The sequence below is a fragment of the Mustela lutreola genome, chromosome 8, assembly GCF_030435805.1.
Source record: "Mustela lutreola isolate mMusLut2 chromosome 8, mMusLut2.pri, whole genome shotgun sequence".
NCBI classification, from domain to species: Eukaryota; Metazoa; Chordata; class Mammalia; order Carnivora; family Mustelidae; genus Mustela; species Mustela lutreola.
This window is the reverse complement of record NC_081297.1, coordinates 4,318,010-4,390,098: the sequence shown is the minus strand read 5'-3', so window position 1 is coordinate 4,390,098 and position 72,089 is coordinate 4,318,010. Positions and strand designations below refer to the sequence as shown.

The following is a 72,089-nucleotide window of genomic DNA, read 5'->3' as shown; positions in this document are numbered from 1 at the left end:
GATTGCTAGAAGAAGGGAGATGAATGCTCAGATGGGCCGAAGCATCACATGTCCACCAAACACAGCACTGCCAGTCTTGATTTCATTTCTGGGAACTCAAGCCAACAAATGTGCCATAGAGAAGAATTAATGACACTCAGGGTGGTGGCAACTCTTCCAGAATTTGAATTCCACTAATCCCAGTTACCTTGTAGTCTATCAAAATCACTACCTTAGAAAAGAACTGAATTCTCTTATCCCTGTGGAAAGAATTGTACACAGCTGATGAGTAATAAACATGGTAGAAATGGAAGGGAAGTGGGACATCTGGGTGGGCCAGTCGAAGCATCTGCCTTCAACTCATGTCATGATCTTGGGGTCCTGGGATCCACCTCCATATTGGATTCCCTGCTGAGCAGTGAGTCTGCTTCTCCCTCTGCTTCTGCCTCCTCCCCCTCTGCTTGTGCTCTGTCTCTCACTTTCTCTTTCTCAAATAAGTAAATAAAATCTTAAAAAAAAAAAAAAAAAGAAATGGAAGGGAGGTAAAAAAAAAAAAAAAAAAAAAACAGCTGTCCTGTGTGATGTTTTTAATCCTAACATAAAGGTTTTGAAAGGAGGAGCTTTATTTTCTATTGGTCCTGGCATTCAACATTCCCTTACTAGCTCTACCCACATTCTATTTAAAAAAAAATTAATACTTGAAATCAGAATTCCATCATTAACTTCCAGGCTTAAGTAAAACTGATTACCACATTTAATTATATTTTATCTGTTTGTTTAATGTTTTAATGTTTCCCTTCTTTCCTGGACCCTGTGAGGGTTCCTCAAGCCTTTGCCCATTTACCTTGGATAACTTGGTTATTTCCAATGGCTCTTCCCCATGTAAGAATATTATGGAAAATTTTCAGCCTATGGACATCATTTTAAATTTTATTTCCAGGTAGAGTGGCCATGAACATAAAAAGGAAAACAAAAGCTACCCAAATAGCAACCAAGAGAAAAGTCCAAGGGTAGAGGATGGGTTCTGTGTGTACAGATACGGAGAGCAACCTCACAGATGGTGAGCCAGAGGAGACTACTGACCACACTTTAAAAGTTGGAAGATTCTTGGTACATTAATTGAGAATTTACAGCAACAGAACTGTGGCTAAATTGAGTTTATCTGTCTATTACCTGCAACCAAAGGATTTCCTAAATGAGTTAAAAATAAATCAAAGCTGGGAACATGTTTCAACTGTTTAGAGAGCAAACTCTTCTCCAGTACACAATACTATCAATGACCCCGTTCAGAAGTAATTGAAAGGCTCCATAGGACTAAGCTCTGCCTTTTCTTAAAACATGAAGAACGGATCTCTCTGTCCCCAGATAACTGACCTCGTCCTCTGTTCCTTCTTACCTGGCGTACGATGTGACAGCTCTTTCAAGTAACTTCTGAGAATATAATTCTCCTACTGATGGGCTTTTCCAGGCATACTGCTTGGAGTAGAACCTCCCACAGTTTCTACGAGAAGTCAGGGAGCCTTGTTAGATGATGATGAATGGGCCTGGTAAAGGTCCAGGTCACAGGTGACCAGTTACTCTGGCGCTGATGCTCAGGGAAACAGAAGGCTATTGAAAATCACATCCATCTCCAGACTTCCAGAGCCTTGACTTTCCTTCACTTCTCTTTGTATCAATCCTCTCCTTCTTACCCATTTCTGTCCTCAATTTCTTTCTTCTACCATTTCCTCCTAAATGGCTTTTAAGCACAATACTATGGAACAAAAGTGAATATAAAAATCCATTATATGGGTGAATACATTTTACATGATCTGCTTTGATTTTAAACTTCAGTTAAATTTAATATTGAAGTACAGTTCAGATAAACTATGTGTGTTTGCATCTTAGTTAATTTTTCTCCTGTGGGTTGGTGATTTTCAGGCTGAGCAAGTTCCTTAAAATCACCAACATTCATCGCTAAGACTGTAGATGCACTGTATGCATCTGAAAATAGCATGGATTTCTTTAAATAACTTACCATTCAGGCCCCAAATAAACTTGGCCTGGCCTTCTTCCATATTCACTGCAGTAGTATGATCGGTTTAATGGAAGAGGCAGAATAAACTTGATCAGATGATTAAAGTCTTCCCCAAAGTAAACCAATATGGAACCGAATCCTATCCTGGTGATGGATGGAGACCAGGCATGAGACAAAACAGTTGTTAAAGGTTAGAACAGTTTTCAAATGCTTTTTCAAGGCTACAGAGCTCTTTCAAAGAAATCTTACCTAGTAGCACAGTGTATCAAGTACACAGGAGAGGAGTCGTCCTGTGAATTAAGGCAGGGTTGGTGAGGGAGGGTGCTGTGGGCAGGGCCCAACTAGCTCCTCCTCCCCTCCCCACTCACCCGTTCCCTCCATGCAAGCCCCCATGTCATCCTGGAGGCATCGTCTTGGGAAGCCAGGAAGCCCTACAGAAGAGTCGGTGAAGAGTTAGGTGGTTTGAGGGGAAGTGCAGTGAAGCAGGAAAATGTCACCCAAGTCCAAGCTTTGCCTTTGATTCATTCATGGGATGGACCACAGCAGAAGTCCTTCACTGGGAGAATGCATGAAAAGCTCACCGTGGCTTCTAGTCAACAATGCGCTTCTGGGGCCCAATTCCCAAGGCTGTGGTTTGCTTCATTCTAGAACCTTGGAAGCTGCACTACCAGAAGTCCTTGAAGGGCTACTGGGCAGGAGCGCCCCATACTGCATCTTAAGAGAAACGCTGGTCCACAGTTTCTTCTCAGTGGTCCTCTGAAGGACTTCTTTCATTAAGGACAGTATCTTTAGGTCCTTATGCTCTTTTTCTCTTTTCAGACTTTCGAGTGATAATGGTCCTCCTTGCACCACTCCCCGTGACGTGCACACGCACACGAAGACACAAACACAGACACAGTCATCTCTCCGCCGAGCACCAGTCCCACCAGGCCATCGTCTCAGCCTGTCGCGAACTCCACACGCATAAGAACTCGGACAGGAGGGTGTTCAATGTCACCATCTAACCCTGCTCCATAGGACCCCTATTTAACCTCCTCCGAGGGAGGGTACCGTGTCCTTTCCCATAAACTTGCAAGTTGGATTGAATTTATAGAGACGTACCTTAAGGAATTTGCTTTTATTTTCAATTACAAAGATGAAATGCCAGTCCAACAGTTGTCCAAAGAAAAACTGGTTAAAATCCTGCCAGTTTGCTGTTGCTGAATCATCCCATGTAATAATACCCCGGGTTCCTGCAGGAAGAGTCATAGTTCCTGACGTCTGTGTAGCTGCCCCACACAGGCTGGAGAAAGACCAGTTAATGTCCAGGGCAGGGTGATTCGGTCAGTAAGGTCAACATTTGATATATGCCTAGTGAATTATTTCGAGTCATTGAAGTTCTGTGGAAACACATCATCGGAGTTTTAACCATGCCCAATTACATCTAAAGCTAGAAAGAACTGCATACAGATCCTGTTTTCCAGGAAGACAGAACTATGTGAGCTATGAGTGAAAATCTCTATAAATTAGAAGGATCTGCTTAATTAAAATCTTATCTTCTATTTGGGTATTTAAAATATCTGAAGGTGGGGTGCTTGGGTGGCTCAGTGGGTTAAGCCTCTGCCTTTGACTAGGGTCATGGTCTCAGGGTCCTGGGATTGAGCCCCATATTGGGCTCTCTGCTCAGCAGGGAGCCTGCTTCCCTTTCTCTCTCTGCCTGCCTCTCTGCTTACTTGTGATCTGTCTCTGTCAAATAAATAAATAAAATATTAAAAAATAAAATAAAATAAAATATGTGAAGGTAAAATCATGAGGTGATCTCTCACAAAGAAATGCAAGTAAAGATTTTCCTTAATTTTGCCAATGTATTGGAACATTCTCGTGAACCAGTAAAAACTGGTCTATTTACAAATTTTGATTTCACTTCTAACGTACTTCAGTCCCTTATGCATAGGTGGAATTAATGTCAGAACTTGGCCCCTGGGATCTTCGCTGGTACATTTGGGTCTGACGTAGTTTTTTTTTTTTTTTTTTCTTAAATAGGTTCACGCAAAACTTAAGGGGGAGATACAGAGATTCCCCATTCACCCACCCACCCCTAGGTAGGCATGGCCTCTCTCACCGTCTACATGCCCACCAGAGTGGTACATGTGACACTGTTGGTGAATGTCCATTGGCTCGTCATTCTCATCCCCCAAAGACCGTACAGGACATTAGGGTTCACTCTTGGCATTGGGCATTCTTTGGATTTGGACGAAATATATGAAGACGTGTATATGGTATCATAGCATCTGAGTAGTTTCACTGCCCTAAAAGTCCTCTGTGCTCCCCCACCCATTCTTCCCTCCTCCAGCCCTGATAACTGCCCATGTTTTTACTGTCTTTACAGCGCTGCCTTTTCCAGAATGCCATAGACTTGGGATCTCACAGTACACAGTCTTTTTAGATGGGCTTCTCCCCCTCAGGAAGAGATTTGAGATTCTTCCATGTCATTTTTGGCTCAATAGCTCATTTCTTTTCAGTGCTGAGTAATACTCTGTTATAAGGATATATCGCAGTTCATTTTCTAGCCACCTGCTGAAGGACATCCTGCTGCTCCCACCATTTGGAAATGAACAAATATACCAGCTATAATTATCCATATGCTTAAAAAAATTATTTATTTATTTGACAGAAAGAGGGATCACAAGTAGGCAGTGAGGCAGGCAGAGAGAGAGGAGGAGGCAGGCTCCCCGCTGAGCAGAGAGCCTGATGTGGGGCTCGATCCCAGGACCCTGAGATCATGACCTGAGCCGAAGGCAGAGGCTTTAACCCACTGAGCCACCCAGGCACCCCATCCACATGCTTTTTGTATGGACATAGGTGTTCAGCTTCTTTGGGTAAATACCATGGAGAACGATTGTCGGATCTCACGGCAAAAATGTTTAGTTTAGTGATAAACCACCAAAACGTCTTCCAGAGGAGCCGTACCATTTTGCATTCTCCATCGACCCTGGAAACTAACACTTGCTCTCGGGGCTGGGACCCAAATGCTGCTGTCCATTCTGTCGGCGGCCGTGTCTTGCACTGTGTGTTAATATGCAGACCGTCACCACTTTGCCAGTGAGACAGGCCACGGAGGATCGATATGTCTTTGTGCCTGTCGGCCCTGCACACCCCACAGGAAATCTGCAGTCCCCTCCTGCTGCGTGGCCGTGTGAGCTTCTGCGTTCCTTATTTCGTGTGACAGAACCTCAAGCTTTGAGATACGATTTTCCTTTTTGTGTTTCCCTGCCTTTCATTTACTTATTTATTTAATTTTTTTTTTTTTTTCAAAAAAGAGAAGTGAAAATATAAAAATGCCTGCAGAGTGGCTGATGCAGGCAGAATGCAGAACACAGCTGCTCAGGGTCACTGTCCCTGGGCAGCTAAGTGTAGATGCTGCTGAGCAAATGTGGGACCTGGTCCCGAGTTAGAGTGCGGAGCCAAGAAGGAGGAGAGGGAGAGAGAGACGGTGGACAGAGAGGAAGGGGAGGAAGGCGGTATTTATCTCGGTTTGTTTCTCCGCGGCTCTCTTGTTAGCTTCATCACTATTATTACCCCTAATAGGGTTTAGCCGCTTTGCCCTTCAGATTCAACAAAGTGCCATTCGGGGTAACAGTGAGGGGGACTCGGGCTTGCTAGCTCGGTGGCCCCAGATGGCACGCCAATCTTTTAATTATACACCGAGCCTTTCGGAGACAAAAGCTGGTTTTCCTGCAGAACCAATCCGCTTGACATTTTACCGGTGACAAGGTGCTCTTTCTTTGTCTTCATGAGGCCAACACATCCCTAATTACAGTTTTCTGAAAATTTCTTTCACACATGAAGATCCTTCTTATGTAAAGGTTACGAATGCAATCCACCTTGTGATTTTCCTCCTGTGAGTTACCACCCTGACCTAACGTTTACAGCAAATAAAACCAAGAGGCAGCAATTAGTAGAAGCCTGTGGTGTCCAGCACTCCCTGTTCAGTCACCTTAATAGTGATTTCCACGGGGAGTGTCAGTGGCCTGCAGACTCATCTGTGGTCTGGGCAGAAATGCCTCGCCTGCTTCTCCAAGACCTGCCCACATCCATTGTGTTTTTATCACAGGAAAGTTTACGGGTAGTGGTTTCTTTCCATATCTTTCTTTCTTCCTTTATTTTTAAGTAAATCAAGACAGGGAATGTCAACATGGCTTTTAAGGACAATTGTTTTCCTGCCTCTGATGTGATTTTCATGGCGTGGAGCAAGGAGAGTCAGAGGGGAACTGCTGCTTTCAGAGCATGGACTCCTGGCCCAGAAGGAGTATTCAGATGGGCGTATGTGGACAGATTAGGGTTCCGGTTCAGGATGTTGTGTCCAAAATCCCCCAGGTTACCAGACGGTTTAGGATCTGGCATTCTTATGGCTTTAAGATGTTAGCACAGGCTGGATCAGGCTACACCCCAGATAACCACACAGGCTTCTGAGCTACCTGGGAATTCCTGGGAGACAAATCGAGAGCCGTGTCCATGGCCCGAGAAGTGTCATATACTCAGAGACACCACTAAGTGGTTTACGAATTCTGTTGGTAAGTCTACAGCGCCTTCCAGAGTTTAGTCTTTAAAGTACTCGCCTGTCCGGTTCACCGCGAGCAGTAATTCCGGGGGCTGCATTGTGGCAGGAAGCGGGACGTTACTTTGTAACGAAATTTAGACTTTGCTTTGGGTGTGAAAGTAGGGCATCCAGCATCACTGTAGTGTCTCCCTAAGCATGCGCACATGGTCGGTGACTGAGGGTCTTTTAGGACGTTTTCCCATTTGTGACCGCTCGCATAGCGCTGACTCTGTAAGGTGTGCCATTGCAAGGGCCATCGCAAGTCTCTGTTCGTTCTGAGCTGCTTACTGTGCTGCTCCGCTCAGGATGCCATGACAAAGTACCAGAGACTGGGGGCTTCTAGACAGTGGACAGCGATGTGTCACATTCTGTAGGCCGGTGGTCCACAGTCTAGGCACTTGCAGATTCCGTGTCTGCTGAGAGCTCAAATACTGCTGTCTCCCTGCTGTGTCCTCATGCGGGGGGAGGAGCAAGGGGGCTCCCTGGAGTCTGCTTTAGAAGGACACTCATCCCATCATGGGGGCTCCACCCTCAAGACCTTGTCATCCCTGCAAAGTCCCATCTTTGAAGACCATCATACTAGGTTTCCATGTGGATTCCACGCAGGGACACAAACAAGAGTCCACGACACCGACACATTCACTGAAGAGCAGAAGGGAGTAGAAGGTTGGATTGTATTGAACCTTATTCACAGAAATTCATCATTCAGAATCTAGTTGGAAGGACTCGTGATGGCAAGCCTGGAACACTTGCCTGCTGCTTACATCTGCATGGCTCAGGACGGTCCCAGGTTGGGTTCTCTGGAAGCCAATGCTGAGACAGCATTTGGAGTGCGGAGTGTATATGAGATGTCAACATCTGTGAAGGAAAGGAGTGGGGGTCAGGTGTGGGACCACCAGGCACCCCGGACTGGGATGAGATGGTGAGTTGGCAGCTGCTGCTGGTACCAGCCTTTCCTGGAAAGAGCATCCAGGTGTGACAACTCTGCATTCACCACAGTGAATAAGGGCCAGACAAGGCAGGGGGAGTTTGGGCCGTCCAGCTGCCGGGGCAGACGAGGTGTTTACTCTGGCCGGTCGGGAGACCAGGAGGAGATGCTGCATGAAGCGGCAGAGTCTCCCTGACCTGGGAAGGAAGAGTAGGGCTGAACAAGCGGAGGAGTGGACTCAGACGGCATCTCGGGCAGAGAAAGGGGCCTCTGCAGAAGCGCAGGGAGATGCGGAGTCTCATTCAGGAAAGGCGACTGCTCCATGCACACCTGATAACTGGATATCTGAGAGGAGAGGGGATGGGCTTGTGGGCTTCACCATCCGAGTGAGATGTAGGGAACTGTTGTTGGCCATCACCGTGAGTATCAAGAGTGAGCGTTATGTCAGCAACAGTGGGTACAGAGGAAGCACCTATGAAGTCATAGGCCTCTGGATTTACATTCTGTGTTGTGATACTCTATGGCTGGGACTTCTTAGCATTTCTCGAGTCTTTGTTCCTTCATCTCTAAATGAGACTTCTGAAACCTACCAGGGCTCACTCTAGATTACTCTGTGGACTTTTATTGTTCCTTTGCCCCAATATTTCTATATTCTGCTTCCCTGTCCTTCAGATCACACACAGGAATGTACCTGGTGGTCCATCCTAACCAGAAACAGGCAGGGAAGTGGACTGTGTGGAGTGTAGCTCAGCCTGGACTAGTGGACCTTAGAAAGATACCAGAGCTTTCTTCCTCAGTGCTGGCTGCAGACATGGTGGCCACGGGGCTGCCACAGCTCCTGCTTGTCTTCATGGCCACCCTCAGACCTTTGGTGAAGCCCAAGATCATCAGAGAAAGGACCAAGAAGTTCGTCCTTCACCAGTCAGATACATATGTCAAGATGAATCTCAACTGGCAGAAATCCAGAGGCATTTACAGTAGGGCAGGCAGAAGACTCAGGGACCAGATCTTGATGCCCAGTGTTGATTATGGGGGCAACAAGAAACCAAGTACGTGCTGGCTGCTGGCTTCTGGAAGCTCCTAGTCCAGAGGATACTCCCAATGTCTCCTCCAAGAACAGCAAAGCCAATGTGGAAAGGGCAGCCCAGCTGGCCAACAGAGTCACCAATCTCAATGCCAGGCTGTGCAGCGAAGAGAATGAACAGATAGCTTAGGTGCAGGTCATATTTTTATTAATAAACCCATAAAACTACAAAAAAATAAAAAGAAGAAGAAAGTCATCCAGAGTTGACCTTGGTATACTCATTAATGAAGAAGGGGAGCATTGACTGGTAGCAGAACGAGGTAAAGGGGAAGCTGTTCAGGAATAATTATCCTAGAGCTGAATGGGACCCAGCTCCGGGATTTCTGCTCTATCCTTAAGGCCACCCCATGATCTGAAACGCTATTGGAGCACAAACCTTCCTTTCTATGTCCCTGCAGGATGTAGAAGGAGGAGGGTTGGGAGTACACAATGGTGGACATCCAATGTGACATGGACACCTGTGACAAGTTTTCCAGAAGCTGCTCCCAAGACTTCCTCTTGCATCTCTTTGTCACTATGACATAGGGTGTCCATGTATTTCCATTTGTCCAAACTGAGACACCTTCGAAAGTGCCATGTGCAACATTACTGATAATTGTGTCAGCTTATCTGTCTGAAAAAGATGCTACTGCAGGCAAACCAGAAACTGTGGTTAACATCACCCGTTGGAAGGAAGAGTATATAGTCTTTGGGTTGAGTGCTTTGCTGCCCAAATACACCATGTCCTTTATGAGTAAAGGGGGAGGGAAAATAGTCATTGGTTTGGTGACAGGAAGTTCTACAACAAAGCTCACCTCCAGCTTCCAACAGATGACTGAAAATCAGCTGCTTAGTATCATCCATTTATGTTTTCTCTCTTCCCCTATTAAGGAAACAGCACAGTCAGTCTCTAACACTTTAGTCTAAATGATTAGGACCGAGCATGGTCTACTAACAGTAGCATGGAAGAGACTATCCTGAAAACATGACCATCATAGGGATCAGAGAAATGGGGGGATTTCTTCTGCTGCAAACTGAGGGTGCAGGTACATGGAGGCCTTGGTCAGGGATCCCTAGTTGGAAGAGATGATGGGTAGTGTTTTCTGTACATTAGCTTATAATTCCGGCCCTCCCACCCCAGCTGATTTTGTGGGGAGGAGGTTAATGCTGCTAATTGGGGACTAAGGCAATGTGACAGCTACAGCAGTACAGACATTTAGGATATTAGTTTAATAGGATCACCATGCAGAACACTGATAGCCATACTTGGAAATAATGAATCAATCTGCTGGAGCTGTCTCCAATTAGAAATGATTATTACCCAGCTTGTCTTTTCTCCTGCTCATTAGGAGAAGTGGGTGCCCTTTGGAATGGACAGCTCAGTGTCAAAAGCGTGAAAGGCAGCATGCAAAGTGCATCTTGGTAAAGGACAGGACATTGTGTTGCTGTGTGGTAGGGAATTCTCGGCTCTGGTGTTGGCAGCCCCACGTGCCAGAGAGCTGAGCAGACACTTAAGAACTAAACTCTCAGTAGTCTGACCCCTCACTCTGAGTAGGAGCAATTGGTGAAGAGGGTTTCTAACTAATCCAGTAATTAAAGGACAGACCCTGTACCTCCTGATGAAGTCAGGTCCCAGTAAGTGGCACCAGGTAGGACAGCTTCTGACCAAGACAATAAAACTGAATTGGATATAAGCTTAGAGTGACCTGAATTTATGGGAATACTGGGGTCAAGGGACAATTAATACCACCTCAAGGAAACAAACAGACCCATGTGAAGTCGGGTTTTTTCCAGGACAGCTCAGCTGGTTTCCTCTACATGTCAGTGCCATGGGAAAAAGAAGAGGGGATGGCATGAGGTGGAAGGAACCGGAGAACCACAGCCACTGTGAACGTGTGAGGTGTGCGGGGTAACTCTCAATAAGACATTGTCCAGACCACTCTTGAACCTGGAATGTGGATTCTCACCAAGGAATTAGCTCTCACCAAGGAATTATTGCTATTTTTGTTAGGTATAAAAATAGGATTGTATTCACATTAGAAAGCTCTCCTTTTGAGATATGTGTACTGAGGTCTGTGGGTGATTAAATGCTAATATCTGTGATTTTTCTCTAAAACGCATCAGAAAAGAAACTAAGAGGGAGTTTAAACCAGTGTGGAACTGTTCTGGGAAGTAACCAGTCTGGGTCACAGGTCCGTGTATGCTCCTTATACCGTGTGTTCATCATATTATGATTTTTTAAAAATACTATATCTCTAAAGAGTATTTCAGCTCTGAGGTTCTGTATGATTGACAAACTGTCTGTCCTGCTCACCTAGGAGATAATGCCTTGAATTAAAGGGATTCCAAAAGTCCACCTTGGAAATGGCGTGGTTGGAGGCATAAATTGCTTCACAGAATTCTCTGCTTCGTTCGATTACTGGTGGCTTGCTGACAATGGGATAACAGCATATCTACTTATACAATATATAGGTATCAGTGCATGTACACATACACCCATTTTCACGTCCTTACAGAAAACGGGGACTGATCTCTGATGTTCAGGTTACTTCCTCCCTGAACATCTACCTTTGTGCTTTTACATACACGAGCCGAAAATCACCCCTCTCAGCTCTGGGGAGCTTTGGAGTCAGAACTAAGAAAATTAAAAATTTCCGTGCAACTATATCCTGGCCCATTGGCCCTGGACAAGCTCTGCACTCACTGGGACTCAGTTTTCTTCTCTGTAGTTATAATACCTACTGATTTGTCTTGCCACCATTGGTGGATTTACATACATAAAACACCCAAGAGAGTATCTGCCCTAAGAATGAGAACTCTGTTCCTAAGAGCTCTCCGACTTAGCCCCCAATTTTAAAAGTCATTTTTATTGATGCGTCGTTTATACACCATAAATGCATCCATTTCAGGTTGCCAGTTGGGTCAAGATCTAGAATATTCCCATGATGTGTCAAGGTGCCCTGTGCTTCTTTGCAGTTTGTCCGTCCTATTCCCTTCATGAATCCTGGCAACCGCCCTCCTCTTGTCTGTCATTTCAGATGAATCTGGCCTCAGCTAGAATTTCCCAAAAACAAATCCTACCTTGGGTGTGGTCTTTTGCATATGGCTTCTTCCACTGGGTTCCGTGTTTTGGGATCTACCCAGGATGTTGCATATTACCAAGTGTGTGTTACTTCTTTCAATTAACAAGTGGGATCCCACTATAGAGATAAATCACAGTTTGTTCATGCATTCACAATTTGATGGATATTTCGGTAGTTTCCAGTTCGGGGCTGTTATGCATGAGAGTCTATGTTTAACTTAAATGATATGTGTATGTTTAGTTTCATAAGAAACTTCCAAACTATTTTCCAAAGTGGGAGTGCTGTTTGCCTTCAAACGTGGGAGTGTTCCCGCTGCCCCACATTCCCCACTGCACTTGTACCATTAGGTTGTTGCTCATTTGTTGGCTTGATAAATGCTCTAGTAGGTGAGTGGAATCCTGGTTTCAATCTTTGTTTGCCTGACGGTGCACAGAGCATCTTTTTTTTTATATTAATTTTTTAAGATTTTATTTGTTTATTTATTTATTATTTGTGCATTTATTTATTTATTTTTAAGATTTTGTTTATTAGAGAGACACAGCGAGAGAGACACAGCGAGAGAGGGAACACAAGCAGTGGGAGTGCGAGAGGGGGAAGCAGGCTTCCCGCAGAGCAGGGAGCCTGATTCAGGGCTTGATCCCAGGACCCTGGGATTGTGACCTGAGCTGAAGGCAGACGCCTAATGACTGGGACACCCAGGCACCCCGGTGTTGAGTATCTTCACGTGCTTCTGGACCTCCCTTCTTGGGCTGAAGGGTGTGATCAACTCTCTTTTCTAAACTTCAGATATCTGTATTTTAAGTATTTTTTCCCCAGTCTGCATATGCTTTCATTGTCTTACTAATGCAGAGTTCAAAAATTTTGGTTAAGTTCAACTCCCCCACTTTCAAATTTTATGGTTTCTTCTCTGTACTGGATCCATGAGATCCTTGCCTAGGATTTTGTGAGAACAAAGGTCTTCTCCTACGATTACTTTCTTGAGTTGTATAACCTCGGGTTTTAAGTTTGGTCCAACAGCTCATCTGCGTATAATGGGAAGTGAGTTGAGTTTTCTTTTCCATTGGATTCCATAGCTATTCCAGCATAGCTCGTTGAAAATACCATCTTTCTCCATTGAATCGATCTAACACTTTTGTCAAACATCAAATGGTATACACATCTACTTCTAACTTCTCATTCTGTTCATTATCCACATTCCTGTCTTCCCATCCACATCCCATTGTCTTGATTCCTGCAGCTTTATAGGAAGCCTTGAACTCAGTGAGGGCAATTCCTCTGGCTTAGAACTGATGTAAAGAAAGCAGGACTGTTGGGGTAAGAGATCACGCTCTACTCATTGGCCGTGTGACCCCAACAGGATCGCAGAGCATCTGTGCAATTGAGGTCAAGTTTGAAGAATTGTAATGGACTTGGGAGCCACCCTCAGTGTCTCTACCTGTTGATAAAGAATGACGGCATTGTCAAGCAGAACATATGCAGGACGACCAGCATGCCCAAGACGGGCCCCAGCACGAGGCGCACGTTATAACAGCGTATTCCTCATGTTCCTGTTTCGAGGTATGTCCTACTTCTTTCCCACTTCAGAGATCAAGGCCCCAGAGCCCAGAGGTGAAGTGATTTGCCCAAGGTCACGTAATTAGGACATGATCAAGGCAGGACTTGGACTCTACCTTGTACAGATGTTGGGAACAGTTAATAAAGAACACGACCGTCTGTGCTGATACACAGTGGGTTACTTACACAACACGGTAGTTTCTCAAGCTGCGATTTAGCAACACGAGATGTGTTTCTCTGATAGAGGTAAGAATAGGAAGGAGTGCCTGCAAAGGAGACCACACGCACATCTGATATACCTACACCCAAGTGTGTATTATTTCCATCTTTGGAGATGTAACAAGTATGTGACTATATTCTATGTTAACATAACTTTTTTTTTTTGACCCCCAAATCAACTCACTGTGACTCTTGACTGTGACTGTGGACTCAAAATCAACAATCTGTGACTTGAGATGAAATCACCCAAAACCAGTCCCGGGATCCTTGCTTGTTCATGCTTTGTTTCTGCATGTGCTCTATGGCCATGGAGGACACCTCAGTTCCTTGACCCCTGTGGTTTCAGAAGGCCTGTCCTGGCACTGCATTTCTAGACCATAAGACACACTCGGGGGTGCAGGTTGGCAAAGCCCCCAGGTACCTGCACATCATCTAAATGCCAAACAGTGAATTCTCCACGTGCTGTGCAGCTTACCCCCAGACCTCCAACAAGCTCCGAGGACACATGGCAGATTTTTACCATGTAGAGATATCCCTTCTCCTGCAATATCCTTGACCTCTTCGAGTGGATGCATGGGGCGCTGTCATCTGATTCTACCGTATTTGTCTTCCTGAACCAAAGCCCATTCAAGAGCCGGGAGTCGGATGGCAGACCCCCCAGCTACCTTCCAGCCCTCTCCTCTGGAAGCTGGTGTTTACTTTCATGGGATTCTGCAGCTCCCGGAATCCTGGAGAAACAACTCAGGGTCTTATTTGTCTACTCATTTAATGGAAACCAGATAAGACAGGTGGCTGAGGTAATGAATCATTGGGGAAACCAGATAAGAAAAATAAAGAGAAAAATAGTTTAAAATATCTAATTTGTCCTATGCCTCAGTCCTGGCCTCCGATGCGCTTCTTTGGGAACAGGAGAAAGACGGTCATGATCTTCTATTATGGGTTTTTGTCTAAATACTCAGTGTGAACTCTTCCCAGTTAGCGCTCAAACCTAGGACAGTAAAATCTTGGAATCTCCAGTGTAACAAAGACAACAACGAAAGCTCTTATCAGATAAATTATTAATCATTGCCATACATCCCTCTTGACATCAACAAAGCCAGAGAAATCAATTTGTCTCGGTCCCGTGTGTTCTGGTGGCTGCTTCACTCTGTCATGTCGGCCAAATTCAGATTGGATGCTTTAAACCAGAAACATGGAGCAGAATACAGGATTATGTGGTCGAAGGTGGTCTTCTCCCGTGCCTGTACGGTAAGCGTTCCAAATACGGGGCCCAGGAAAGCAGCAGCAGTGGGAGGGGCCGCCAAGGAAGGAGCTGAGGCTCCCCCACCCCCACTCCAGCTAAGAGGATGGGCAACTGCGGTGAGTGGTCAGCCTGCAGAGGACCTGCCCCACTGCTGCCGCTCCTGCCGGGAAGGGTCCCGCCAGGGAGGGACCCGGACACGGGGCACCACATGTCTTACTTGGGTTTGCCACTGCAGTAGCTGAAAAGGAAGATTTTTTTTTTCCTCAAGAGGGAGCACCCGAATAGAAGTCATGTATCCTTCAGATGTTTTTGAGAGGGAGAGAGGAAAGGGGAAAGATGCTTGATCCATTTCTTTTAAAAACAAAACCAAAACCAAAAAAACAGGCCGACTGCGGTGTTTAGAACAGGTTAGGAGACAGGCATGCACAGAGAAGCCCGCGGGAGGATCCAGGGAGAGGCTGAGCCTCCGGTCCTGTCCAGAGCTGATGAAGGCCGCCTGCAGACCGCCGGCCCAGCCCCCTCTCCGGAGCCCAGGTCCTCACGCACTTTACTTCCGCTCACTTCCACTTGAATCTCATGTATCTCAAACCGGATATGTTCAAGACAAGAACAGTCTTTCTCCTGAAGCGTCTGTGGTCTTTTTGCTACATCACAATATTGCCACCAATTTATTATTGGGGGGAAGTTTTTCTATTTATCCCACCAACGTAGTGGTTTAAAACAACACGCATTCCTGATCTCAGCATGCATGAAGTCTGGGGCGGGTTGGCTGGTTCTCATCCGCCTGCGGGCTCACCTGAGGCTCCCATCTCACTGGTTGTTGGCAGAATTCGGCTCTTCCCAGACTCCTGGACTGAGGGTCTGCATTGCTCGCCGGCTCTCCGCTGGGAGCTGCCCCCAGGCACTTGCCATATGACAGCACTTGCTTCTTCAGGGCCACGGGAGAGGAGGTCTTCTAACCTGGCGGGTGACTGTCCTTTGTGGCATCATCATGTGCTCACCTTTGCCTACGTCCCAACCATGTGGCCATCTTCTGTCAGTTAGAAGGAACTTACCGGTCCCCTTCTACACTGCAGGGGAGAGAATGGCACAGGGCGTGGACATCGGGAAGCGGTGATCATGGGGACACCCTAGAGTCTGCCATGACACCTGAAAAACACAATGTTTCCTACCTCAGCCACTGGAAGCCTGACTCTGTACATTGAGTTGAAATCCCAAGCCTTCTCCTGCACATCGATCCCCCATTAATCTCCAGTCGGCTGATTCTACTTTGGGACTGTGTCCGCAACCTGACCGTGCTCCCACCAGCTCTGGTCCAAGTCTGCCGTCCCCACCTGGATGGCCATGGTTGCTTCCTGACGGTGTGTCACTCTGCTCTTGCCCCTTGAGCCAACGCTCCCACTAGCAGGGAGATGCTGTACAATCCAAACCAAAGTAGATCAAGCTACTCCTTGTCGAGACCTTCCAAAGACTTCCATTCAGGCTTAAAATCCTTATAGAAGTAACAGAGACTCCTGCATCCCTACCACAGGCCCTACCTTTCCATTCGGGGCTGGCTTCCCTCTTCCTTGGTCTCCCACTTCTCTGCAGCTCCCCCTACCTCCTGCCACTCGGGAGCCACCTCCTCCGCAGGTCCTTCCTGAGCATCCTGTGTAAGGGACAGCATGCAGCCCGACATCCCCGGCCAGCTCCATCACCTCCCAGCCCTTGCTATGTCTACTGTGGCCTAGGTCAGTCCGCCTGCTGCTAGAAGGTCAAGTCACGGCGGCAGACATGTCTTTTCCTTTGTGTTTCCTGCGAAAGCGCCTGTGCCTGGGCTGGGCCTGAATCAAAGTAGGTGCTGAATCACTAGTTACTGAATAAATCCTATAAACAACCTAGCTTTATAAGTTACCCGTTGCTCTTATATAAAACCCAAAACCCTTCAGTAGGATCCTATCATTTCTCAGGTCGTCTTTGGAAATGACAGATGTTGTCACCCTGCAAAGAGTTAGCCTCGGAGCCTGGAGCAAGCTTCTCTCCACAGGTCACTGGAGCAAGTGAAGTCTCAGCTTCCCGTCTCGGGTCGCCTGGGCTTCCGTGAGGGACGGCGGACTGAACGGTCGCCGACTCTGCCCTTCAGCTCAGCCTCCTCCCAGCCCAGAAAAGGAGAGCTTGACATCCAGCGAGATCTCCCTGCTGTCCTTCGTGCCCGCAAGATGGGTTTAGGATACACCACTGCCCCTGCCTGGGTCTCTGGCCTCACCGCCCGCCCTGGCACCCTTTGCTTTGCAAACGGCCTCAGTTCTTCCTCTGATCCTGTAGGGCACTTGCAGGTGTGACCCCAGACTCCCCAAGCTGCTATGAGCCGCCCCTCAGAGGGGCGCCTCCAGTGTCCTTCACGATCAACTTTTTCTGCACCAAACTGTGAGCTCCCCGAGGAATGTAAATTCAGATGAGTCACTACTTGTAATGTGCTTAAAACCGTGCCTGTTAGCGCTGAACATGATTCAATTGTTGACAAATCACATGAAAAGAACTGTGTAGAGCTTGTCTTCTCTACCCCATCCTCGGCGCCTCGTCCGGAGCGGGCAGAGAATATTGGCTGAGGCAGTGAAGAAGCCCCACAAAACGTGGGTTGAAATAATAAGACATGGGAGTCATCGCGCGAGTCATGAAAGGCCTGACTGGGGAAGACGTGTTTTGGGAAATGTGCAGTCATGACCTCCAGCGGCTCCCAGCCCGGGCTCCCCAGCCCTGCGCCAGATCCCGGAGCTGTGTTCTCCCGAGCTGCTCAGAAGGCCTCTCCTTTCTGTTAAGGGCCCGAAGCCCGTTCAGGTGTCTATGCAGGCCTGTTCTGTGGAACTTGGCTCTTAGCTTCCGGCAGGTTTATAATGAAGCTCCCCAAGTACTCCGACCTAGCTTCCCTCCGCGGTTTCAGTAATGCACCCGGACTCCCCGGCCCCGCATTGGCTCATCTAATGGTTTCTGCCGTCCAGGCCCTGTTGGATTGATCAGTTTGTGACTTCCTGGGGTCTGACGTGATCGGGTCTCTCAGAATCTTTAATGACACATAACGGTGGAAGAGTCCGGATAATTACCTCATTTAAGGCAAGACCAAGGGAATGAACTGAACACAAGAAAGTGAGACTCAGAGGTTCGTTCTGAGGAAGGGTGAACTCTCGAGGAATGTGGATTCGCATTCAGAACCGCACAGAAGGGTGGGTCGTGGTCTGTGGAAATGTTTGCAAATGAGCCCGATTTGCATGTGTCTGGCCCTTGTCGATTTTTGTGTTGCAGAGGCACGGTTTTGGAAAACCTCATGCGGACCCTGTGCAGGCTAAGATGCCCGGGATTTGTGATTTTATTACAATCATTTTCTGAAAATGAAGAAGAGGGAAGTCGTATGGAAATGATCGGCTGTGGAGCAGGGCTACTGCAGAAGTTCATATCTGAATGAATGACTGAGATTAATATTCCAGGAATTATCAACTGCTTTTATGCTAAATTTGCTTAATCTCTCTCTCTCTCTCTCACACACACACAGGGCTTTCTTTTCACATGCAAAAAATGTTTTCCAGTCAGTCTGAGCTCACATTTTTATTCCTCATTCTTTTGATGGACTTCCGTATGCACACCCGTCATTATAAAAACCCTGTTTTGGGGAGGCCTCGGTGGCTCAGTGGGTGAAGCTCTGCCTTCGGCTCCAGTCATGATCCCAGGGTCCTGGGATTGGGTCCCACATCGGGCTTCCTGCTCAGTGGGGAGTCTGGTTCTCCCTCTATAGACCTGCCACTTGCCTGCTTATGTGCTCTCGCAAATAAATAAATAAGATCCTAAAAAACCACACCATTGTTAAAACAAAATAAGGCACCGTGTGAATGACCCTGTGCAGAAAGATATTCTTGACTTTGTTGGCATGTGAGAACAGGTCTGGTCTCTTTGGTGACCTCTCCTGTCCTCCTAGCCTCTGGGCTCCACCAGTGGCTGGACTGGCCCCCCATGGACTCTGGAGGACCCTCTACAGACAAGATGAGCAAACCTGTGTTCAGGTGGGTAGTGTCGACTTGGGAGCCTGAAACTGGCCATGGTGAGAGCCCTACGTTATAGAAACTGGCACACAGCACAAGAAAAAGTGTCAGTTCACAGTACAAGAAAAAGTGTCAGTTCACTATGGGGGGAGGAGATAATTTCAACAATCCTTTGTAAAAATATTACCCAGCTACGTAAGTTAGGTGAATGTTTCTGCCTATATTCCCTTCCTGAAAAATCAAACAAATACACATGTGATCTCTACCCAGACCCCCCACCCAAAAAAGGGGGGAGAGTAATTTCAAATTGATTTCAATCTCTTCCGAAAGGTTTGAGAAAAATAGTATGTTGACTACTACAATAGCCTTCGAGAATCGGCTGCAACAGTCTCTGCTTTCTGTTTGAAATACACATTAAAAGCAGTATTTATCACTACCGATGTATTTTAAGCTATGGGGATTTGAAAAAAGAAACCCAGACATCATATGAGAAAGATTGACGGGTGAGGCATATAAATAAACATGCCTTAATATCACATCACCTACAAAGCGAAACAAGCCCTATCTTCAGATCCCTTGGGGACCTCCAGTTACTCCTCTGCCTTGTGCAGCCTTCCTGGGAGGTTTCCGAACACCTCCTTACCCATGTCATTCCTGCTCCTTCCCTCCCTTCCACTGCTTCCTGGGCAGGTCCAACGAGCACTGTGTCCACCAATGTGGACATTGCTGCTATGAACATTGGGGTGCATGTCGCCCATCTTTTCACTACATCTGTATCTGTGGGGTAAATACCGGGTAGTGCAATTGCTGGGCCGTAGGGTTGCTCTATTTTTGACTCTTTGAGGAATCTCCACACAGTTCTCTCAAGTGGCTGCCCCAACTTGCATTCCCACCAACAGTGTGTAAGAGGGATTCCTTTTCTCCACATCCTTGCCAGCACACGTTGTTTTCTGTCTTGTTGATTTTGGCCATTCTAACTGGTGTAAGGTGGTATCTCAATGTGGTTTTGATTTGAATCTCCCTGATGGCTAATGATGATGAACATTTTCTTATGTGTCTGTTAGTCATTTGTATGTCTTCATTGGAGAAGTGTCTTCTCCAATGTTCATGTCTTCTGCCATTTTTTGAAGTGATTATTTGTTTTTTGGGTGTTGAGTTCGAAAAGTTCTTTATAGATCTTGGATACCAGCCCTTTATCTGTAACGTCATTTGCAAATATCTTCTCCCATCCCATGAGTTGCCTCTTTGTTTTGTTGACTATTTTCTTTGTTGTTCAGAATCTTTTTATTTTGATGAAGTCCCAAAAGTTTGTTTTCACTTTCATTTCCCTTGCCTTTGGAGACAAGTCTTGAAAGAAGTTGCTGTGGCCAGTGTCAAAGAGGTTATTGCCTATGTTCTTCTCTAGGATTTTGCTGGATTCCTGGGTCACATTGAGGTCTTTCATCCATTTAGAGTTTACCTTTGTATGTGGTATAAAAGAATGGTTCAGTTACATTCTTCTGTACATAGCTGTCCAATTTTCCCAGCATGCCAACAGACCACAAAAGAAAGCTAGGGTAGCAATTCCTGTATCAGACAAATTAGATTTTAAGCTAAAGACTGTAGTAAGAGATACAGAAGGACACTATATCATTCTTAAAGAGTCTACCCAACAAGAAGACCTAAGAATTGTAAGTATCTATGCCCCCACAATGGGAGCAGCCAAATACATAAGCAAACTGTTGATCAAAATAAAGAAACATATTGATAATAACATGTTAATAGTAGGAAAATTTAACACTCCACTCTCAGCAACAGATAGATCATCTCACCAAAGACCAACAAAGAAACAAGAGCTTTGAATGACACATTGGACCAGATGCTTCATAGGTATATACAGAACATTCTACCCTAAAACAACAGAATACACATTCTTCTTGAACACACATAATATCAGTCCTTTCTCATATTGCAATGGCGTCTACTTGCCTGACCTTGAGGTCCTATATGGTGGCCCCCATCACCCAGTAGCTCTCCTGCTACTTCCTGCTACCTTACTGTCCATCTCAACCCATGGACTTCATGATGTTTCCCAAAGAACTCAAGCTTGTTCCTGCCTTAGGCCCCTCAAATGAGATACCTTCTCTTCTTCAAGTGATTTTTTTTTAACATATCTTCACACACACTTACTGCTGTCCTTCAGATCTTAGCATAAATGCATAAATGTCACTTCTCAGAGAGGTGCTTTCTGAGGACACAAGCTTATGAAGCCTGCTGAATCTTCATCATTGCATTGCCCTGGTTTGTTGTGATCATGGTGCCCCTCTCTAAAGTTTTCATTTGTGTGTGGTTCAACTTTCTCCCTTCTAATGGAAGCTCCATTAGACAGACTTGCCTGCATATCCACTGTGGCATCTGTAGAGTCTAGAACAAGTGTCCAATACTTATTTGGGGCTCAATCCAAGTGTGGAGGAGTGGATATATTAATGACTTTTCAGTTTAAAGGCATCTGAAGTTGGTTTAAATATAGAAAATAAGGATAATCTTCATGCATGTTCAGCTTTTGTCAGAGACACTCCCTAGTTTAATCATGTTTATCATATCTGTCCCTGTCTTTATGCATATGCACACACACATGCATATATCTGTGTATGTGTGTTTGTGATAACTTCCTGTGCTGTATTTTGTGTGTGGCATGTTAAGATCATCTTTCAATTAATATCCTAATCATGTGTAAACTGATAAGAATCATAAAATAGGAAATATGAACGGGTTAGATGGGAGAAGGAATGGTAGTAAGAAAGAAAAGAAAAAAGAAAATGCTTGCCTCTCAAAGAGCAGAGAATGAGATTCATCTGCCTGATTACTAGTTCATTTCATCTCCTTTTTCTTTCTGAAAGATTTCCGGAAACCATGGGATTTCAAAGTCATGTTCTGTAGTTGGAAATTCTGAATGATTTAAATAATTCTCAGTAGGAAATAAGATGACTGATATACATGAATAGGAAAGAAATGTTCTTGGATTGATATTTCCAAAAGTTGTCCAAACCAGCTTCACATCTTGGCCCAAGAGCATATAATCGGAATTCCCATCGGCTGACCTGGGCCAGTTAGGGCAAAACCAATGGCAGTTTCAACCCTTTCTTACTCTGCCAAAACATGTAAATGGTCTCTAAGAATTTGGCAATATTAGTGGCAAAGGGAAATAATCCAAACATAATACATGTTGCAAAGATATGGGGGAGAGAATTCTAGAGAGTAACCCACCATGATAAGGGCAGCAGAAAAAAAATATATATAGAAATAGTGACCAATAGCCTAAAAAGAAACCAAGCAAGCAGCCATCACAGTTAGATGCAAGGCTCTTACATGGCAGGATCCTTGTGCCAGGAGGGAAATGTCACTTCTTCCACAGAAGAGAGACGGGCTGGATGAGTAAGTACAAATTAACAACAGGTGGAAAACTTTGTAGTCCATTCTCTTTAATTTCCCTTATGATTCAAGGGTTTGTTTTTATGACAAAATACTATTCTTAAGAAATGTTTCCCTTGGAAACTTTAAAGTTAGAATTGGAAATTAATTCTAGTTAGAAAAAAGATAAGAGGTCTCTCTTCAAGTCTTCCCTGCAAACATCACCGTAGTAGTGAAGTAATATCTCAGAGGAAAATGTAAAGCGCCTGCAACTCCCCCCTCCCCCATCAATATTTGGATGGCACTTTGGGACAGTCCTATCCTAGCTCCAAAAGCCACCTGGGGTGCAGGTGATTGTAGCGAATCTCACTTTAGCCTCCCAGGTGGTGTCATCTATTCCTTTTTGTGAACTGATTTTTTTGTGGACATGGTCACCCTTTAGGTTTATTTGTATGTAGTTTTCAGGCTCGTGGAATGTAAAAGGAAAGAGGTTTTAAACCAAAGCCATTCCTTAGTGGTGTGACATCTACCTGCTTGACTTCCTGCCCTTGTCTTTCCAGGGGTAGATTATTTTGTGGACTCAGAGAGCCCCGGTGGACTCTGAGCACGCACCTGTCTTAAAGGGAAAGCCTCTCGGGTCCGTGGGTGTGCCTATCTACCCGTGTCGTGCTCACTTTGACTCTGTCCAAGGATACCAACAATTGGGGTTCTGTTTGTCTTCCCCTCACCTGGGTGTCTTTCTTGGGCCTTGGCAGGGGACCCATGGTGGTGACTCACCTTTCATTCCCTCCACCAATCTCCTCTGAGCAAGGAGTCATGTTGTGTTGCCTGAGTCCCTTCCCCAAATGCTTCCTGGCCTTGTTCACCCCAATCTGCTCAACATTTTGCCCTTTGGATCTTCGTTAAGTCTGTTGGTTTGCCTAGTTTCTATACGAGCCCGGCTATGGCCAGCATGGACAGCCTGAAGGAGATTGACAGCAGCCAGCCTTCAGGAAGCTCCTCTTGTCTTCTGCATCCTTTTGTAATTCCCAAAAAACTCCTGTGAACAAGCGGCATGCTCACATTAAATTAAGATGTAAATGTCTGTTTTGGAAGAGTTTTGTGTGTTCTGCCTCTGCAGCCCCTGCTACCAGCCGATCATCATACACTATAGCTCTGCGTGTTGTTCTGAACTTCCCTTTCACGGATGGAGATATCAGAATAGTTATTGATCATGAAATACTCAGCAATCAGCCCTTCCTCCCACTGTGTGAAATTATATCTTTTCACAGAATCATGTAATCACAGCCAGGTAGTCAGAACAAATTTATGATTGTTTTCTTAATAACATGAAAGAAATAACACTGATAAGTTTTCTAGGTGAAAGAAAGAAATTCTGTAAGTCGGTTTAACATTTTGTTTGTTTGGTGGTGCTTGTGGTCAGTTTCACAGATTCTTTTTTCTTTCGCAATGGATACTTTGTTACTCCCATGATGATTAATTTTCTGTGTCAGTTCTGGCTAAGGGATGCTCAGATAGCTGGTAAAACATTCTGTTTAGACATATCTGTGAGGGAGTTTCTGAAAGAAATGAACATTTGAATCAATAGAGTGGTAAAGAAAAGAAAGATAGTCCTCCCCAGTGTTGGTGGGCCTCATCTGATTAGTTGAAGGTCTGAATAGAACAGAAAGGCAAAGGAAAGGCAGATTTGTTCTTTTGCTCAAGCTGAACTTGGACATCTGTCTTCTTCTGCCCTGAGATGTCAGTTCCTAGTGCTTAGGCCTTTGGACTCAGATTGAATGACACCCCTGGCTTTCAGCTATCCAACTTGCAGAGGAAGACCATCAGCTTTCCTGGCCTCCATAACTATGTTAGAAAATTCCTATAATAAATTTCTGTGTTTATGTGTGTATGTATAAAATTATAACTATATATTATATATCATATGATGATGTAACATACATTTATGTTTTATATATTTTAAATGTTGATATATAAAATATATTTTTATTTTTAAAATAAGTATTTATTTTTATTTTTATTCTTAGACTATAATATAATTTTTATTTTTAAATTAATAATACCGACCATTTTTATTTCTGTCCCTTTTTCTGGGGACGAGGCCAGGAGCTCCCAGACCCTTCATGAGTACACCCTCCTCCTGGCCCCTTGCGGTGCTCACCAGTCAGGAAGCTCTCTGACTTTCATCCTTTAGGAATTTTATGGGGATTTCATTACACAGGCATGACTGATTAAATCATGGTCTATTATTGGTGATTGAACTCTCCAGCACCCTCTCCTCTCCTCAGTGGGTTGGAAAGTTCCAATTCGATAGTCCTGATCTGGACTTTTTGGCGACCAGCCCTCCTCTAGGGAACCTCAGCTACTGACCATCTTATTAACCTGCCAAAGACGCACATCACTCCAAGAGATGCTGAGAGTTTTCGGATCAGTGTGCCAGGAACTGCGGACAAAGATCAAATGTGTATTTATCACAGCAGCCAATATGGGAAGGAAAAAATGTGTGTGTGTGTGCGCGTGTGTGTGTGTAATGGCAGGTAGATTTGAATTCAACAAAATGGGGAAAGACTAGCTTCCAAAATTTAGGTAAAAAAATAAGCTAGTGAAAAGTCTGAAAAATGCCTTCTTTCCTTATTGTTATTTAAACCACAGGGTGAGATTTATGTCCATTGAATTTTGGGGGTTCAGAAGTTAAAACGTATGATATATAATAAAACTAAACACAGTTACTTGTAGAAATCCATAAATTACCCATAAAAAGTGGTTTAATTTGAAGCAAATAAAATAATCAGAAGAGACGGAAGCCTGAGGTCTTTAATATTGCATCATTTTCATCCTGGAGAGTTTGAAGGAAGATTCAGTGTTAATCCCTTAAGAACCGTGGCTGACCTAGTTTCCCTTGGGCTCATGTGTCCTGAGGATCCCGATGCTGCCGCTGGTGGTGAGTGGCTGTCATCCCGCTAGTCGTGGCATCCTGCAGTAGCTGGACGGACACTGGATGCCCTCGTGTGTGCGTGCACACGTGTGTGCATGTGTATGTCCATGCAGTGTGCCCACATTGAGGCCAGCCCCACAGGCAGGTTTTAAACCCCTGACGGACTTCTCCAGAGAGCAGTGGGAGCTCATACCGCCTGGCCTTGAGCTCTGGGTTTAGGATCGCATCAGTATTCTCTTAAGAGGACCTTGGGGCTTTTTGGAGCCTTTTTTCTTGGCTAAGCATAGCAGCAACTAAACTTGGATTTCTTTTTAATCACATCTGATTAAGTAGGGCATGGGCTTCACGCTGGGAGAGTGTCCCCCACACCTCACCTGCTCTCAGCAGGATGCGCTATTTCGAGAGCATCCTGGGATTTACTGACATGCCTTTTTGTGGACAGGCAACTTGGAAGGAGCAGGTAAATCTTCTAGTACAGAAACCGTTTAGTAATATTATATTCGCCAAGGTTATTTTTATGGATGCCCCAGCTTTGTGTCTGAATGAGGGGGTTCCCCAGAGCAGTCCCAGCTGTGAGCTGTTTATGCCTCGGCAAGAATTTTCTCGTAACAGAAAGGGCCCCTGGTTCGTTCCAAGATGATGTGATAGCTAAATAATTTTAATGTGAGCCTTCAATTGAGATATAGTATACGTTACAAAAAAGTGCATCTATCAGAGAATTCCTGGCTTTATCATTGGCCTTTTTGGAACTTTGAAAGCACTAGACATTCTTGAAAATAAATTTTCTTTTACATAGCAAATAATCTTATGATTTCCTTCTTTCCCGAAGAACAGCCAACAATTCAGCCCTGACTTTATAATACAGCTCACACCTTCCTTACTCAACCGCACTTACTGCAACCGCACTCAGCTATCATATGTCCTGTCTTCCCCATCGATATTTTAAGTGCATGAGCACGTCAGCACAGAAAGAAGCTTCTAGTAACAACGGGGCTGATTCCTCCAACCAGACGAAAAGAACAGGAGGGGGTGGTTTGGAGAGTGGCTGGCCAGTGGCCAGGATGAATGGATTTGGGGCAGACGGGTGTTCATTCCTCCTCTTTCATCCTTGTGGCCCACAGACAGTGGGCTAGGACCCAGGGCAGTGAGGGCCACCTCCTCCCTTGAGTGAAGGGGGCTGATCTTTTCTTGACCCCCGTGTCAGCCCCCCGCAGGCTCACCTCTTCTTCCTTTGTCTCCTTCCTCCCCTGGAAAATCCGTCCACTACCCTCCGCTTCCTCTCGGTTCGATGGTCTTCCATCTCCACCCCAGCATCGACACATCCCACACTAAACTGTTACCCGCCCTGAGTCCTAGTCCCTGAAAACTAATCTCCTGTGTTAAGGTCATCTGTGATGGAAACTCTCCTGATGTGGCTCATCATGAGGGCATTTTCTTTCCACTATGAGACCCATTGTGGACGCAGTGCCAGGCAGATGGTCTCCAATCAAAATATAAGGTACTTTCCTAATAAGCACCCCTTCCCCACCTCCTGTTACATTACATTAATTACATTAATTCTCATATATGCTCTGTTACATATCCAGAACATGCACAGCTTGATTTAACTTGACAGTAGTCCTATCACGTTGGCATGATAATGACCATTTTCATAAAAGGAGACTTAGGCTCAGAGAGGTTAAGTGACCTGACCAAGGTCACACAGCATGGGTGTGATGGCAAAAAGATTCAAATCCAAACACGCCTGATTTCAAAGCTCCCAACCAGCAGGAGATACTAAAAGGCAAGGATTGCTTGAATCTACAGGGGCCCAGGTTATACCTCCTGCTACAGACCATTCGTCCCCCGACGTGGAGCAGGTCCTCTCGCCAGATGTTACTGTTACACTCCGCTAAAGACCAATGGATCCACATTAAGTGTGGAAACGCTGAAGGAAACCACAAAAACAGAGAAACCTTTCTTCCTCCTACTGTTTGTGTACAGACCTTCCTCGGGAACCTGGGACTCAAGAACATGGAGTAACATCAGTGTTGACCAAGTGCCCTCTTGCTGGTTGCCAACTGCTCACCTCATGAAGCCCGAACCATGTAGAAGTTCGCTCTCAGAGCCCCCGAACCTGGCTGCCCGGCCCCATGTCCTATCCCTCACCGTACATTTTCCTGTAGCATCGGGACGGCTTTATTTTTATTTTCTGTAGATTCACTAATGTATTTAGTATTTAGTATCATAACATGAACTTCCAGACTTGGATGCTTCTGGTTGGAGATCTCTTCGGACACCTTGTAGGAAGCGCTCACCATTTCAGATCCTTATGTGTCCTGGTTCAGCACAAGCAGGCCCGCTGATGTGTCGCCTGGCAGCTTGCATACCCTTTCTGTCATTGACTGGAATCACCCGCCACATATTTACAAAGCATCTCTGATGTGCTGTGTGTTGCACTCAATTTATCTCATTTACCTTTATGTGATCATGTCCCTGGGGTGCATTTTTATCCTACTTTATAACTCTGAAATTGAGATTTAGCAGGGGGAAAGGCCAATGTTCCTGTGCTTATGTAACCGGTAGTTCTAGAATCCGGATTCAGACTCCAGTAGCTCTGACTCTCCAGTTATGATAATAACCAGTGACATTCTCCAACACTCACCTCATCTACGTTATCCAATGCTGCATTTAAGATGTGAGCCAGATAATGGCTAATGCGTGCTTTAAGTAACCATGGGAAATTCAGGGCCTGTTTCATCTCTTTTCCTTCATTAGGACCTTTCTTTCTAGGCAATTATGTGGCCAAATGGAGAAAAATTGGCCAGGGACAGGTCCCAAACCATAGGTCCCAACCAGCAGCTCCTACCTTCTGGGAACTTAGCAGATCTGCAAACTTCCGGTTCCATTCTGGATTACAGAATCAGAACCCAGTGAGTGACACCCCTAAATCCATCTTAACTGGCCTCCCCGTTAATTCTAATATATGCTCAAGTTTGCAAACTACTGAGCTGGAGAAGGAAAGCAGAAGTCAACCTTGTGTGAAGCATCACCTTTAACAATGGAGAGCTGAGTGGGCGTGTGTCTTAGGAAGGTGGTTCCCAAACTTGGCTGCACATTGGCACACACGAGCATCTGGGAAAGTTGCTCCTCCCTGGCCCTGGGGGTGTTCAAGGTGAACCGGTGAATCCCAGTCAATCCCCTTTTCTGTGTCCCAGGTCTCATGCAGGATCCTTTGCTGCATTTTGCCTGCACAATTAATATTTTTGGGTTGTGTATGTTGCATTAATTAAAGATGGAATTCAAAAGTGACTCTGTTTTATGGGAAGAAGAATTTGATAGGAATAAGGTGAATGAGCTCAGTAGATTTAGGGAACGGGGCGGAAGTCAGTGAGGCTTTAGGGAGAGAGATGCTGCAGACCCGCAGACAGGACACATGTTGCGTTCTTGCAGAAGCGAGGGACTGGGAGCGCCTCGGGTTGGCCAGCTGCAGGGGGGAGCCCTGGGAGGAGGCACGGGCAGGGAGAACATTGTGCAAGGGAAGGGGCAGCTGGCCCACTGGCTCCCGCTCACTTTTCTACTGTGGGAAAGTCCTGTGGGGGGTCCTGGAGGGTGTGCTACAGGGGTCGATGCCAGTCAGGGGGACTTTGGCTTCCGTGGAACACCGGCTGCCTGAGACCAGTGGCTGCCGAGTTTTTGGAAGCCACGTTTGCAGCTACGTTCTCCTCTGACTGACCTTCATGATCACCTTCAACCTGAGTGGCTGCCCCAGGTGCCTGAGGTCTACTCTCCTGTTCTAGGCTAGCGAGCCGCTCAGGCGGTCAAAGGGGGAGGGCAGGGGGAGGTGGCAGTCCTGTGTGGCGAGCACTCCTGGGTCCAGGGCCCAGTTTGCCTCTAACAGCGTCTGGGCGCCTAGACCTCTGTCTCTATCTCTCCAGCCAATGTCCTAATCCATGATATGGGACTATTAGACTAGATTTGTGCAAGGAATCCTCTCCAGGTTGTTGTTGTTGTGTGTTTTTTTAATCTGCGTGTGCCTCTGGTACATAACAATTTTATTGGACAAGAGGCCAATTGGATTGATTTACTTGCTGTTTAGCTCGCAAGGTAGGTGTGAGTCTTGTCTCCAACACCTTCTTGTAAAATGATTACATTAGGATTCTTGAGGGTTTTCAATCACGTAAATAAGGTTGGGTTTAATTAAGCTTATATATTTGCATGGCTTGTAAGTTCTTAAGAAGGAAGCTATTTGGCAGTAATAATAACTATATATTGATTAGCTACTGTGTGCCAAGGGTCTGACATAATTTATCTTATTTAATTCATATAACAACCCTAGTTGGCATAAAGGAATTCATTCATTCGAGCAAGTCACAAAGTCAGCAAATGATAATGATGGATATTTGCACCTGCTTCTTTCCCTCGTCTTCTGCTAATACCACCTTTATTAAGTCCTGCGGGGCTTCTGAGTAAAGCCACCACCCCAAACCCATGGGCAGCATATCCTCAAGGCCTGGCCAATTCTGTGTTCTTTCCAGGTGTAATGGTTGGTCCAAAGGTGGGCAAGTGACCACGGTGCAACACTCCACAGCCTTCCTGGGATTGTAGAATGGTCCCACCCCAAAGCCTGTAGGAAACCAGGTTCTTCGGCCAGAGAGACAAAAAAGGAGGGAGATCAAGACCAGAGACACTTCATTCAGCAAAGAGCCAGGCCAGTTCTGGTTCTAGTTCTCCTAGAGGAATCAAATCCCATTTCTGGTGAAGGTAGTTTATGTTGGATTTCCATTACTTCCTACCAGCATATTGGCAAGACACTAGGTGGTTTTGGGATGTGACTTTCTTGTCTTCATGGGTCTCCACAGTGAGTGGAGAATGCACAAGTGAGAGCTATTACTGTGGAATGTCTACTCGTGGACCCAGTTTCAGCACCCAGCTCATCTGGTGGGCTATGCTAATATCTGGGTCTCCAGCTCCCTGGGCTTTAGGGGAGGGAGGACAGTGGCTTACCTACCATCTGGCCTAGAGGACTGGTAGCCACCAGGGGACATCTTTCAACTTGTTGTATGTTTCTATGTCAATCCTGTCCTATCATCCCAGCCCAGGTCAAAATCTTCCAAGTTTTCTTCCCTTTTCTTTTCCCTTTCCTCTCCTCTCCTCTCTTCTCCTTTCCTTTTTTTAAAAACATTTTATTTATTAATTTGTCAGAAAGACAGCACAAGCAGGGGGAACAGCAGAGGGAGAGGGAGAAGCAGGCTCCCTGCTGAGCAGGAAGCCTGATGTGGAACTTGATCCCAGAACCCTGATCATGACTCCAAGGCAGACACTTGACAGACTGAGCCACTCAGGCACCCCTCTCCCAAGTTTTCTAAAATAAGTTATAAATGTACCTCCTGTCATTAAGTAAAAGTCCCTTTTGGGGTGCCGGAATGACTTAGTCAGTTGCACATCTGACTCTTGGTTTCAGCTCAGGTCATGATCAAATGGGTGGTGAGATCGAGCCCCACATTGGGCTTCCCTCTGAGGTGGGAGCCTGCTTGAAGATTCTCTCTCTCTTGCCCCTTCCCCCCACTCACATGTACTCTCTGTCTTCCTGATATAAATAAGTCTTTTAAACATGAACTTTGAGAGCAGCTTTAGGTTGAGAAGCAATAAGAGTGTGCATCTTAAAGTCTATCTGTGGAGGGAGGGGGAGATAAGAAACAAGGTAAAAATTAGATGCTGACCCTTAACCTTGTTTGAAGAAAGTTGAACAAGGAGGCACAGATGCAATATGGAAACTCCCTTCCTCTTCTGTTCCCCTCCAGGCCAGTGGTGTATTCGTGTCTGTTTCCTCCTACTCTTAAGTCAAGATCAGTCATTCATCACCAAACTTCCGTACATGCCTGGGTCATGTGAGGAGTGTGTTAAAATGCAGATTTCTGTTTGTTTTTTAAGGAAGCTCTATGCCCAACATGGGGCCAAAGATCAAGAGTCACATGCTCTACCGACTGAGCCCTCCAAAAGTCCCAAAATGTCGACTTCTGATAGAGCAGATCTGGGATAGGAGCCAGGCGTTTAAGTTCCTTAACAAGTCCCTTCAGAGATTTGGATGTGTGTGAACCTTTGAGTAGTTTAAAAATTGAGGCTGTGGGGATTTTCTGGATTCCTTCCTCTCTTCCAGTGCTGCATTTGGCACCTCCCCATCCCAAGCAAAGTGGAATGTCTCAGGTTAACCTCAGGTTTTCTCTTTTTACACTTTTCTTTCCATGGTTAGCTCTTCCTCCACCATATTAATTTCCAAATTTCATATTTCTCCAACCGTGTCTTCTATTTTTAACTTGGAAAAAATTTATTCCTGTTGGACAAGCTGATGAGTCACAAGGTGGGCTAAATGTTCTGGCATTCCCTCCCTTGCTGGGTTGATTGATATGTCTGGAAGCTTTGGCTTTGGAGACAGGGATACCTACAGGATTCTATCTATGTAACTCGGTGTTTATGACTTAGCTTCCTATTGGCAGCAGCAGATGATTACTCTAATAACAAAGTAATGAAGAAGAAGCATTCCTGGTTATTACTGAGAATTGTATTCAACTCTGGGGTAAACAATTAAGAAAGAGAAATAACCTTGCAAAATTAGATCCTACCATTATTTTCTTTGACTAATATCAAATTTATGTCTTAGTTTGTTGTCATAAGATAAAGACAAAAGGGTTTTGTTTTTTGTTTTGTTTTGTTTGTTTTGTTTTTGATATCATTTCCCTCCTTGATATTAGGAAACTCTCTGATAATCTGGCTTGCCAAGCCTTGCTTTATGGCTGGCGTAGCTGATCTATATTTCCCTATTTCACATGGGTTCTTATCCAAGTGTATGTGTTAGCAGGAAATGGCTTTTGCAAATACAAAGTATGCAGCTATAGCTACAGGAGCCAAAATTTTCTGCAGATTCCTAGGATTTGTCTAAATCCACAAAAATGTCTGAGCTGGAAAGCTGTGTCTCTGGTTCTCACTCCTCTGTGCCTCTTTGGGTCTCAGAGCTGCATAGTGTGTGTCCTGTTTTCAGGGACTCCCTGACATCTAGCAAAATCCAGCAAATTTTGACATAACTGCATATTTATTAAGTAGGTAAGTCTTAACTATGTTTACCATATTAATATGGATGTCACACTTGGAGCAAAGAGAAAAATCCCACCAGCTTCCAGAGAGAAAACAAGCAGGTCAACATAAAGCATCAATGGTGGAAAATGTTCAAAGTTCTCAACCAAAACAGTGGAAGCTGAATGGTGATAGAAAAATATCCTCGAAATCCCCAAGGAAAGTGACCTTGAACCTGGAATTTTATACCCAGCCCAACTGTTGATTAATAATGATATTACAATAAACATATATTCATGTTTCAATATGTCAGTTCTCAGTATTTATCTTTAAGAATCCTCTCTGGAGAAACACTGAAGGATACACACCCTATAAAGGAAGGAGGCATAGATCAAACCAGTGTTCTGACGCATCAGAGCAGTAGGCTCCCAGGATGACAGAGAGGGAACTGGAAGGTGACCAGGCATAGAGCATGGCCAGTTTGTTCTGGGCAGGTCAGAGGGCTCTAGGAGGTGTCCTTCAAAAAGCCAAAACTGACAAGATACCTGATAGAGCTGACACGGTTCTGAGGAGGTTTAGACAATGAATGGAGTATTTGGGGTTAAATTTGTGGAAAGTAGAGATAGCTAAGCCATGAAAGTGGAGATGATCATTAATTACTAGAAACAAGGATAATAAAATGTACATGGAAGTTCATCATATTATATTACTTGTCTCACCTGTGGACAGCATTCACATAGTTTCAACAACAGGTACAGAGAAGATTGATAAAGCCGAAATTCATTGTATCAGGAGGAGGGTGGATAGTAAGGGTGTTTTAGATGCTTGGATAGTGTGGTGAAAGAAAGCCAAACCTTGGTTTCCACTGTGGCCATTTCCTAGATTATGCATCAATCTAACAAACTAAAAAGCAGCAATATAACTGTTTTATTAAAAAAAAATGGAAACAAACACATGAAACAAATTAAGATTGGTTACTCTGAGAAATTGGGGAGGATGTTGGGATACTATCCTTTTCCTGATAAGCTTTGTAGAAATCTTCACATCTTTGAACTGTAAGCAGCTATTTTTATGAACAGCAAACCAGCAAAACATCTGCATCCTAGGCACAACATTTAACACTGCAACCAATCATAGAAGTCCCTTCAGGGAGCTCTAGGTCAGTTGACATGTAGGGAGCAATGGCCCCTTGGCAGCTTCTGGTCATACCCTCTAGGAAGGTAGAGCTGCTCTTCAGAAGGTGGCGGGTGAATGATTAGGAATAAATTCATCATCTCTTCAGCTGGCCGAGCAAGATGTTTTCATACAACTCTTTTGCCACCACTGTTGAGCCCCAGGACATTTTGACATGACCTAAAAAAGATACCATTAAGCATTTAGCTATTTTTATTCCGAGCCTCATGCTCAACAAACATCCTCTCCTCTCCCCATGGGCTCAGCCCTTCCTAAAACTCCCTGAATCCCATCTAAGGAAGATTGCAAGGGAAGGTCAGCAAGAGAAAAAAGACTCCAGTTGTCTTTTGGATAACACGTCCTCTATTGACATTTCACAGGGTGGCATTTGGACACAGCATGATTAGAAAGAGCTCCCTTAACACGGGATATCAGCAAGCCATGAGCATCCACAGGGGGGAAGAAGAAACAGGGCAGTTACCCGTCACAGAGTCGTAGTGCTTTGGGGGCTAAGACTCCACTCGGCCTTGTCATTCGAGAGCTGTGTGGAAGCAGAACCGAATAAGGAAAAGTGTTCAGCTTTGGAGTCACATCAATATCCAATTCCCCTAGCAACTTGTCCTGTGACCAATTCTCTGCATTTCATTCTCCTCGTGTGTAGAATAGAAATAACTATTGTGTTACAGGATTACTAAAAAGGTAAAACAGGACTGCTGCAATTAATTGCCGAGACCCACATCTTAGTCATCTTGGATGACTTCTGCAGAAGACACTGCTCGGCACACGGGAGATCTAAAATAAGACCCTGTCAAGGGAACATACGTTGAACTGATGGGCACAGAGCCAGGTGATGGGAGGTGAGCATTAGAACCCTCTCTTTCCCCTCTCACAGCAACCTCACCCCCTGCCTTCTAGACACAGAGAAAGGGAGAGCCTCTGACATTTAATGCTGTGTCTGAGTCAGTGGCACAGATTGAATGTGGATGAAGGTTGCCAGTTTCAGCAAATAAATGATACACAAAGTCCAGCTAAACTTCAGATTCAGGTAAACAAGCAAAAACGAAGACTTGGGACATAACACTAAAAAAATCCTGGGGTTTACCTGAAATTCAGCTTTAACTGGGCATCCTGTCTTATCTGACAGTTCTAATCTGTATAAACGTCCTCTGTCTCAGCATTCAGCACTTGCTCTGTGCTCGTCTAGGGGAGGAAAGTGGTAAGAATTCAGAGCAGGGCAGCTGGCAGGCTGGAGGATTCAGCCGTGTGTGCACACCTAGCAATGTCACTGGAGGACTCAGTTGTGTGTGCGTACGTTGTAATGTGCTTGGAAGGCCCAGCCATGTGTGCACACGTAGTGACGTGATCGTAACACCTCACGGTGTGTGCACACTTAACAATGTGTTTGGAAACCCCAGTGTGTGCACACACCTCGCAATGTGACCGGAAGCCCCAGCATGTTTGCACACCTAATGATGTGACCAGAAGACCCCGCTGCATGTGCACACGTGCTGATGTGATCTTAAGACCCGGCTGTGTGTGTACACATGGAAGCCCCAGCATGTGTGCACACATGGCAATGTGATCAAGCATCTGGGGTGACACAGCACTGCCACATTGCCCCCTGAAGCCCAAGGGCCCCACGACACATCTCTGCTGAATGGAAACCTATGCCTGGATAGGACGAGCATTTGACGCATGCAGAAAACTATGCAACGGATTGTTCGCTCCCGGCTGCTTGGCAGCCCGCCCGCCATTCTCTCAGGTGTCCTGAAGAGAGAATCTTGAGATGCCTCCTCTGTCATTGCTGCTTCCCCTTCGCTTGGGGACCCCTTGACCAGTCTGATGCATGACGCATCCCACGGTGAGTCTGGATTACTCGTGGCGAGTCCTGTGGGTTCCATATATGGCATTACTCAGCGGAGCAGCCAGGCCAGGGTTTCCTTTGCTGTTCAGATCCATGCTTGTTCTATGGGAAACACCAGGCTGAGCTCCTCGCCGCTGTGGAGTGGCCTCAGAGTTGGTCTTTCGGGTTACCCTGATGAAACTCAGTGGGAAACCACATGAGACATCTCCCGTCCTTCCCCGGTGACACATACCTTCCATTAAATTCAAGCCAGCATAGTCATAGTAAGTGCTGCAAGCCCTTTCCAAAATCCCCTATGAAATAACCAGACTCAGTGCCCAAGTCCCCTGGCCAGAGACACAACCCACACTGCGGCACTGCCGGGGGACGGCTGCAAACAGGCTTATACTTGAACCGCAGGTAGGAAAACAAGTCCATGCGGGAACAACCGAAACTTCCCTTCTGCCAGGAAAGATCAGCAGAAACTATGAGTAGGGGAAAAAAAAAAAAAAAAAAAAAAAAAAGAACTTCAAGGTAAATGGAACGGTTTCAGCTTAAAGAAAGGCTGATTGTTTTCACAAAAATCCCCACAGACCTGGCAGCGATGATTAAAGATGTGATTTCTGAGGATCAGGACATGGAGATTTCAGATGACTATGCCAGCGACCGAGCCCTGTTTAATGCAGGGAGGTAAGCAAACAGTAGAAATAAGTAAAAGCTGTTAAGGCAGATGTCTGTTTGGCTGACACATATGTTATTAAAAAACAAGAAAGTCTATAGCCAGTTGCCGCGAAGCAGCGGTCTCTGCTCCCAACCATGCCCATTAGTAATCGTGCATAATAGTAATTACTATCCATGGAGAGCTTTCGTCAAACACGTCATGGTCTCCACGCTGCGTTGCTCTCCAGTGGACAGACATTCACCGTGGAGGTAACTCTTCTCTGGCCTTATCAGAAGTCACTGGCGTGGGGAACCTGCTTCAGAGAACTGTTAATTTGCTACAGAGGGACAACAGGACACTAGGAGACCCCTTCCTGATGCCCTGCTGGCTGGACACCTGCTTGCCACCCTGGAACTCTGCCAGCTGGAAGGGGGACGGGGAAGGAAGGGACACGCTGTCCCCCGAAGGCTGGTACTGGAAGTTGCACCCACTCCCACTCATCCAAGGGGGTGGCCCTTCAATCACCTGGGTACCCACGCCCGGCGGGAATGCTGCCTTTATTCTGAGTCGCTCTGTGGTTTCACGGAAATCAAAAGCTCTATGACTAAAAAAGAAGGCACACATATTGAGGAACAGCTAAGTAACTTTAACAGGGCTTCCAAAATCCTCTAATCAATTGACTCTGTATGCCTAACTAACTTAGGTATCGACCCACGACGATTGACCCGAGTACAGGGCCATGATGTAACCTGACGCCTGATGGGAAGTGACCCATTCGTTTGCTCTGAAAGACATGAAACACGTTAATGGCTAGAGCTTTCGAGGACACACTCCAATGTACTCTCATAACCCTTGGTGGATTAATGCGGTCACTGATTTATATTTAAAATCACTTATAAAAGGTAATCTGTTCATTTAAGAAATATTATTTGCACTTCTATTTCATAAAGCATTAGTTAAGGGTCAAGCTGTTCATGACTGCCCTAGAATGTCTAACAGTATCTATGGAAGAACCTTGCAATTATCAATGGAATTTCCACTGTCAATTATTGTTTGAATCATCACTGCAATCAAGGAGGTGATTCTATCTATTTGGGTCCTGTGTGGTTGAGATGAACATGAATTCTTGGTCTTGCTGAGTGAATCAAGTCCTTGGAGATCAGAAAATCAATCTCTTCGAGGGGCCATGCACCAATCTCACTCTGAAAAGAGAAAGGGCGCTGGTGGTCTGTTCTGTCGTGCTGTGTGAAGTCAGGAACACAGACCCATGTTGACTGTAACTCCGTATTCTGCCTTCCCTGGTGGTAGCAGAAGGAAGGTAGAATTCATCACAGCCATCTCCTGATGGGATCATCCTTGAAATCATCCTCGAAATAGTACAGCCTGGAGGAACAGGAGTTAAAATTTCTAATTTTATTAATTTGATATGTTTTATGACAACATAACCTAAAATGACTCAATGGTACTCCTCGATAATAAGTCTAGAGTAGGGATTCTTCTGTCTGACTGGTTAACATGGTCGGCTGGGCAAATCTGTTTTGAGTTATAGACTCCTGGGCCCTACTCCTGTAGGGCGTACCGAGTAAGGATTTCTGGGACAGGGCTCCAGAATCTCTCATTTTTCCAAAGCTCCTGATGAGACTTTGAGGCAGCCAACCTGACATTATTCCTTGGAACAAGATTTGGGAAACATTGGCTAAAACTTTCAAGAATATCCTCCTCAACATTTGGAGGGTGGGGTCAGAATTTAGGAGGCAATGATCTTCGGCCTACGTGGAAGAAAGGACACTTGAATAAGTAAGATGTAATTTAGAAGCTTTAGATCAGTTTCTCTTGTTTTCTGTTTGGTTTTGATTATGCAATTTTTTTTCATTTTTATTATTATTTTATTATTATTATTATTATTATTATTATTATTTTTGCAGCGTGCATATTCAGCGATGCATCTCAGCTTGCGTGCCTCCCAAGATCTGGTGGGTTTTCTTTTCTTGCCTGTGCCCTCCTGCGTTCTCATTCCCATGGCAATAAACAGGCTGCTACCTCCCGGGGATCATGTTACCTTCCCTTCACTTTTATAAATGCACAATTGAGTCCCTGGATCTTGATTTAGGACTGAAATTTGGCAGAGAGTTCAACTGCTCATTTATAAAGCGTGCAGGTTATCAGGTAAATCAGTGACCTCATATATCAAACTCTTGGAAGGTCCTCCCACCAACGCCCACCACATACCTGACTTATTTGAAGAGTACATCGCAGTTCCAAAATGAAAATGTTATTCTGACTGAATGGGGAATTTACAGAAGGCCATCTTCCTCTTTCTTCCAATGACAGTTCACTTAGAAGACGGTCTGGAAAACACAGGAGGGAATTTTTACGGTCAGCTGGGTCACAGAATTCGCCATCCCACCTTCATCGCGCAAGCCTGTCTCCCTTGCTCAGGACGGACGGGCTGTCAGAACGGGGTGGGGAGTAGAACTGAGTGTGGTGGGTGGGGGAGGCAGCTCCGGAGCGCTCTCCCTGCTGGGAGTGGAGGGGCGCTGCCTGCCTCCATGGGTTCTGTTTGCAAGAAAGAGGAAGGCACAAGACTCCGTTCCTAACCCATTCCTCTTTTTCTCCCTCAAAACCCTCTGCTTCTTTGAGGTATAGGACACCATCGGCCCCACATTTCTCTCTCCCACTGAAGACCGGCCGTTCCCCTGGGAAGCCGTGTTTCTGGTGAAGCCCAACCACCACCTTTCTCCTTCGCAGTCCTCCCCACCCCAACAGCTGATGCCGGAGAGACAAAACCATGTAGGCCTCCATGTAAATTTACAGTCACAGAGCCCAAGAGGGCCCTTCCCACCACCCAGCAGCCCCCGTGTGTCTGCCAATTGCTTGTCGTCTAGTCAGGAAGGTCTTAGAAATCACTTGAACTTTCCTCGCTTGTTTCTTCCTTCTGGCTGGTCCCTCTTCTCATCCGATCACTGGGTTAGGTTGGAACTGGTTCGTCTGGTCTTGCCGACTCCAATTTCTCGTTACCGTCTTCAACTCAGCTTCCAGTCCAGTCCGGCTGCGTCCCCATGAGCCCCGAGACCTTCTGCCTATGAGCCGTTCTCTCACTATGGCGATCACAGCGCTGACCACGTACCCACCCCTCCCTGTCAGGGGTCTCCGAGGATCTGACTCTTCTCTCCCTCTCCTTCCTGTAGATTTTCTCCTCTACCAGCCCCAGAGCATGGTTTTCCTCTTTTTTGCCTTCACTTTTTGTTTTTTTTTCTTCTAAGTGATTTCTTTCTTTTCTCTCTGTGCTGATCTCCAAATCCCTATGTTTAGGCACTCCCAGCTCCCTGCCTGACGTGTCGTTCCCTGGAACGCATAGACATCTCAGAAATGATATTCCAGAGTGGAGCAGTTAGTTTCTAACCTTTGCTCCCAAATCACTTCTGTTTTTCTTCATTTTCCTTATCTACAGTAAAAGCCAACGTGTCCCTGATTTCCTATCTTCTTTCAACCCCACATATGTATTTTTAAGGGGAAATTAAGATTACATGTAATGAAAGTGTTAGAAATTTTTAGAAAAAAATATATGTCAAACTAAGGCAGAATGAAATGAAAAGTCACGAAGCCATGATACACGGTGATTGAATTGGAAAGTGTCTAACGCTAACAATTTGTATCAAATTAAGAGAGTACAAATTTTGCAGTGAGAGCCCATCTCCAAAAATATTTATGCCAACTGGGCATTCCAAGGGTAGAAAGACCACAAGCTCCATTTAGGTTTTCAGAGGTGAGTTTTGCCTAAAGAACCTTGAACTGAACCTTGAATTGCATTAATATGCTCAAATCGCAAGAGAGCATTGAGCTTTTTAATGGGATATAATTAAGTTTCTTCCTGGAGGTTTGATGATGCCACTGGGTCAATGCTTTTCTTGAATAATCTGGCTTCAAATACCTTTTCCCCTTCTCATGCTAAATGCAAGATAAAATAACAACGAGGGTTGCCTTTGAGATGACCATAAATCATAGTCAAGATGCTAGGATGACGGCAGGTGAAGGGAGAGACTTAGAATCACACACTGTGGCACAGAGGAGTCTGTGACAGCGATCGCCATCCTGTGGGCTCCAAGTGCCTGGTGGCTGTGAGGGAACGTATATGGGGGAGAAGGGAGGACATTGTGTCGTAAAGAAGAGACCATAAATCCAGATGTGACCATTACCTCACAGGTGTGGATTCCTCTCCTCTTTACTCTGAAACGTGCAGAATAAAGTTTATAGCTGAATTTAGGAATCACATATTTTTTCAAATGACAATTTCTAAATAATCGCAAAATAATGTAATTGATCTCCTGAGTTGGTTCATGAGATTCTTGAACCTCCACAAGGAAACGTGACTTCATACCTCATGCCTCGGAGCAGAATAAATTTCAGATGAATCTAAGACTTAAAGGTAAAAATAGAAATAAGTCCGTGAGAAACGCCCAAAGGAAGATATTTTTAAAATAATCTTGAGGGCACCTGGGTGGTTCAGTCCATAGGTGTCTGATGTTTGACTTCAGCTCAGGTCATGATTTCAGGGTGGTGAGTCTGAGCCCCATGTCAGGCTCAGTGCTGGGCAGGGAGTAGGCTTAAGATTTTCTCTCTTTCCCTCTCCCTCTGTCTCCCCTCTCTCAATAAATAAATGAATAAATAAATAAACTCAGAACAAGGAAGTCTTTTTTTTTTTTTAGAGATTTTATTTATTTATTAGACAGAGAGAGAGAAAACACAAGTAGGCAGAGAGGCAGGCAGAGAGAAGGAGGAAGCAGGCTCCCTACTGAGCAGAGAGCCCGATGCGGGACTCGATTCCAGGACCCTGAGATCATGACCTGAGCTGAAGGCAGAGGCTTAACCCACTGAGCCGCCGAGGCGCCCAAGGAAGACTTTTTAAATATGGCCTATGACCCAAGATCTGTGGGCAAAAAAAGGGAAAGAAATATTTCCAAGTTGTGCTCCATATAACAAAACTGTAGGTGGAACACTGCCATAGTCAACATCTCTTGGGACTGATGTTAGAAAGGGCTCATTTTATCAATATATAAAAAGCTCCTGACATCAATAAGAAAATGCTCAGAACTCAGTAGATAAAAGGGCACATTTTGTGATCAGTTGAAGGACAGGACATACAAATAGATCTTAAATAAGTGAGAAGATATTCAAGCTCATTTAGAACAGTGCAGATTTAAACCTCATGGAGATATTTTCTGCCAGTCCTATTGTTAGAGCACAAAGGGTGATGATACACATTCTCTTGGAAAATGTGTAACATAATAGAAAGTCCCCTATGGCCCTGGCAGAGATGGATACACATCTAGACCATGAGAGTTAGCTATAGCAGAAAAATTGTAGATGTGGCTACCATTTTATCTGGCATTTTCACGTTTAAGAACATATCCCATAGATGTAATCCACACCTGTGTGAAGTAGATTTTCTCATGGGCTACTCATTACAGCATTGTAACTGATGGCAAAACACTGGAAATGTTCAAAATGCCCATCACTAGGTCCATAGTTAAACAAGTTATAAAAATCCACACAGTGGAATGCTAGGTAGCTCTTAAGCGTGGGTAGGACTCTTTTTGTAAAAATATGGAATTATTTCTTATTTTATACTGTTAAGTGGGGGGAAAAAAGCAGTATGCAAAATAGCACACATGGTCTGTCCCCATTTGTGCAAGAGGAGAAAAACACATCTCTTCTCCTATATAGATAACATAGCTTAGAAACAGTAAATGAGAATCTGCTGATACTGGCTGCTTCTGGAAAGGAGAACATGGTGGACAAGGGGAGTTTTTTTTTTTTTTTTAAGATTTTATTTATTTAGTTGACAGAGAGATCACAAGTAGACTGAGAGGGAGGCAGAGAGAGAGAGAGGGAAGCAGGCTCCCTGCTGAGCAGAGAGCCCGATGCGGGACTTGATCCCAGGACCCTGAGATCATGACCTGAGCCAAAGGCAGAGGATTTAACCTGCTGAGCCACCCAGGTGCCCAAGAAGGGGAGTTTTTATTGTGTATCTTTCTACGTATTTGCATTTTTTAAGAAAAGAGTTTTATAAAGCAAACAGACTAGAACAAGTGTTTGACAACCACGTCTTTGGTATGTTTCCTACTTTGAGGCACAATGTTAAGAGCTTGGAAGGAGATGTGGTTTGCTCAGGGTCAGGTACTCGGTGGTGGGGCTGGAGTGGGGTCTTTATGCCTGATCTAGGACTCTTGCCCACATCGACCACCAGACAGAGACAGGGCAGCTAGGAATGCTTGGTTTCAGGATTTAGAACCAAACATTGTGACCACAGTCATGGAGACCAGGAGACAGGGAGTGTGTCCAGGAGCACCCGGTGAGTGGAAGAAGCAGGTAGCATAGTGTGCAGAAGAGAGGAAAATAGGAAGAAAGCTGAGCTGGGAACCCAGTGAGGGCGGTGCAGGGGCAGCTGGTGTGAAGGAAAAGGAGGGACTGGAAGGTTCTTCTACAGAGTTCGGGTGTGTTCACCTGGGGGCACTGGGTTGTTGAGCAGGAAATTTTCGCTCGCAACCCATGTGAACAAATGTGGCCTTGGATTTGGAAAGAGAGTTCTGATTACAGTGTGTGCAACGGACTCTCGATAGAGAGACCCAGGCAGACCAGGTCGAGGTGGAATACAGACAGGGCTGCGATGTCGCGCCACACCTTTTAGCAATAGGGGAGAGTTCATATTCCCATACTGTGCGCGGACAAGTGAGGGTTGATAGCTGCGTTGGCGTTAGTACCACATCTCAGGAACACTGAGTCCCTGTGGGAAAGCTTTCCATCTCTAAGAACGAATCGGTTTGGAAAGATTATCGCTGATGTTGATCTTGACCACCATAGAAAGGGATCCTTCCCAATGCCCACCGTGTCATCAAGTGATTCTCTTTCTTTATTAATTGTGTGCTGTTGTGATGGGTAATTGCATGTGTCATCTTGGAGGGTCTTTATGGACGAGACTGACGTTTAAATCGGTGGACTCTGAGTGAGGCGCACTGCCCTCCCGATGGGGGCGGGCTTCCCCCAGTCAGCTGAAGGCTGAGTTACTGGCGTCCTCGGGCAAGAAGGAGCTCTGCCGGCAGCCAGCCTTCATCTGCACCTCCTCTGCCCCACGACCGTCCTGGATCTCTGCCTGTGACCCACACCACAGATTTGGACTTGCCAGCTTCTATAATTCTGAGTCAATTCCTTACAGCCAATCACAAATGAAATCATATATTTAATAATTCATGTAAAAAATTTATATCTTATGGATCCTATTGGTTCTGTCTCTCTGGAGAACCCTGACTAATACAGTGGTAACCCCTCACTGCATCTCGGATAATTGGATTTTTTCCCTTTTTTATAAATAAGTAAAACTCATTTATTAAGCACTTAAAAAATACTCTCTAAAATTATAAACATCAAAAGATACAGAAAAACATGGCCAGATCCCAAGCATACAGCTTGGCGAATTATCCCAGTGTGAGTAAGCCAGTAGAGCTGCCTTTTGGCTTGAGGCAGGGTATATGCATAGAAGAGGAATGTCCACTTCTCTCCATCCACTTCACCTGGCTCCCCAGAGTGACCTCTGTTCCCAATAGCCAGCACCCTAATCAGTTGCTATCATTTTGAACTTTGCATGGACAGAACCAGACAGCATGTAGACCTTTCCATCTGGCTTCTTACACTCAGCGTCAGGCTTGCGCGTCACTCATGTTGCTCTGTGCTTTGGTTATGTGTTCATTTCGCGGCTGCGTAGACTTCCTGATGGACATTTGAGCTGTTTCCAACTGGGGGCTGTTATGAGAAATGTTGCTTGGGACATCCTTGTATCCGTTTTTGGTGACATATGTGCACATTTCTACGGAGTATATACCCAGGTGTGGGATTGTTGGGTCACAGGATGTGAGTCTGTTAGAGCTTTGCCTATAGCGCCAATATGTTTCCCACAGTACTTGCACCAATTTACAACCTGAAAGGCAGAGTTCCAGCTGCTTCACATCCTGGCCAACACCTGTTATGTCAGTGTCCTTATCTGAAGGCATCCCGGTATAAATGTAGATATATGATATTAGGCTGCCTCATCACATTTGAATGTGAGATAACCAATAAGCACTTTTAGGGTAAGTGAGCCCCAAGGACTGCGTAGGACACAAATCCATCAAAAATTACTTTCTGTTTAACTGAAATTCAAGTTTCACTGTGTCTTATATTTTCAATTGTGAAACTGGGTGATCTTACCTTGGTAGATGGATAATATCTTCAAACAAATTCTTATTTATGTATGTTTTTCCATAATGTGTGTCATTGTATGGAGTCAGAAGGCAGGTCAGAAACCAGATAGTTGGGTATTGTTTGAAAAAGAACTCTCACTGTTTTGGCACACACACAAAAAATGTTTTAAGATTTCATTCACTTATTTATTGAGAGAAGAGACCGGGGGAGAAGCAGAGGGAGAGACTCTCAAGGAAACTCCTAGCGGAGTAGAGCACCCAACACAACACTCCCTCCCATGACCCCCAGATCATGATCTAAACCCAAATCAAGAGCCGGACACTTCACTGACTGAGCCACGGGGGCCTCCTTGTCAGAAAAGGGTTCACGTGAAGGTCTGGAGGCCTGGGCATGCCTCATTGCACCTTTTTGTTGTTGTTGTTGTTTTGTTCCTGATGTACTAAAAACCAGAATAAATACTGGTCAGATGGAGATAAATGAAATAATCCAATGTGTGCCAAAAGTACAGCCACCTCACCGCCATTTACCTGTGCGGTTACCTCGTGGCACCATGGCCAGTCTTCCTGGGGACTGAGGGACACCAGCTACCGTCGGCAGGTGCGTAGAATTCTCCCAGCATGCCGTCAGCAGCTGTGTCTAGTTCTCTCTCTCTGTATGTCCCAAGACGTGGAATTGTTAAGTTCTAAGGTGTTTCCTTTTGCAGGTGGACTTTCTCTCCTGACTCCTTGGGAGCTGGCTGGCTTTGTCTTGCCCCAGGAGCAGGTCTGGAGATCATCAGACGCGCTCACTGGTACCTACCAGAGCGAGAACTGTAGGCCCACGTTAATTGTCCTGATAACAGTCACCAACGGTAGCCGCATGGGTTATGAGTGCTGCAGAGTGAGGACTCGGACAGCCCAGGCTATTTTACTGTTCTGAAGTCATAATGGGTTGAGGACACTTTACTGCTTAAAGAATGGAATGATCAGTAGCTTAATTGAGCTGAACATAAACGGCCCTATTTAAATCTCTTAAAATCTGCAGAGGAAACAAATCTCTCCCTTGTTGAATGTTAAATTGAAACAAATTGTGAAAGGATTTCTCTATGTTCTTTTAGCTTACTTTACCCCTGCTACCAAATCAGAAAAAAAAAAAAAGCCTTATAATAAAAAACAGGGGGGCTCTACAAGTAAAATATTTAGTAGGATGCAAAACTCAAGGTAAGTTTTCTTAAAAAATAAAAAGAATTCTAGCTTAAGGAAGTTTTTGAAGGTCCTGAAATACCTAGTAATTAAAATTACTCAGAGGAAATCATATAATCCAATGACGTGGTTTTTATATTTACAATTAATTAATCTCGCTTTTCTAAAGCACAGACTACTCCCAGATTGCTGCCTTACCTTTTTCTTTAGGACACGTTTCAAGCTGTCAAAGACTAATTAGGTAAATCATCACTAGTATTTTGGAATAATTTATCTCTTATTCTTCCCTTAGGTCATTAGGAGATAATCTCCATTTGTCCCCCTTCCCAAGCCTCTAGGCTAATTTTTTTTAAATGCAAATTCAGTGCTCTGCCAGAGTTATGGGCTCTCTCTAAGTGCCTGCCTTTCCTCAAGGAGACCCTGGACAGTTACGGAGACACACACCAGCCAAGGGCCCCGTGGAATCCCCCAAAGGGTGATGTCTGGCTCCTGGGAGTTTATCATCTCAAATCTGTTAGCTGAGATTGGAACAACACTTTCCTTCCCTGAAGAGTAGGGAATCAGCTGGAGAATCAGCCTCTTGACATTTCCCAAGGGTGAGACATCATGGGAGGCACCGCGTTGAGTCCTTGCCTCTGTCCGCTGCCCGCTTCCATGTCATGTGCCCATGCAGACCGTGTGTTTGTGGGCGTCTGGTGGCATGCTCATGCTGTGATCTGTCTTTCCAAGTCCAAGTCTGAAAGCATCTGACCTTTTGCACCATGCCCAGACCGCCCTTGGAAGGCCGTCTCTGTGCCCGTGTGCTCCGTGCCCAGGGGTGCAACCCCTGCCGCCGCACACCCTGGTGATCATATTTCGTTAGTAGCAGCGAGTTCCCATCACCGGTAGCTCAGTGTACGGGGCTGCGGAAAGTGTAAACACACGAACACGCATCGTTTAGGAGTGTAAGTCAAGGTTACTGAAACAAAAAACAGGATGGCTTTTTTGGATGCCCAAATTGCATTATTTGTTGGATGCATAACTTAATGCCACGTGTGTTGTTGCAGATCCTAAATTTTAACTTTGTCCTGACAGCACAGGATAGCGCTCCTCGAGGATTCTCCACGCGGGCATTCTCTTCAACCCGGGAAACGAGGCATGTGTTCAACGCGTCCTTGGTTGAGTCTTCTAAGAGCGACATTCATGTTCATGGAACTGTGTGGTGTCTTGTAACCTTCTTCCCCGTTCTCTATTTATAGTGTACACATTTTTGCCAAGCCTGGGCCAAGAACTATGTCAAAAATCCAAGCAATGCTGCTGTGTTGAATTCCCGAACACAGATTGCTGCTCCTCGGCTTTGGTTTCGTAACCGTCGTGTCCTCATGAACTGAAGGTTTAGGCTTCTATTTTGAACCAATCTGTTAGACTCATTAGCATTCCTGGTCGCTTGCCCTACGTAGCTGGAGCTGTTTCCCTCTTTAGGTGTGAGAGCAACAGCTGTGGAAAATATTCAAATTAAACTGGTGACCTTGTTAGCAAGGAACCTGTGAGCACATTTACCTCCACCGCACTGTAATCTATAAAAATATAATTTGGCCACCGAGCTAGTAAAATGGGTTAACAATTATTTTTATCGTCTGGGCTGTTTTGTTGTGTCATTCCGTATTTGTTATTCAAATTGCCATAATAAGAACAAGGCATTTTACCGTTCTCATTACAAGCCATAGAATGTCTAACCCAAGCAGTGATTTAGAAGAAAAATTGGAGTGTGGGAAGTGGCAATAGCACTAAGTTTCTTTTACGAGTAAAATAAACAAGGATAGAAGAGCCATTTCTACCACCGTGGCACTGGGTCGGGCCCTCTCACCCCACCACCCTGGGGTCGCCTCTCCCCGCTGCCCCCTCGCTGCTCTCGAGTCTGTCCAGGAGCCTTGGGCCAACACTCCAACATCCACTGACAGATTCTGGAAGTCCCTTTCTTGGATGACGAGGATGCAGAGAACAGAGCACACTTTCCCACATACAAAACAGACCGTCTCCGTTTCCGAGGTGCCTTGCTGCGGATGAGCTGGCAGCGCTGCAGACTCTGCTGCTAACCAGCCAACTGGTTGGTGTTCTTTCTGTAAGATAGGTACTAGTCCTTTCGGCCCTGTGCGTCTTCCTCCTCCAGCAGACTTCATGGAGAGCCAGCCCCCTGAGGATTGCCTTTCTGGGATTCCATGCCCCGTCGAGGCTGGGCACAGCCCCTCGACTCCCATGGGTCTGCCTGTGTCCATTTCTGCCCCAGTCCCATTGGCCTGGCTCCTCTCCATGGAACGAAGGTGCCTGGCTACTTTCCATGCTGCTGCCTGCCACCTCTCTTCATGCTTCTCTCCACTGTGCTGACGCCACTCGTGGCAGCTCCACATGGTGTAGCCCAGGGACCCAGGCTGGAAACCATTTTTATCTTTTCTTTACACCATCTGTTTTTACTTATTATTTTTTTAAGATTTATTTATTTATTTGACAGAGGTGGGGGGAGGGGGAGAACACACAAGCAGGTGGAACAGCAGAGGCAGAGGGAGAAGCAGGCTCCCCACTGAGCAGGGAGCCTGATGTGGGACTTGATCCCAGGACCCCAGGATCATGACCTGAGCTGAAGGCAGAGGCTTCATCCATTGAGCCGCCCAGGTGCCCCAGACCATCTGTCTTTAAATACTTTCCCAGGCAACTCAGAATGAGTGGTTGTGAGGATATCGATATAATTGTATTGATTGATGAAGTGTGCACAGATATTGCTAGGAAATAACTCTTTCTCCTATCAGCTTGGTGCTTATTCAAGTCATTTCAGATTAGCTTTGATTTCAGATGTACAGTATGCTGAGTACAAACTTTCCCAAGGACAGGTGACCAGGGTAGACTGTAAGGACAGCAGATCAGAAGTCTTGAAGCTTCACATTCACCATGGAAGTAAAATGGTACACACACACACACACACACACACATTGATTTTTTTCTTCCTTTCTTTCTCTTTCTCTTTCTTTCTCTCTTTCTTCCACAAGATTCCCACCGCTGATAACTGTCACGGCAGCTTACAACCTGAATAAAGTTTATCCATCTCTCCCAGACAGTTCCAAGGGGCTTGTGGGTTCCCGGAAGAGGAAGCAGCTCCCCAAGTGCTCCCCACCCCACCTTCTGGGCCCCACATTTCCACCACCTCATTTCCATGTGGCTCTTTTCTGTCGCAGCGTCACTTAGAAATTCCAGATGGTTATCGTGGAAACCCGCCTTCCCATCTCTATCCTGACACATGCTGCTTGGAAATGAGTTTCCAGGGGGCTCTTCTTGCTGTCCCTTCTCATGCGCTGTGTGTGCTTGTGTGTGAGCGCATGGGTGTCTGTGCACACATATGTGGCCCTGTACACACAGGACACACACGTGTGTTTCGGACCAGTGCAGAAGCATGCAAAGCCATAAGGTCAGTGTCTGACACATCACCAGTATTTTTCAAAGAAGAGGGAAGGTCAGGTAATGGCTCTACTGGCACCAGAAATTAGTAAAAAGGAAACAATTTTCTAAATTTGGAGTGGCCTTTGGAATGCAGTAGTCCTATCCAGTTATCACTAATTTTGACCTCAAATTTTTAATATAAGGAGTCTTTCTTCCTTCTTTCCTTCCTTCTTTCTGAGAAGGAGAGAGGTGGGGGCAGGAGCAGAGGGAGGGGAGAATCTCAAGCAGGTGCCACACCCAGCGCAGAACCCCAGTGTGAGGCTCGATCTCCTAACCATGAGATCATGACCTGAGCTGAAATCAGGAGTCGACGCTCAATTGCCTGAGCCACCCAGGCGCCGCCAAGGAGCATTTCTTAAAAGTGTGTCCACCTGATGTTAATAAATGTAACTAAAAATTAAGGGAATATTTAAAAATAGGTTCAATGACTAAAAAAATCCTTGTGAAATCCTGTTAAATGTGATTAAAATGGTTTCTTCTTTGTAGGGCTCAGCAGTGCTTCTAATCTGCTGGCTGGCTTCATGACTCTCTAAGGGCTTAGAGGACATGGCAGGGGTCTATCATGGACTATAGTCGTTCATTATTTGACCACAGAATACTTTTTTAAGAATAGTGTTTTTAAAAAAAGAAAAAATCACTCTGGGAAAGATAAGCCTGGAAAATCCAGAATTACCAAGGGTTGTAAATGGTTTGTAGAGGGGACTGCTAGAACCTTCTCCCGCATCCCCAGGTGGAAGGCTCTGCTGTGTTGTGTACCCACCTTCGTAATAGTTCAGCGCTGATGTTGATTGATGTCCCAGACGTTTTCTGATGCCTGTCTCTGAAATTAAAAGGTGGGCATTTTCCATATAGTAAAGCTCCTTAAGGATATATTGTAACCTCCATCCCAAAGGAAACTGTCTGAAAGACACCTTCTTTTCCTGTTTGAGTTCATCAGAGAGCTTCATATATCCTGCCTTCATCATTTTATGGAGGATTATAATGGGATATACAAATATACAATAAACCTGACACCACTTACGGTCACCTTTCCTATGAGAACGGGTCGAGATGATCATAAATCGGGATGTTTCCTTCCAGGAGAAGCTCTCGTGAGCCTCTGGGAGCCACGGTGCTCTTGCTGGCTCAGGGGAGACATTGGGATTCAAGGCCATCCTCACCTGGTCTTAATAACACCTTGTAGCAAAATTAATTTACTCTTAAAATTCCTGTTGCCATAACAACTTGGCGCTGCTGGTCATGTGGCTTAATGAGATTCTAGAAGAGAAACCTTCTAGAGGGATGAGGCCACGGAGGGAGACCACCCACCTTGAAGCGCTTGTGTGTAGATGTAGGTTGAGAGCCGGGGGGGGGGGGGGCTTGCTGGGTAAGGAGAGGCGCGGACTTTCATTTCTGTCTTTGTTTTCCTTGTTCTTTAATCCTAAGGCAGCCCTTACCTCTCTGCTCCTTTCCCAGGGTTTGCCATCGGAAGCAGTGCATTGCAACTGGGTGATTCCAAGCATGAAATAAAATGGAGATTATTTTGATTACAAAAAAAAAAAAATAAAGATTACTGCATATCGACGTGTTTCTCCTTTTATTATGCAGCCTGCGAGTACGGCCCAAACTCATCATACGTGGAACAGGAAATGCAGCTGCGGTAAATCTCACTTACAGTAAACTTCACTTGGATTTTGCTTGCTGACATTGTATACACTGTCCTAAAATACGAGACATGGGCTAAAAACCTGAGTTTGAGTTAGTCTTGTATCGGGCCACTGCAATCCAAAAGTCACTTTTCTTTCAAGCTTTGTAACCCATTCCTTCCAACAGAGAATTGAAAAATGACCTTTAAATATGACAAAAACCACATTGTGTGTGTGTGTGTGTGTGTGTGTGTGTGTGTGTGTTTTAAGCAGTTTAATAGGTGGTGGATTAGCAAAAGTGTTGTAAATCCTTTTTTGCGTGTGGGCCTCAGTCTGATGTGCTTATTTAATTTACCACTGAATGCAGAGGGCATACATGTCGTTGAAAATTTGGAATATATAGAAGAAAAGATGGAGAAAACAAAAGTCTTCCTTAGCTCATCACCTGGAGGTAATCACGTTCTATGACACATTCCCAGCCATTCTGGAAGAGAACCTGTCCTTTTAGCTCCAATGATCAGACATCTTTCCACAGTGTGTCTTGAAAAGGTGGCCCTAATTTTGTTGTGTCATTGTATATAAACACTCAGGTCAATCTCCTTTATTAAACATTTAGAGTATATGCACCTTTGTTTTTGTGAATAATTGTGTAAAATATATAATGTCTCCAGATTTTCAATGAATCTCTGTTCCTGTAGATGATTTCCTAGGGATTAAATTCTGGAGTCAACACACAGGAATCGGTTAAGTCTTTGGGCACACATTGCCCAATTCCTCGCACAAAGGCTATACCAGTTTCCCTTTGCACCGACCAAACAGGAAAAGGGTCTTTGCCCCTCCTACTCACTACTCATACTCATGCTTGATATGATCATCAAAAATGTTCCCTTACACACACCTATTAGAGTGGCCCAAATCTGAACACTGACAATGCCAAATGCTGGTGAGGATGTGGAGACACAGGAACTCTCATCCCGGATGGTAGGAATGCAAACAGGTGCAGCCCCTTTGGAGGAAAGTGTGACAATTTCTTACACAACGAGGCGTACTCTTACCATGTCACCCAGTAATCATGCTCTTGGTATTTACCCAAAGCAGGGGAGGATTTATGTCTACATAAAAACCTGCATTTAGATGTTTATAGCAACCTTATTCGTTGATTCTGTAACTGGGAAGAGACCAAGATGTCCTTCAATAGGTGAGTGGATAAAAAAAACTGGCATACAACCACACAACGGAATACTATTAGCACTAAAGTAAGAGAAGATCTATCAGTCCATGAAAACACATGAAGGAAATATCCCTAAGTGAAAGCGCCGATCTGAAAAGTACATACATGCGTGATCCCCACTCGGTGACGTTCTGGAAAAGATACAACTATGTAGCCGGTGAGAGGACCCGGGGTTACGAGGGGCCGGAGGCAGGGAAGGATGAAGAGGTTGAGCACAGGGGATTTTTACGACAGGCTGTGTAGGGCACTCAGAGTATAACACAAAGGATTCACTTTGTATGATACCGAAGTTATAGACGCACATTACTGTACATTTGTCCAGACCTGCAGCCTGTACAGCAGCAGGAATGAGCTGTCATGCAAACCATGGACTTCGGGGGATAACAACGTCAGTGTGGGTCCATCGGTTGTAACAAATGTACCACTTGGTGGAGGATAGGGGGCGGGGGCAAGGGGTGTATGGGAAGGCTCTCTACTTTCCCTTCTGCTTGGCTGTTAATCCAGAAATACTTCAAAAAATAAATTTCAAAGAATGTTTTCCAACTGGATAATTGAAAAATCAAACTTCACTTTATTAGTGCATTCCACCGATCGTCAGCACCAAGTTTAGCTTTTACTGGTCTGTTGGCACCTGAGATCCATCCACCGGTCCTCTGAGACCTCAGTCAGGATGGAGGGAGTTTCACCCAGTCCCACTAGACACGAAGTTCAATGGGTTTTACTAGTTCACTTCTGGCTCAAACTTCCGCGTCTTTCCATGTCTTGGGTTCTCTGCACATGGACCCAAAAGAGGAATGTAGAGCTCAACTCCAGTTACTAAGAAGTACACGCAGGCTGGTGATGTAGCTTGGAGAGTGTTACGGAAGAGCTGGGGAGGAGACTTATACTGTGAAAGTAGAAAAAAATTAGGGAGCATATCATAGGTCCCTGTTCTAAAAAGGCTCTGAGCCCTAAACTACTTGCCTTGGTCAGCACCCCTTTTCAAATCTCTCGTCTCCCCTTCTTTAGGATTCCTGATTTCTTCCCAAGTTCTTAGGTTTGGCAAACAATGCCCGTGCCCTCCAGAGCCCAAACTACCCCAGCTTGCTGCTCTTCTAGGCCCAAATGCCCCCACAAGGGAGTATCTTCCCCCGTCTCCCCCCTTCTGTCCCACCCACCCAGCGCCAGCATGGTTCTTGCTCATTTCCTATCTCCCTTGAAGTATTGCAATTTTCCTAGAGAGCAAAGGCAGCTACAGTTTTAAATAACAATTATATTTTTCACACAAGAAATCCGCAGCCACGGGACAGACCACCGACCGGGGGTGGAGGTGGATTGGTCTCTGAGAGAGCTACGCCAGGACGCAGGACCTGAAAGACAGAGTCAGGAATGAGAGTTGGCAGTTTTCTAGCAGAATGACCCTCAAACGGAGGCTACGGTTGGGCTGTTCAAGTCGCCAAGAGGATTTTCTTACATTGAGATGAAGTCTACCTCCTTGGGATACCCAGTCACTGGACCTCGCTTAGCTCAAAATTTTACAAATAAAACCACACAAGGTATAGAGGTCAGATCTGTGAATTTACTGAACAAAGGGAAAGCTGTGCCTATACAGCTGGGGTGCAGATGAAGACCAGCGTTTCCAACATGGTGCTCAGGATATCACTTACACCAGAAGCCAGCAAAAGGAGCAAGAAGTAAAGCAGGCTGTGTGCGCCCATCCCTCGGGCAGAATGTGGGGAGAATGTCGTAGAGCAGGGTTACACACCACAGCGGCTCGACTCGGGCTGATGGCCACATTATCACTGGGGCTTCCTTGATGGGTTTGACCGGGCAGTCTCTTTTCAAGGGGAATCTCATGGGGCTTAGCTGTCCACTGGGAGAGGTATTATAAGACCACCATATTGTGTGATCAGTGGAGACCGTGGAGGGTAATCCCACGTTCAGTATCTCCCTGGACTCTCCCCAGCACGTCTGCCAGACCACCTCGCAATGTCCCCATCTTCAGGCCCTGCCTCCACCAGGTGAAGCGTGCCCATAGATTTCCTAGGTCCCCTGCAGGCGCTGGCCACGTCCGGCAGACTTCCTCCAGGACCCGACAGCCTAGCGCCATGGGTGAATACAGGTTCGCAAGACCCTGACGACACTATAGCGGTTGAACGCTCACCCTGTAACATCACATAATTACGTCTGGTTATTTCTTTGCGGAGTTGTCATCCTTCAGGCTCTGCAATTTGACCTGCATTATGAATTTGTCGATGCAATAATGATCCGTGTTACAGCAGTAATCTATTCTAATTATTTTGGTCATGATTTACTATTTTCCTATTAATAACCATTCACTCAGGAGGTTAAAATGTTCCACATAGCTTATGTATTTAATATATCCTGTGATTTCCCCATATATAACTTTTGGATTGTTCAGTGAGCATGGGAATTAGTTCACGTTTACAGAACCGCCCTCATGCCTAATCCCCATTTTGTTTAAAAAATATCTCCTGTAGCTCACTATGTGTCAATGGAATGAAAACAGATTTTTCTTCCTTATATTTTTCTCCAGCTGAGTTTTATCTGCCTTATGTATGTTTCTCCACGGACCATCGTGGAGGTTGGAGCCAAACCCCTTCCTCACGCTGCCTCGAAGTCAAGGAGTGCTAGGGAACACTGTCATTTGGGCCTGGGGGCGGTTTCTATCCCTGGAGGAGCAGGGACTCCAAACAGAAACGACACTTGATTACAGGGAAAAGTAAGAAATTTCCCCAGCGCCTGAATTTTATGGGCTGTGACTCATGTCACCTGGGGTCTCTCTGGTTCTTCGTGGAACCGTGCTGGTCAGCTGAGGAAAACTTGGACTAGAATTGGAGTCAGTATTCAGACAGCGTTCATGACCCCATGCACAACTGGGGACACAGAAGAAAGGTGGGGGTCTACCAGCAGGCGAGCTCAGAAACACTGCTGAACGCTTTACATGTCGAGATGGGAAGAGCCTGCTGCAGAGGAGCGAGAAGCTGGCGGGGACACCCTCGTAGAGGCTGCACACGAGAGTGGGTTTGTGTTGCAAAGGGATGCCCACTGGAGAAAATCACAACTACTGAGCCCACCCAAGCCAAGGGACCCTGTTTTCTTGTCATCAAACCCACACAGTCCAATCTGCCCTAGCCTGGGGTGTTGGCAAGGAGCCTGGGCTTAGCCGAGCCGCTCGCTGTCCCACGTGGAAGAGTGAACCAGATCTGGGACCCTGGTGCCCTTCCCTTAGCGCTGCTCAGACGGAATGCAGACGTTTCCCAGGATGAAGCTACCCGAGAGACCCCACACGTGGTAAACAGTTGCCGGGGCATCTCCGAAGCTGGAAAGAGACTGGAGGATGCTCACAGCCCCGGGCTCAGCTGGGAGCATCTCCTTCCGCTGATGACCCAGTCAAGGCCCGGAAGGGGTGGGGTTCACCAGAGCAGCGAGAAGAACCTGCTGGGATTGGAGATCCGGGCTGTAACCCAGCACATGCCATTACCAACTCAAGCTCCAGAGAATCAGCTCATTCCTGAGTCTGGGCTGAGGGCTCTTCGGGGGGGAGGGCTTGTTACGAAGGGACAGGCTTCTTGAGAGAAGACTAAAGCACCCAGTGTAGGGACAGGAGACTTCCAGCACCCCAGTTACCTGCAAGGGCTTGCCACCCCTGGTGGGAACACCATCCTCATGGCCTTATGCTGCTTGGCATGTCAGCATTTCCATATTGGGGAGCCCGCTGCTGACACACACCTGCTTCCCACCCTCGCAGAGCATGTGGACTGGAGCAGGACAGGGTTTAGGGGACAGAGAGATTTCTGGGGGAGAAGCATGGCTCTGGTCAGGTTGCCATAGAACTTTCAATGGTCACTGACCTCAGGGAGATAAGATCCTGGCTTCTGACTTTAAAAAGTGACCATGAAGCCCTGAGAGGTCAGACGGCAGTAGACATGCCCCGGGACGTGACTCTGGATGTGAGCACGGCCACAGTGAAATAGCTCTTCCAGATTATACTCCAGTGAAGACAAACGGGGCACCCTGAGAAGGTGCCCGGAGAAGGGGGTCATGCTTGGACACGTAGTGGCTTTGCAGACAGTGCTTCTTTACTGGTGCATTACTGAAAAGGGTCCAGTGGGGATTTGCTGCTTTGGTGGCAATGGTCGGGGCTGAATATTACCCCGGGTCCTGGAGTAAATGTCGGGAGCCATCACTAGGGATCATACTGGGTACTGTCTTAGTGGTTTCTTTCCTTTTCTTTCTTTTTTTTCTTTTTTTTTCGTTTTTAATATTTTATTTATTTGAGATAGAACATGAGCATGTAAGAGAGAGAGAGAACACAAGCAGGGAGAAGCAGACTCCCCGCTGAGCAGGGACCCCCCCCCACACACACACACCCCGCGACGTGGAACTTGATCTCAGAACCCTGGAGTCATGACCTGAGCTGAAGGCAGATGCTTAACCACTGAGCCACCCAGGCACCCCGTCTTAGTGGTTTCTTAATTCTCTTTTAAAAGTAAGATTTCTTGGGGCGCCTGGGTGGCTCAGTGGGTTAAAGCCTTTGCCTTTGGCTCAGGTCATGATCCCAGAGTCCTGGGATCAAGCCCCACGTCGGGGTCTCTGCTCCGCAGCGAACCTGCTTTCTCCCCTCTCTCTGCCTGCCTCTCTGCCTACTTGTGATCTCTCTCTGTCAAATAAATAAAATCTTTTAAAAAAAAAAAAAAGTAAAATTTCTTCACATTAGCACACTCACGTGTGTGTTTCTCTCTTAGAGTATTAGTGTTATTTAGTAAAGTGGGGGTATCTGAGTGGCTCAGTTGGTTAAGCATCTTCTTCGGCTCAGATCTTGATCCCGGGGTCCTGGGGTCCAGCCCCACCTCGGGCTCCCTGCTCGGCGGGGAGTCTGCTTCTCCCTCTGCCCTCAGACCCTTCTCCTCACTTGTGCTTTCTCTCTCAAATAAATAAGTAAAATCTTTTAAAAAAAAGACTTAATAAAGTAAGAAAATATTGTTGAAAGTCAAGATTTATGACATTTAAGTAAAAAATACATGAGTACCTGGCTACTTCGAGCTGGTTTCAACAGTGGATCTAAACCTCCTTGCGCCAGAGGCAAAGGAAGAGGAGAGAGGAGGGAGAATATGGGAGGGGAGGGGGGGGTGGATAGCTGTGGGTGTTCCAGACATAGAGCCCTTGCCCTGCTTCCCCGACACCCCTGTCTCGGCCTGCGTCGGGGGTGAGGGTCACCTAAGGAGATCCTAGATTCCTCACGGTCCCCAGCAGAGTGCAGGGAGCAGCCGGTATTTCTTCGGTATCCAGGAAGGACGGGCAAATATGTGTAAGGGAGACACTTGGCGTTGGCAGGAATGAGGGCAATGTGTGGGTCCCACCGGCTGGAGATACAGGGGAGCCCAGGCATCTCCCAGGGGATGCGTGTGGCCGCGAAGCCTTGTGCGATGGCCAGAGTCCTCCCTCCCGCCCCAGACTCTGGCAGCCGTGTGTCTCTGAAAGGCGGGCGCAATCCCAGCTCACATTGGCTGACGTCGTCCTGAATTGGCCAAGATGAAGTTTCTGTCATTTGTTGAAAACGGGGCCCGATAAAAGGAATTAAACTGAGCATCCCGTGTTAGCGTTTGAGGATTCCTACGTAAAGAGGTCCAGCTCAGGGGGAGCTACTGGAGAGTTCTTGGGTCCCGGGGATTTATCGGTGTGTGTGCCCTGGTTCCAGCACCTCTCTGACGGAATTGCCGGGGAAGAATCACTTTCCTTCGCGTCATGTGGCTCTGGATGAGAGGACACGGGGCGGGGAGGAGGCGTGATTTCAGTAAGGTCTCCGAATATCTGAGTGGAATTTAACAGGCTGAGTAAACGGTGCTGTATGACAGCCGGAGGTCACCATTTACATGTCACACAAAGGCAGTGTGGGTCCCAAGTGTGAAGAAGAGGCAGCAGCTTGTCATGGAAGCCCCGGATCTTCCTCCCCGTGGTCTGTTTCCCTCCCTCGGACACTCACTAAGTCCCCTAGGATTTCATCATCTTCTCCGTCCTCCCAAATCCTATGTCCTTGTGTCCCCCGGTCAGAGTCAAGTGACACAAGGAGAGGCGTTTGGACTTCTGGAACATCGCCGCCAAGATGCACCTCAGTCTGGCTCTGGGGCACTGTTTTTCTCTTCCTGCTGTCACTTAATGGTTTCATTTCCTAATGAAAAGACACCCGTGGAAAAATGAAAACATGTTTATGTAGCCATGCGCACGCCCCGTGGGAAGATCAGGTCGAGTCCGCCTGTGGCAACAAGAGGAGAGAACCGACTTCTATACGTTAACGAGAGTTCCGTGTTGACTCGCTTTCTCCTGTCTGTGGAGCTTGGGGGTACAACACAGCCACTTGGCACTTTAAATTTCAAAACATATTGGAGTATATTTTGATTCATTAGCATGGAACAGAACTTTAGGCAAAGAGATGTATTATAAACTGTGATATGTTCCCTTTTATAATGAAACAAGCCACATTTTCAAGTTTGGAAAACGTTGAAATACGCGTGGTCATTATGAATTCCCTAACATTACACTTACCCGAAGCGAATCTGGAATGTTCCCAAAGAGATCCTGTCTGATCTTATAACACAGAGCAGGAGGGACGTCCAGAGCAAACGGAATTTGCACTTCTACCGGAGATTTCATGGCCATCGTGGTCTACCTTAGTGTTTCATTTATGGTTTTCCAAAGGTCTTTCCATAAAAAGCCATCAAACGCTCAAGGTCAGCCATCTTGATTTCATAAGCACCGGTCAGTTAAGTGGGAAATCGAGTTGCAGCCTTCTTTTTATTTTATTTTTTAATTTTAATTTTAATTAATTAATTATTTAAATTTATTTTTTTAATTTATTTTTACTAACACATACTGTATTATTTGCCCCCGGGGTACAGGTCTGTGACTCGTCAGGCTTCCACATTCCACAGCCCTCCGCATACCCGTGTTGCACCCGTCCTACTCATTACTGCTGCGTATGAAAAATGACAGCGTTGGGCAGAGAAGTGCTTTTTGGGGGGGATGAACCGGCAAAGAGCCATCTCTCCTGTTTAATGATCTGTTTTTCACCTCTCCTTTATGGAATCATATCTCAGATTCAGAGAGAAGATATTGAGATGTAAGAATATGATGATTCTCCCGGTTTATTCACCTGGTCGCTTTGTCCCTCCAACGGATGAAGGTATTTTTCAGAAACGTCCTCCGCTCATACGGAACGCTGATCCGCTGGCTCATCGGACAAGTGTTCCTTCCCTTCGGGGATGATTCTGTCCTAAAGGAGGTAGTTGCGGCTTCGCCTTTTTAATGCACTAGCAGCGAATGCCTTGTCGTCCACTCACTCAGGGAATGTGTCTCAGTAAAGCTCCCGCATCGAGAAAGCGGTCACACTGCTGTGAGGGTCCTGTCTCTGCACTCCGGCTAACCCGTGACGGGCTCTTAAAAATCCCTGAGACCTAAAGGAAGACGGATCTCTATGACCAAACAGAAGACGGATTTTACCGTATCTACCGTACCACACTGTCACACACACACACACACACACACACACACACACACACAAACAGGAGTCATCCTACAACATGTTGTCATGGCAACAAAACTACTAAACACACTGGGAGAGAAAACACTTAGAAAAATAAAAAAAATTTGAGCATAATTTTAGGAGGACTTAAAATTATATGTGTGTATATATGTATATATGTATATATACACACACATATGTGTGTATATATAAGAGTTTCTTGTTTTTTTCTTAAGTGAGGGCCTTAAAATAAGTGCAAATGCAATGTATAAGTTTAATAAAAAAACAAATACCCTTTATTCCAAATTTGTGATTTCTGTAATTTTTTAATTTTGAATGGTTCTTTCTGTAATCTAGTTTTCTGGGAATTTATTGTGCTTTTATCTTTGGCTCCAACTCATCCAAATGATTACTGTAATTCCATTCATACTGGCAAGCATCTGGCCCTGACTTTGCATTTTCTATTTTGTTCTCACTTTTGTGGCTCTTCTCCCGGTCTCTCACGCATTTCCTCCCCTCAACCACCTGAAATTAAGCAAGTATCCACCCTTCAAAATTCAGTGGGTTGAGCCGCTGCCTTCGGCTCAGGTCATGATCTCAGGGTCCTGGGATCGAGTCCCGCATCGGGCTCTCTGCTCAGCGGGGAGCCTGCTTCCTCCTCTCTCTCTCTCTGCCTACTTGTAATCTCTCTGTGTCAAATAAATAAATAAAATCTTTAAAAAAAAAAAAAAAATTCAGCCCAGAAGGCAGACCGGCAGCCACCCGACTCCAAATGCTTTTATTTGGGCCACCGCCTTCCTTAAGCCATTCATCTTGTCATTCTGTGTCCATTTCATCCCGTAACCCCGACCACATTTTTTTTTTTTCTAGAAAGAAGACCTAATGTACACTTGCACGAATCTTTCGGTGCCTTCCTGAGGCCAAGGCAGATGTATCCAACACGACGAAGGGTGCATCCACACAATGAGTTTACATAGTTCCCTTCTGTGTATTTGTCAGATTCGAAGGAGGCACTGATTTCAGAACTGAGGTGAATCTTTGCAAAATGTGTTACTCATGGTCACAGAAATAAGAAAACATCACATGGTCTGAAGGAATCAGTGGAGTGTGACATAGAAAAGGAGTGAGATTTGGAAAGGGCTCTTACCAACTTGATTCCAAACCAACTTCTTGTTATTAATTAAAAAGGGCTTTAACTGGGGTGCCTGGGTGGTGCAGTCACTTTACTGTCTGACTCTTGGTTTGGTTCCGGGCATGATCTCAGTGTCAGGAGATCAAGCCCCACATCATGCTCTGTGATGGGCGTGGAGCCTGCTTAAGATTCTCTCTCTCCCTCTCTCCCACTCTTAAAAAAAAAAAAAAAAAAAAAGTGCTTTAACCGATGAAGTCAATGTCTTTGTCTGGATGTGGAAAGATTTATTTGGTGTATTTTTTAAATTGAGGTTTAAATTTATGTAAAAAGAAATGCACAGATCTTCAATGTATAACTTCATGTAACTTTTTAAAAGTAAACTCTATGTCCAGTACGGGTCTTGAACTCACAACCCCAAGATCAAGAGTCACGTGCTCTCCCTGCTGAACCACAGGTGCCCCCAATCTCATGTATTTTGATGAATATATACGCTGATGACCAGTAACTCAGTCAAGACATGAGACGCTCCCATCATCCCGGAAACTCCTCTTCTGGTCCCTTCCAGTAAATTCCCACTCCCTATTGGCAACAACTATTTTGATCTCTATCATCACAATTAGTTTTGTCTGTTCTTGAACTTGCTATAAATGAGATCATACGAAACATCTCCATTTGTGTCCAGCTTCTTGGAGCAATGTGTCTTTGTGATTCATCCGTGTTGTTGCCTATATCAGCAATTTACTCGTTTTATTGCTGATCCGAGCTCTGTGAGATGATTACAAAAAGTTAATCCGTTCCCCTGTTGACCAAATTTGGATTGTTCTCAGTTTGGGACTATCATGAATGAAAACATGCTAAAAACAGTCTTGTGCAAGTGTTTTCGGTGGACACTGTTTTCATTTCTCTTGAGTAAATAAATACCTAGAAATAAAATTGCAGGGTCATGAGGTAGGAGCATGTTTAGCTTTGTAAGAGAATGCCGATTTTCCAAACTGGTCGTACCACTTGACATGCTCATCGTTAGTGTAAGAGAGTTCCCTGGTTCTCGTCCTCACTGTTGGTCCTGGATAGCAGCGTGCTGCTGAGTTGGTGACTCAGTCAGTTTTTACTGTATGTTTCTCTGATGGCTAATGCTATGGAAACCCTTTTAAAATGCTTGTTAGAGGGGCACCTGGGTGGCTCAGTGGGTTAAAGCCTCTACCTTTGGCTTCGGTCATGATCCCAGGGTCCCAGGTCCTGCTTCCTCCTCTCTCTGCCTACTTGTGATCTCTGTCTGTCACATAAATAAAATCTTAAAAAAAATAAAATGCTTGTTAGAAATCTGCCTTTAATTTTTCAAGATTTTTCTCTTTCTTTGTATTTTTTGGTATTACTTATTTGGTGTTATTACCGGCATGGAGAAGTTCTTTATAAATCTGAAGTCAAGTCTTTTCGCAGACATATGTATTGTGATATATTCTCCTAGTTTGTGGCTTACTTTTCTATTTTCTTAACCTTTGATGTCTAGGAGATTTAATCACGATGAAATCTGTTTTATTGTTTTTCCTTTCTTTCTTTCTTTCCTTTTCTAAGAAATCTTTGCCTCCCCCAGAGCTATGAAGATACTCTCTTATGTTTTCTTCCAGAAGCTTTATGTTTCTGTTTGCATGTTTGTCTCCATGGGGTGAGCTAACATCTGGGATTCATTCCCCCCTGGTTGTTTCCATCCAGTGGTCCAGCACTGTGTGTGGAAATACTTTTCTTTCCATATTGCACCGTCAAGGTGCCTTCATGAGAGTCTGTTTTTCTACAATCTACTTTTTAACCTTATGCCAACACCATGCTCTGTGGATTACGGTAGCTCCGTAAGTCTTGAAATCAGGCAGTTTGAGTCTTGTAAATCTGTTCTTCAAACACGTTTATTCTTAAATGTAAAAGGCCAATAATTATTTTGGCATAAGGAGGTAATATATGAATACACGCATAAGTAAATTTATATATTGCCTCGCTCCCCTATGGGCACAACTAGAACCTGTAAGCTGTGGTTTATCCTTGGGGAATGGAAGTTGCTACTGAAATGAGGGCAGAGTCTTGCACTTTTGGTTTAATGCTTTGTTGAAGATTTATTTATTTATTTGACAGAGAGAGAGATCACAAGTAGGCAGAGAGGCGGTCAGAGAGAGGAAGCAGGCTCCCCACAGAGCAGAGAGCCCGATGTGGGGCTCGATCCTGGGACCCTGGGACCATGACCTGAGCCGAAGGCAGAGGCTTTAACCCACTGAGCCACCCAGGCGCCCTGTTGAAGATATTTTTAATTCTTTTAGATGAACGCCTTAATGACTTGCATTTTGAAGTGTGTTCATGATGAGATATGAATCTTTTTTCCTTAACATTGCATTTTATTTAAATTTTTATTTTTATTTTATTTTAATCCCAGTATAGTTAGCATGCAGTGTTATATTAGTTTCAGGTATACAATACGGTGATTCAATGTTTCCATATATTACATAGTGCTCTTCATGAGTAAGTGCACTTTTATTTTTTTAAAAGATTTTATTTATTTATTTGACAGAGAGAGAGACCACAAGCAGGCAGAGAGGTAAGAGAGAGAGACAGAGGGAATCAGGCTCCCTGCTGAGCAGAGAGCCTGATGCGGAGCTCGATCCCAGGACCCTGAGATCATGACCTGAGCCGAAGGCAGAGGCTTAACCCACTGAGCCCCCAGGCACCCCAGTAAGTTTACTTTTAATTGTGTGTTTCCCCCATTCCTCACCACCTCCCCTCTGGTGACCAGCAGTTGGTTCTCTAGAGCAAAGAGTTTGTTTCTTAGTTTATTTATTTTTTTCTTTGTTTCTTCAATTCCACATATGAGTGAGATCCTATGGTACTTATCTTTCTCTGACCTATTTCATTTAGCATAATATCCCCTAGCTCCATCCATGTCATTGCAAATGGCAAGATTTCTTTCTTTTTGATGGCAGAGTAATATTCCATTATATATATATATATATATATATATATATATATATATTCCATTATGTATATATATATATATACCACCCCATCTTTATCCAATCTTCTGTCAATGGACACTTCGCCAGATTCCATTTCGCTATTGTAAATAATGTTGCAATAGATGTAGGAATGTACGTATCCATTCAAATTAGTATTTTCGTTTTCTTTGAGTAAATATCCAGCAGAGGAATTGCTGGGTTGTCAGGTAGCTCTATTTTTACCTTTCTGAGGAAACCCCATACTGGTTTCCACCATGGCTGCACCAGTTTGCGTTCCCAACAATGCAAAAGTGCTCCTCATTCTCCATGTCCTCAGCAACACCGTGGTTTCTTGTGTTGTTGATTTTAGCCATTCTGACAGGTGTGTACTATCTCACGTTAACTTAGATTTGTATCTCCCTGGTGATGCGTGATGTTGAGCATCTTTTCAGGCGTCTACTGGCCATCTCGATGTCTTCTCTGGAGGTCTATCCATCCCCATCTTCTGTATTCTATTTAAAACTTAGAAAGCACTTTTCTCTGAACAAATTTACCAATTTTACATTGGCAGGTAGAGCTGATGGAAAAAGGAAGAAAACTCTTGTTTGTGATCACCTGGTGTGGTCAATGCTACAATACAGTCTCTCAACAAGAAGACATTACTGGCTCAGAGGTGTGGGGGAAATGTTCCAGGTGACTTGGTCAGTAGGTGACACAGGTGGGACATGACTCTGACACTTCAAAGTCATCTCTCTCTCTCTCTTTCTCTCTCTCTTTTTAAAAATATATTACCTATTTATTTAAAAAAAAAAGAAAAGATAAAGAAAAAAAGACTTACCTTGCACAGGTGCACAGGACCTGAGAAAGAGAATGCTGCTGCGGCTGGCGCACACGGCCTTCTGCCAAGGCTGGCGGGCATGACACTAAGCTCTCCGGGGAAGGCCTCCTCCACACTCCTGGAGGCCCCTGGGTCTGAGCTGAGTGTCCCTCACTGGTCGTGTGCTCGGTGTTTATCCAGAAGCAACTCCAGGTATCTTTACTAAGAAACAGGAAGACCATTCTTTACATCCTGGGGAAAGACCCAAGTGTGGCTTTCAAGGCCTCGGGGAAAGAATTTTCAGACGGTGAGCATAGAGTCACTGTGAGCCATCAAACCGTGGGACATTGCAGAACCATGGACAGGGTTAGATGGCCCTCAGTGAAAAACAAAATCAGACCTTGACAGTACACCCAGGCAAACACATACCAAGCGCTTAATGAAGAGATTTTCCAAAAAGCTACAGACAGAGCAAGGCTTTGTCTGTCATCCTAGAAGCGCACATCCCCCTTGACTCACAGCACAGAAGCAGCCTCAAAAGGAACGGCCTCGTCTTCCCACGGCCGCCACCAGCATGCCCGCTGCCCTCCTGCTGGGAAGGACGAGATGGGGGCTTCTGTGTACTGCCGGGCTGGACCAGCTTTCGGCTTCGTACCACGGCACACGCTGGGTCTCTCTCTGTCCCGGGTCTACTCTCCATCCAAGGATCGTTCCTGTCTCTTGACAGACCTGCTCTCCCCGGTGTTGTCCCAAAGTGCAGCAGAGCTTCCTTGATGCAGACCCCACGCTTGTGTGGCTTTGTCTGGAGGAGACCTTGGGAGAGTTGATATGCTGTGCTTCTGCCGCCCTCCCTCTCCTCCCCCTGCTGCAGCAACCAAGTGCCCTCGCCTCCCCCTGCACTCTCTGTCAGCCAGTGCCAGTGGCTTCGGCCCACCTGCGTGCCCATGACGTCCACGCTCTTCCCTCTCCCAGAGAAGCAGTCTTCATTCTCACCTGCCGTTGCAAGCTTCTTATATTCTTTTATGTATTTCTTGTCTTCCCCCTGCTCCTACATAACTCCACATTACCTGCCTTCATGCTGTGTTTAAAGTACAAGCCCAGTATGTCCTCATTAATGTGAAAATAAACACGAACCTTCTCCTTAAAACATATGAGATCTCCCCTAAACATATGGGATCGTCTTAAATATCAGTAAACTAGCAATTTGGAAAAAATGACCTCCAATATCAAGGCATGTGTCTTTCCCTATGGTTCCTAAATTCGACAATGTCAGTCTTGAGTGTGAATTGTTTGGGACAACCTCACAGATCTGGCCTTCCCCATCCAAGTTTCCATGAAGGGGGTTCTTGCCTGAACGGCCCCCTCCACACAGCTAATTTTGGTTGTTGCTATTTATTGGGTTTTTAGCTGTTTATCGGGTTTTTAACTGGTTGTTGCTCTTTATTGGGTTTTTAACGTAGGAAAACCTATGGGAAGCCACTTGGTTATTAATTCGTGTTTTATGGGGACGAAAGGAAGGATTATGTGATAGACGGTAACATACGTGTGATTATGTCTCTAGACATACCTAGCAAGTAAGATACCGTGCACATAACCGCCATGTGCGTTTTTCGCTCAGGCACGGGCCACCGCAGTCGGATGTGGCTGTGGGAAACGTGTGTGTCTTCCTGCGGCAGGTCCTCTTCTCTCCCACGCTCTGTGTGCCCCTCTCGTGCTGTTCTGTGACATTTTCCCAGAATTCTCCTTCATCCCGCAGCCATTATGATCATTAAAGAGACTTCTTGTCACGTTTCGGACCATGGGTCTTTATGTTTCAGACTTGAAGCCAGAGACCAGAAGCAGGGAGCGGAGAGTTTAGGCTAACTATGTCTGAAGATGTTCTTGTGTGTGTGTGTGTGTGTGTGTGTGTCCCACAACACACTTTATTTTAAAAAGGTGAATGATTTCTTAAGTTAAAGAGCAGGGTATTTCAACTAAGAGGAAATTTCTAGTTTCTTTTGAAACAGCCAGAAACCTAGGCCAGTGTTTCCGTCCGGAGGGCAGTCGTCGACAGGTGTGGAGCTGTGGCTCTCCTCTTGGTAGATTTCTTGGGGTCCCAGGCTCACCCCCATCTTCTCCAGGAGTTACCCACCACCATTTTCTTTTCCTTTTTTTTTCTCTTGACCCATTTTGGCATAAGAACGGGTGCATTCTGAGTCCAGTCCACCATCGAGCCCCCTTGCTCTGCACACCCTGAGGGATGGACAGGCATGTGGCTCTCCCTCCTGTCGGCTCCCACCCCATTCCTGCTGGTCCTGTAAAATGCCTGGACCCAGAAAGTTGCCACCTCGTTCATTAAACGTGACACAAAACGCCTGCCTCTCTTGTCCTCAGTGACTGAGGGTGATTTCGAGTTTTCTGAGGAAGAGAGCTCTGTGGAACCCGTCTGGCTTTGGGCAGGACGGATGCGTCCTTCATGTGGAGCACCCTTGAGAATGTCTTCGCTGCCAGTGGGAGCTGTCCCCGTGCTGCCAAATTTCCCCCGGCACAGCCCCCCGGGGCTTAGTGCTCAGCGACTTCCTGCCCTGTGTGCATCTGTGAGCGAAAAACAAGCCATCAACTCACCCCAAATGAAATTACCTGGGAGCCCGTGCCTCTCTTTTCCTCAGCAAATTTGACCCTAGGGAGATAAAGCAACGTAATCTGTTTTTGTTCAGGTTACACTGTGGTCACTGGGGCTTCCTGCTATTCATTTACACACCATGTTAGTGCGAATGCAAAAGTGCTGTGACTATCCACGCCTACTGATGAACAATAGCATTGTCGACTTTTTTTTCTGTGAAAGGTTCAAATTCCTTTTGAGTTGGTCTGACACGCATTTGAAGTTATTTCATCAACAACCCTATCCCCCACTTCCTTACTGAAATGGCATGCCCGTGACTGTTTCGAGTGTCGTGAGGTGCAGAATTAAGGGTTTTACACATCTGTCACTACACTCATCCTATTTTTCCAGGAAAAGCACAGCATTTTTGGCTTCCAAGTATGCTCCCTTCATTATGCGTGGCCTGGAAGCCAGTTCGTACCGGGTTAAGCTCTAATGGCTAATTCTAGTTGCTAGCCACCATCCTTTACTGTCTTCAGTGAGGGCTGATGTGAGAGGCGCCTGCTGAAACTTCCTGATAGGAAAGAATTATAGGTGATTTTCATATTATCAGCAAACATGCCTGTGAATGTTTGTCCTTCAAACAGCCATAGCTCTGGGAGGAAAACATGACCACACTTGGTAATAAACCCTATTCCTGTAACCATGTCCATCTCCCTTTTCACTAATAACTCAGTGAAGAGCATGTGTCTTTTGTAGACATCTCAGAAGGATTTCGGAGCAGCAGGCGGATTCCACAGAAATGCCGTAAGGAGACCAAAGGGCACACGATCCTTACCCCCTCTCGTCGGAAAGGCAGACACGCCGTGGCATTGGCACTCCTCTGCTCTCCGAGGGCATCTCTGTCCCATAACCGTCCTCTCAGCCAAGGGCATACAACCAAATAATAGGACTCAAAAAACCATAGAAACCAGAAAATAAAAAGCTAGTCAGCACGAGCGTGTTTTCTTCCTATCCATCCTCTGTTCCCTGGCTTGTAATTACTCAATAATGTCCAATGAGGTGTAGTTTAAAAAGTGACAAAAGGGTTTCTTCTTCTTCATCCCGGAGACACGTTCAAGTCTGACTCGGCGCGGCGCGCTGGCAGGTGTCACCGCGGACGCCGTGGTGTGCAGTGCTGGCCGCTGCTCCTGTCCCTCCGCAGAAGCTGCCACGGTTCACAGCAACTGCGGCCAGGAAGTGTGAATTTACACTTACTGACACTTACACTAACAGTAAGTGTAAATTTACACTTACTGGTCATAGATTTCAGTCCCAGGGCTAGAAGGGGAGTTGTATATAATTTTGTCTGAATATTTTTAATTTTTTCTTTTTTTTTCCCCATGCATTAAACTCTTCCTTCGTGTCCCGCACCCCACCTTTCTCATCTCACGTTCCGTTTTCTCTCTCCTAGGACTGTGCGAAGTACAATTTTAAGTGCCCACATGAGTCACTCCTGTGGGGGAGACATGGTGGTAACTTTCTGAAAGGACAGGACTTTGTGGGGTGTATGCTTCAGGAGAGACGAAGGTTTGCTGCATAATAGGTTGGTTTTGAAACCCCACTGCCTTGCACAGCCACCGTCGTGTCTTGCTTGGAGGGCATCCACTCCGGGGATGCGGGCTCTCCGTGTGGCTCTCCGAAGCGTGTCGCCAAGCCAGCCATGGCAATGGAAGCCTCCTTGGTTGGCACTGGGGGAAGGAGGCATTGCAAAGTGTCATGGGACTTCTTTATTCCCCCAGCCAGGACTGACCGACAGTGCACCTCTGCTCACCTCTCACTGGCCAGGCCTGACCCCAGAACTTCTCTGAACAGCAAGGAAGCTGGGCGGTCTGTTTTGCATGTGTTAAGGACACAGCACCTGGGTGGAGAGTTGGTGAACCTGCAGCGGCTGGGGTGTGTGGGTTGGGGCTCGGGGGTCCAGCCCCCTTGCTTTCTCTGCAACACATCCTGGTGTTCACTGACAACTTGTTTAGAGGCAAATATCAGTGTTAACACCAAATGCTCTGGATTTATGCCCGTTCTCTTGGCACTCACCACGTTTAGTTTGGTAATGTTAAACATCAAACTAGAGGATACAGCCCCTTAATAAGAACTGGGGATTTAAACACTCCGTTTAAGAACTGAGCTGGTTGGGGCACCTGGGTGGCTCAGTTGGTGAAGCGTCTGCCTTCGGCACAGGTCATGATCCCAGAGTCCTAGGATCGAGTCCCACATCGGGCTCCTTACTCAGTGGGATTTCTGCTTCTCCCTCTCCCTCTGTCTTCTGCTCCCCCTGCTCGTGTACGCTCTATCTCTGTCAAATAAATAGATACAATCTTCAAAATAAGAAAAAAAAAAAAAAAAGAAGAACCAAATTGGTTATCAGTTAAGTGACATATAACCTTGGACATACCTGATTTGAAAGTTAGATTGAAACCCAAGGCTGAAAAGCATCGCGTATTCCCAACGAGGTCATCTCTAACTCCCCCTGATGTGGGGAGGCACGTTAAGTTGGTCCATGACCAACTCACGGTCTGGCCTTCTGCAAACCAGTTAGCCTTTCCTACTCTCTTTTCCCCTAATTTATTTTCTGACCATCAAAAAGAACACATGTTTATTGCGATAAATTTAAAACTTATTGACAGTTATAAGGAAATTACAGAATAAAATAATCTTACCATGTCAGTGCTTCTCCTTATTCATGTCTGTGTGTATGTGTGTCCACACATATGTATATATTTAAACAAAGTTGATAGTTACATAATATCATCTTGGATCACACGTTTTACCTGACATAAAAATATGAAGATTGTGTTTCCAGGTTATTAATTATTCCTTGAAAGCACAGTATTAAAATTAGACAGTAGGATAGAAGCACAAACAGTTAACAGTCCTATATATTGTTGAATCATTTCCCTATTTTGGGTATTTAAGAAATCTCTATTTCGCATTGCTCCATGTAATGCTGCAGGAACCATCGTTATAAATAAATATTGCGTATATCTCTGATAATTTCTTCCAAAGACACATCAAGAATTATAATAGTGGGAACATAACTATGTTAAATATTGTTTATGTATGTTGCCAAATTACCCTGGAAAATCCTGAATACAGCACTATAATTTTCTTTTAAAACTTTTCTCTTAATTTATATATAGTATTGTTTTATTATTTTAACTTCATTTCGGGTGGTTGAACAGGTCAGGATTTTTATCATACACATATTGATTGGTTATACTTCTTTTGTTCATTGCTTTTCTATCCCCAGTTTTTCTAATGGGTCATTGTACTTTCTTGTTTTCTTTTAACAATTCATTTTAAATGAGTACTATCCATGTTAACCCTTTAAATTCTGGTTACAGATATTTAACCATGATGATAATCGTACTTTTAATCTTGGATTAAAAGAGAAGAAGACACACACATGTGGAGTTAGCAGGCTGAAGGAAGAATGTTGAGTAAAACGCAAAAGCATGAGTCATGTAGTAAGGCTCCTAACAATCACTATTTTGTGACTGCTCACCGTGGGAATGGACTGATACGCTTCACCTACACTAGCGGCTGAAGACTTCCAAACAATGGGCATTCTTCTTCCTTGTGTGCAGGTGAGGGAGCTGAGGGTTGGCAGGATCACACAGCTTCTCCAGCAGCTAGCATCTTGGGCAGACACGATCCAAATCCTGGTCTGGTGTGCTCCCAGGCCTGCCTTCTGAGCAGGACGCTCATCAGGATGGGTGCAACCACAGGCATCGCGGTTGTCTGGGAATGAGCTTGCAGGGAATCCTCCAAGAGCTGCTGGAGCCCTTTCTAGGATCCTGGTCACCAAGCTTCATCCTACTGGCGCGGCCGTGGTCTTCGGCACTCCCGGCCCTCTACTGCGCATTCAAGTCTCACAGCAAGAACTGAAAAAGTCTGAAAGCAGCGCCTCCAATGAAAGCGTCATGTCCCGAGTCGTCCTGGGAGAGCTTCTGAAATTAGTTTTCTTTTGCACTAGGGATTACAAAATACATAAAATGCACGGGGGAAGATTTCACCGTACGTAAAGGATCCCTGAGTTTGGAGGACTTTGGGGTGAAATCTCTGAGGGCCTCCAACACAGAACCACGTGCCCAGTGGACTGCAACCCTCTCAGAGCTGTGCAAAAATGAGGGCTCCCACACCCAGGTTCTGATGAGAGGAACCCTAGAACCTACCAGAAAGCAGAAATTAGAAACCAAACCAGCACTGTGGAATGACTGTTTTCACTGTGAATCTGCATTTGTTTGCACATACGTGGGAGGAAGGGAATGAGATTGAACATCCTTGGCTCAGGCACTGTGTCGAAGAGACCAGCATCCAGATTCTGCCTATGCATGTGACTTAATAGCCATCTGGGAATTGTCTCAGACTTGGTGCTTACACTGCCTTACATTAAGGAACTTAAAGATCGATTCCATCTTGCACTACTCATCTTTTCCAGACCAGTATGGTTCTGTTTTCCAGAGAGCCTTGGCAGAAGGCACAGGCTGGGGAGCCTTGTTGAATGGGCTGGGGCGCCGGGAGACCAGGGAGTCTGAGCCTATGTTCTCTGGTCAGGTAGGACGTGAAGAGGGGGACCAGCGTGACTCATCATCGGCAAGTCCAGTTCAAATTCTGGAAATCTATCCCATTTCAGAAAAGCTGAAGGGGTTCCACGTTACTCACTTACATTCCATCCTTGATGATTAAACAGTTACTAAGTACTTGTGCATGAGAAACACTTTCACTTTCTAGGATCCTGATTGCAAGTTTGGAAAATTATCTTAAAATCTCTCAATAGTCATACTACTTGCTTAGTGCTTTTAGCAATTTACTCAAAACAATTGTCAGATATGCTCCTACAGGCTGATTATGAGGATCAAAGCATTATTTTGTTTAGAATAAAAATGTTATTTAAAAATAAATTGTTCTGGGGTACCTGGGTGACTCAGTCATTAAGCAACTGCTTTTGGCTCAGGTCATGATCCCAGGGTCCTGGGATCGAGTCCCACATTGGACTCCCTGCTCAGCGGGAAGCCTGCTTTTCCACTCTCCCACTCCCCCTGCTTGTGCTGTGCTCCCTCTCTCACTGTATCTCTCTCTGTGAAATAAATAAATCGAAAATGTTTAAAAAATAAAAATAAATTGCTCTGTCTCTGTCTCTGTCTCTCTCTCTCTCACACACACACACGCAATTATTAAGCCATGTGAATGTTATTATATTAAAGTTAAATAATTGATTGGTTGACAAAATAATTAAGCTTTGAACTAGCAGCATATGTTGAGAGTAGAGAATTTGTAATCTCTTCTTAGCCAGTGGAAAGTGGGGCCATAATGTTTTTTATTTTCCCATAGAGAACAAAATAGTACTGAGAATTATTTTTAAATGTCTCCTTAACTCTCATGAAAATGTGAGTAATTTTCTTGAAGTAGTGCTTACTTTTTCATTTATTTTTTTATCCAAGCATAGTTAACATGCAGGGTTATAGTATTTCAGGTGTACGATAGAGTGATTTAACAATTCCGCGCATTTCTCAGTACTGGTCACAAGTGTGTTCTCAATCTCCTTGATCTGTGTCT

At 45.4% G+C, this 72,089-nt stretch overlaps 2 long non-coding RNA genes across 3 annotated transcripts; one reads left to right on the top strand and one right to left on the bottom strand.

Annotated features, from left to right (window-relative positions):
• Positions 1-32,961: 32,961 nt before the first annotated feature.
• LOC131838043 (uncharacterized) lies at positions 32,962-36,086 on the bottom strand. Its single transcript, XR_009356429.1, has 5 exons — positions 35,917-36,086; positions 35,662-35,739; positions 34,326-35,111; positions 33,705-33,764; positions 32,962-33,403 (listed from the first exon to the last, which is right to left on the bottom strand). It is a non-coding gene; the product is annotated as an uncharacterized LOC131838043 (long non-coding RNA).
• LOC131838044 (uncharacterized) lies at positions 34,970-46,704 on the top strand. Of its 2 annotated transcripts, none has more exons than XR_009356430.1 (3): positions 34,970-35,084; positions 35,660-35,756; positions 46,218-46,704. It is a non-coding gene; the product is annotated as an uncharacterized LOC131838044 (long non-coding RNA). The 2 variants fall into 2 exon arrangements; XR_009356431.1 differs by lacking the exon at positions 46,218-46,704 and adding an exon at positions 37,653-38,161.
• The last annotated feature ends 25,385 nt before the right edge of the window (positions 46,705-72,089 follow it).